The 72,089-nt window shown below is 38.3% G+C and overlaps 1 protein-coding gene across 1 annotated transcript; it reads left to right on the plus strand.

Annotated features, from left to right (window-relative positions):
• The first annotated feature begins 1,094 nt into the window (after nucleotides 1-1,094).
• On the plus strand, nucleotides 1,095-58,642 carry tmem45a (transmembrane protein 45a). Its single transcript, XM_028801279.2, has 6 exons — nucleotides 1,095-1,342; nucleotides 41,321-41,537; nucleotides 45,053-45,265; nucleotides 47,587-47,771; nucleotides 50,534-50,679; nucleotides 57,941-58,642. The coding sequence occupies exons 2-6, from the start codon at nucleotides 41,348-41,350 to the stop codon at nucleotides 58,029-58,031; spliced, it is 825 nt and encodes a 274-aa protein (XP_028657112.1). The 5' UTR covers nucleotides 1,095-1,342; nucleotides 41,321-41,347; the 3' UTR covers nucleotides 58,032-58,642.
• Nucleotides 58,643-72,089: the final 13,447 nt, after the last annotated feature.

Genomic DNA, 72,089 nt, shown 5'->3' on the forward strand with positions numbered 1-72,089 from the left:
TAGCAAGAAAAGCCAAGCAAAATGACACCTTTTTTTAGCCAACTATCATTTTTGCTGAACTCGTGATTACAGGGATGTTATACAGATTATTAAACATTATTAAACTCTATACACATCAGTGCAAAGATTATTCGGAGAGACCTAAATATTATTTTTTAACATCGGGACATACAATCTTTTTAGCCAAGCAGAGTGTAATAAAAATGACATTTTTTTAGGGATTTTTAACGCACTTTCATAATAAAAATCTAACTCTAGCAGTAGATTCGACACTCTGCCACACCATAACAGAAAAAAACACTTTCAGAAAACAGGCCATGGCGGAACATGCAAATCGAGTTATTTTGAGTAACAAACACGCAGTTACAACTGATCTAATCACCGACTCATCCTCACCTTTTCACATAAACCTTTATGCTAGTAAGAGCTTTTGCCATTTGCCTTCTGAGACTGAATAACTTTCATGGCATTCTATAGTTATTAAAATGTATATTACGGAGAATATCTAATCTCGATCTATATAGTGGTAGGGGAGCGGGAGCCTATTGTGGCAGCATTCTACGTACAGGTTGGCCCTCTGCAGATAAAAGGAGTGGGTGAGCAGGTGCCAAGTTTCAGGGTACTGGGTGCGTGGTCTGGCTCATGTACCATGTTAAGTTTAAACATTCCACGCGCGGACTTGTTCAAGATGTAGTTCAGTATTGGCTCAATGTCAACTAGCGTACCCCGTGATGTCTTGCTGCTCCGTCTGGGTAATGTTCCTGCCTTGTCCCCGTTGCTACCAGAATAGTCTACACCATCGTGCAAACATTTATTAGAATAAACGAAACCGGATAATGCCTGTATGGGTGCATCTTTCTTTTAAAAATCGCTTTCCAAAATACTGTTTTCGGTACCCGGCTAACTGAACGACATAAAGCAATGCCACATCACACAATGGGGCTGGATCAGGGCTGGACGTAAGTGAGGGCGGAGTCATGTGCACACGTGCACTTCGATCGACAACAATCTTAACCAATCATCGAGTAAGATGGACCAGTTTTAACACTTTGGACCAATCACAATAATTTGTCTTACTTAGGCTGTCGAAAAAAAAAACTTGCTTCTGAGGACCAGCTATACTTCTGAAAGATTTGCGTTGTGTTAGACACCGTGCATTGAGGCATTATTGAAAAGAAGACCATTTAGAGAAATAATTTGTTTAATCGTTTGATAAGGCGATAGTCAATCGAACACTCTATCTAAAGTGCTTTATAGAAGCAGAGATGCTCGTCAGGAATTAACGAAGCAGCTTTGAATGACCGTGGAGTTTCGCAAAGAAACTACAACCTAAGTGACCAAGGTATGTGAAATGTTGTTTTTGAACGGAATCCCCAGTGTACAGTTATCATAATGAGTACTCCAAATTCGGAATTATTGCACTCTCGTTTTCGTGCAGAAAGGAGGTGGGGACGGGGGTGATGTGGTGTCTTCGGCTACTGTGCACTCCTCGTTAAGTTCACGGGAATCAAGATGCATAACCGTTTTTCTATTAATATGCACTGTTACCTTAGAAGAACGTCTATAGACTCTGAATGCCACTTGACTATTAGCAAAAGTCACATCGGTCTTAAAAATGAGCTATTAGTTCGATTTAATATGTGGAGGTTAAGTATAACACCAGCACAGCCGTTTTACAGCTATGGACCCGGATCCAGAGACGGACATCGGAGCGTCATTGCGTTTAGGCTAGTTCCAGTCATCACCAGTCTTAGTATCCTAATCTAGTTAAACCTTCGAGTCTCAGAAGTTCCAAATGGCAAGAATATGCAAAGAAAACAATACACGGGCACTTTATTTGTGACAAACATTTTGTATTCAGGTAACGATGAACGGAAAAACTCTTTCAGATCAGCGGAAAACAGATGAGAAGTTATCGCATTCGGATAAACAAGTTGAGATAGCCCCATCTTTTAACTTTTATTTCAGTTCTTAATTTAGTATGCATTTAGTATTTACAGTATATGGCTGCATTTTAAAAAAATATAATCTAGTTGTTTCCTTTTCCTTCAAGTGGCAGAGTTGACTTTTTCGGGGTTACACAGTGATGAGGAGTGAATCAGCAGTCTTGTAGTTTACACTTCAACACACCTGTAAATAACTCACACTGTCTACATTAATGTTGCACTGGTAATCACATGCAGTATATATTGTTATGCAGTAGCCACTCTGTTTGTCTAGGGCGGAGTGGTGGCCCTGAGGCTAGGGATCTGCACTGGCAATCGGAAGGTTGCCGGTTCAAATCACGTAAATGCCAAAAGGGATTCTGCTTTGTTGGGCCCTTCAGCAAGGCCCTTAACCTGCAATTGCTGAGCGCTTTGAGTAGTGAGAAAAGCGCTATATAAATGCAAACAATTATCCATTTTCAGAAACTCTGCTATCCCTTACTGGGTGGTGGAAATCAGAACCTCTTGTAAAAGGCACTAGCTGATTTATAGTTTACATGTGACCTAACATACATCTTTTAGTAGTGGGAGAAAACTGTTGTGTCCGTCATGTTGAACATTACTTTATAAAGCAAAACTTAGTGCTGAGTTTCATGGATTATTTTCTGAGCACAATGTTGTAGTTGCTATATTCTTATTATTTGACTGTGTTGTATTTTGTTATAGTTTTTCTAGTAGTAAAAGTAAAATAATATAAGGCATGGCTTGATAGACCAATTGGGGGGTAGCAAATGGGATAAAGACCCACCTGCGTTATTTTACTTCGTTATATGTTTACATTGCATTTGCACCAAATGTACATGGCTGAAAAGAACATAACAGATCAGGTAGAAAAATAAAAGCATAACAAGACTCAATCAATATTTATCTTATTTCTAATGTAATCAATTGATCATCTGTACTGTGATAGACCCTACATGTACTATACTGGAATTTTGGCAGTCCCTCTAGTCTGTAGTTTTTATAATTGACTTTGGCAGAAGGAGGATGTAAATCCGACATGTATGTGTCTACAGCTGTGAAATGCTTTGCCAAGTTGGAAAAAAAATATCATTGTAAACAGAAAAAGTAGATTCAGTCTCATATTACAGTAGCAGAAACATGCCACACTTTTTACAGGCTAGAATGATAAATGGGGATGTCTCTGTCTGGGCACATAACCTGAAGAAACCTAGTTATTACTCTTAGTGTGTACAGCTTTAGAAAGCGAGCTATAGCCTTTAAAAACTGCCAGGGCTGTAGAGACATGCTTTATTATGTAGAAAGTGCCCAATGGGAAAGGTGCTATGCAAATGAAATGCATTATTATTATTATTATTATTATTATTATTAATATGGAGCCACATTACCCAGATGTGGCCCAAACTCTATATGACCTGCTACAGCAGTGGTTTCTAATGCTAGTGAGAGATGGCTGGAGGTTTTTGTTCTAAATCAATTTAGTAATCAGTAAGCCATTTTCCCTTTAATTGATCTTGTTATTTAATAAGCTGGTCTTTTTTCTTCTGTTCATGATCTGCATTTAGAAGAGAGCATAGTATACTATTTACATTCATAAAAAAGTTAGGAATATTAACATATTTGCTGGAGTTTTAAATTCTTAACTCTCGTTTGTCATTTTCCTATTAGTTCATCTTTTTCTGTACAGTTTGCCTCCTTAACTTTATCTTTATGATGGCTGTTAACAAAAGGATGAATAGACACTAGCACAAACTGCAGTGAATGATGAAAGGCTGCAGGTACTTCAATGTCAGATACACTAGTGTGGTCATTTGGAAATAACAGCTTTAATAACCAGAACACTTTGAAAAGTAGAATGAAATCATAATGATGATGAAAATCTTAAAAGCCGAGGTAAAAAAAAAACAACATGATCTCTATATAACATATGCAGTGCTTCATTTACCTTGGATGTCAGAGCTGAGAATGACATCACACCCAAGTTGAATGTGTTCATGTAAGAAATTCAGAAAGCCAATATGGACACATCCAGGGAAACCTTTGTTTTGCTTGCTCCATCAGAATAAATAGCAGTCAATAACAATGTATTATGTGGTATTTTGCGTATCGAAACAGTGTAATAACATGTCCACGGATAGATGTTGGACTGTACTGTGTGTATGGCTGATTTAATAAGACACAAATAGACAGAAATACTAATAAACAGTATAACGCCATGGCTTTCACTAAAATTTGCGGTCTTCATCACAATTTTGTATTAACATCATGGTCTGAAGTCGAACAAACTCAGACTTGACAGACCAGTCTTGACTTAAGGGAGTGTTCCAGTTAAAAATTCCGTCTAGAAACTCAGAAATTCTGACTTCCCCTTTCAAATGGAATGCAGCAATACATTCCAATAAATTGAGCAAGCCTAGTTTTGAAAATTCACGCATTCACGGTCATCTACCTTAGTGTCTACTTTGTTCATTATTAGCGGCCATGCTAAATATTGCGTTGTGCCAAAAAAGGTACTATTCATCAAAAGTGAATTAAGAACTTAAAACTAAGGCAAAATACAAATATTTCAGATTTCCATATACATGTAAACATCACACTGTTGCTGTTTCCTTAATGCAAAATAACAGAAGGAGAAAAGCCCAGCTAATTAAACAATGAGATCAATTAGAGGTGAAATGACTACTATTAAGCAGGCATGTGCTGTCATCCACACTGATGTGTCTGTGGCGGATGTTACTAGAGACCCAACTGACACATTTTAAATTTGTGTGATATGATGTTTTTTTCATCAGTTTTTAGACTGTTAATGTTTGGTTGTCCTCTTAATATGTATAAAGGTGTTCTGCTCGTACTGCCACATATTGTATACTAAATTAGTGTTGTGACCCATTAAGGACAAAGGGCATCTATGCATGCTATGGGTCTTGGTGGCAAAGGCAAATCACAAACATGCAGGTTCTGCCCCACTTTTATTTACATGGTATGACCCTGAGTGAGTCACTTGTAAATTTTATGCAAATTATCGTATATCTTTTCTTATAATGATGTTCACTCTAGAAATGTGCAGCATTAAATTAAGTTTCTTTGAATTGAGCACTTTAGTAAATGGGTTTGTGTTTGTTTGCCACTTGCATTTTGTCTAAGGTTGGGACGTTTCTTTGTTGTTTTTTTTTATCTTTTATTGAATTTATTAAAAACATATAACATTCTGTACAATCAAGTCAAAACTTAACAAAACTAAATTCAAATCAACCCCCACACATGGGAAGGAAGGCCAACAGCCAAAGTAAAACTACTGAAAATAGTAAACAGAGAAAGGAGTCTTTTCCCCCAATTTAAATGCTTATTCTAAAATGTAATTAATTAGATCCTCCCAGGTTTTAAAATTTTGTACAGATCCTCTTTGTGAGAATTTGATTTTTTCCAATTTCAAATAGTATAGAACATCAGTTACCCACTGACTTAAAAGAGGAGAGTTAGGATTCTTCCAGTTGAGCAAGATAAGTCTAATAGTATAGTGAAGGCAGTCACAGTTTGTTTGGCCTTCTCCACTTTAAGCCCATCTGGAAGAACACCAAACACAGCTGTTAGTGGGTTAGGAGGGATTGTGACACAGAGACTGTCTGATAGGCATTTAAATTTTTTTGTCCAGAATGATGTTTATTTGGTGCAGGCCCAAAACATGTGACCCAGTGAGGCTAGAACCCTAACCCTGGAAAAATTTTGGACAATGTTAAGTGAGATAGATGTGCTCGATATATAATTTTCAGTTGAATATTTGCATGCTTTGTACATAAGGAGCTCAAGTGAATTCTGTGAGTGGCTGCCTTCCACTCCATTTCTGAAATGTTGAGTGAGAGATCTTTTTCCCGCTGTACTATGGGATCTTTAAAAGAAAGGGACTTTAAAATGTTTTATATATTATAGAAATGCTGTCTGAATCCCCAAGACTGGTCAATAACAATTCTGGAGTAGAAATAGGTGGGAGATGAGGAAAATTGGGCAGATTTTGTTTAGCAAAGTTTCTATTTTGGAGATAGTGGAAAAATTGTATTGATGGGAGACTAAATTTGGAGGGTAATTGTTTATAGGATGAAAAGACATTATTTATATACAAATCTCTAAATGATTTAATCCTATTCATTTTCCAAACAAGTTTGATAGGGTGGAAAAAGGTGGTTATCATGTAGAGGTGCCACAGATAAAATATTCTTTGTCTTGAAGGGCTTCCTACATTGTTTCCATATTCTGAGTGAATGAAGGACAATTGGGTTGTTAAGGTTGGGACATTTCTTGAGCCTCTTGTTTTGTCTACCTGCGACCCCATATTAGACTAAGCACATAAAAAAACACTTAAAGAAAATGACTTCCTACATCTTTTTTTTTTGACCAATGTAGGTCATGTTCAGACTGGGTAAGGTCGGCTCACTGATTTTTTATAAATTGTAGATGTTGTCAACAAACATCTTTATCTGTACACATTTAGAAAATGAATTAATAAAATATTTTACAAAGTCAGATAAATCTTTTCGGGGCAGTACAGTGATGCAGTGACTAAATCGACTGTCCCATGGAGCTGTCATTCTGGCTTTGAATACCATGACTTGTTGTTGTCTGTTTATAGTGTGTACATTCTCCTTGATGGTATGGGTTTTTCACCAAGTATTTCAGTTTTCCTTCCAGATCTGAACAGCACACAAGTTAGTTTGATTGGTAATTTCAGAGTAACCCTGTCTGAATATCAGTTTGTGTGTGAGTGCATCCTGTGATGGATTAGCTCCCCATCAAGGATAAGTTCTTGCCTCATACTCAGTGCTGCTGGATTAACTCCAGTCCCTCACAACACTTAGTTGGATTTTACATACTGTATGTTAAAGGTTTGAGTAATTTTCTGTTAAATGCATACTATGGCTTATCCAGTATGTTTCTGATGCATTATTTAGAAACAAACCCTTTCCTAGTTTCAGCTTGGTAAAATGTCTCTTACTGCTGGCCAGAATAACAAGGAGCGCTCAATAATTTCTAAGACATAATATTGAACTCATAAATTAGATTATCAATGATATAATTGGGTATAAAACAACTCTTGTCTGCCTCCTTGTCTGTCTGTTGGTGATACTACAGATTCTTGGAAGTACAGTAAGCCCCAGAGGGCATGTTTGTGTTCAAATGACATGGAGGCTAAAAGATGCCATTTCAATGTGCTGAGCTACTTGCCAACTCCTACAGGTGAGAAAATGATGCTGGCGCCACAATGGAACTGGCAGCATGCCAAGGCAGTAAGCGTGACGACAGCTGACAGTCACGGTGGCAGTGGAGTGCAGATGACTTCCTGTTCATAATGCAAGGGAAGTGAAACACATTTAAGGTGGGATGAAGCTTCCGTCACAAACTCTGCCTGCTCTTTCAGTTCACATAATCAACCTGTCACTCTTTCATTTATCCTTTAGTAGCCTTTTCCAGTTTTGTATTTTTCTTACACTATTACTCAAACAGATCACTCTTCTGTTCCTTTATTGACACCAACACGGCTTTGAATATATTAACTTCTTTTTTGCAAGAAACATCGGTGTGAGACCTTCAGATGCCTGTCAATCATTGTCATTTTTGTAATAGGTCGCAAGAGTGTAAAAGTCAATTAATCTCGAGGTTTCTCAGCATTCAGAGCTTATTTCTTGTTAAATCAAAGCATTATATTATGATGGACAGCAGGGATGGATGGTGATCCCAACTGGAATGGTTAATGTTCACTTTCTTGGGCAGGATGTCCATCCATGGATGATTGCTCTTCCATTTTGCAGTCATAAAACCATTATAACAGAGACTGCACCCTGAGGTCTTACGTTCCCTGGGTATGTTAAGTGCCCACAACCCTCTGGTTTAGCTATTCTTTGGACACCAGTAATGCTGCATGGGGGATACTACAGGGAGCTGATGGGTAAAGGCTCCTGGAAGTGCTTCCTGGTAATGGCACTGATGCACCGAAAGCACACCTCAGCCTCACCCAGGTGAGTCAGAGTCATGAGAGAAGGTGAACAAAACTTGCCTGGAGAGGAGGAGGAGGAAACAGAAGGAGTAGGTTTGCATTGGTGGTGGGTGTATTAATAGCATTATTTTGGAGTATTTAGGTCTATGTAAAGGTACTGTACTTAGTAAAAGGGTTCCATTTGAAACAAGAGCTTGCTTGTAAGCAGTTGCGTCTAGGGTTTGGAGTGTGAGATGCCCCTTGTGGCCACAATGTATATATAGTTACAGTATTATAAACAATTAAAAAATGTATTACAAATACATTTGAATAAAACAATATGAAAAATAAAATAAAACAAATCTCTTTCTACCTGGCACTCTCTCAACCACCTTCATTACTTGCTCCAAAAGCTTGACTGCTCAATACGATCTGCAGTGCAATGGTTCATTCTTTCCTTTGTATTTAGGATTGAATACACTCCTTTTTCAGTCTTCAGTAACACTCCCTTTACACACAATCATGTTGCACAGGTCTATCAGGCAATCAACTCCAGGACCTTTTGTTACCTTCCAACATTTCTAACAACAGTCCCATTGGGCCTTACTTATCTTTATGTAAGTGAATTATGATTAAGCGCATCATACACATTTACATTATTGCCATTCATTTCAAAGACAATTACAAACTAATCATTTCCAAATTAAATAAAAAATATACCACACTAAGGACTGAATGCTTGCAAGGGTCATGCCATATGTTACTTAATGATTTAATACTTTTTATATGGTGCTGTCAATGTTGTGTGACATGAAAGTGGAGTAAAATGCAGGTTGCAGCAGAGTGCATGTCATACTTTGAAAATTGACAGACATATAAATTAATCAATTTTACTTCAATGCTTTAAATTTCATTGTAAATTCTATTTGAAATTGTTTTATAAAGCAAATTGCATTAGTGCGCAAAACAACTTGGGCCCAGCATTGTTGACATTTAGAGGGTGGAGACAGTGAGATTAATGGGGCAGGACAATGATGAAGAGGCGAGAAGAAGATATGGGGAAATGAATGCAGATCCCTAGAGTGCAAATGCACTAGAGACAGGGCAGCTCATCAACCCGGATTCAGAGAACGAGACAAGTTTCTTGCACATTTTCATTCTGCTTTGTAGCCTTTTTGTGATTTAGTAAAATACATTACAATGCTTTGCTACATTAGTGCAATGATGAGGGGCGATTACAGTCTCTCCCCACCCCCCTCCCCTCAGGAGGTAAAGTATGGAGCAACCAACAGTTGTGTAAATCAACCAAGCAGTGATTCAAGGAATCCTGGGAAAGCTGCTGTGCATAGAAGAGGCAAGGCCCTCCTGCTGCAGAGCTGTGCTGACAGAGGTGTGAACTGTGGGGCCTTATTTTGGTTTCACTAATAAGGTGTGTTGACTTGAGCATCCATCCCTGGGCTTCTGGGATAGATTTACGTGTATTTGAGTGTGGGTAGAAACCTGCTGTTTTAACAGATCAAAAGGCTTACATCTGCCTGTTTCTGTCAGATGTTTGCTGGTAGGTTAGCTTTATTGCCGTTTTCCCAACTAAAACTGAGAAGAAAGGAAAAAAGTGCCATTGTATAATGTTGGAATCAGAAGAATAAAACCTGGTGAGGGATGTTTTTAATAAGGACGTCACACAGAGAGATTTATTAAAGGCAAATAGTTCAATGTTCTTGTTGACCTAACAAGAATAACAGGCAAGGGGGGCAATATTTAAATATTTACCTTACTATCTCTCCCACACCGTTGACGTTTGATTCTGTATTTAGCATGATGTCTTGCTGATACTGATGGTAAATCTTTAAGGCACGGGTGTCGAACTCCAGTCCTGGAGGGCCACAGTAGCTGCAGGTTTTCATTCTAACCATCTTCTTAATTAGTGACCAGTTTTAGCTGCTAATTAACTTCTTTTGCCTTATTTTAAATTAACTTAACTCATGCCCCTTTGTTGTTTCTGTTTCCTTAATTAACAGCCAAATAATAGTGAGACACAAAACAAGCCACCACATGACCAGCTCACCTGTGCCCATCACACAATATCTGAAAATAAAGAAAGGTTAAGGTCTCAGTAAGGTTGATCTCTCAAGTCACCAAAACATTTTGACGGTGTTCTTAGAAAAAACAGAAAATCAACAGTTTAGGAAATGTCTGCTGTGGCAGAATGAGAGCAGCAACAAGCCATGGATTTAAATAATGAGTTTAAGTAACAGCAAGAATCTGCTTCTTAAGAAAGTGATTGGAGTGAAATTGGTTGGAGTTGGAAGCCCCAGTTTAGCTGGTCATCTTTTGGCTTGTTTCATGTCTCATTTCTGTTTGGCTATCATTTAATTAAGAAAAGTATCAATTCAAAGCACTGAATCATTAAAACAGGGATATTAAAAATAAGGTGAAAACAATTTAATTAGCAGTGAAAACTGGTCATAGATTAGGAAAAGGGTTAGAATGAAAACCTTCAGCCACTGCGGACCTCCAGGCCCGGATTTTGACACCCCTGCTTTAGGGGCTAGGTGCTGTCAGACAAGGTATCATGCTAGGTGCGCAGACGTTCTAGAATTAGGAGATACCAAAGTCCTTGAACTGCTACTACCCAGGTGGGTTAGTTATCTTAACTAATCAGTACAGGCAGTTATTTGTGGATCATTCATCCATCCATCCATCCATCCATTCTCTTCCGCTTATCCGAGATCGGGTCGCGGGGGCAGCAGCTTGAGCAGAGATGCCCAGACTTCCCTCTCCCTGGCCACTTCTACTAGCTCTTCCGGGGGAATTCCCAGGCCAGCCAAGAGACATAGTCCCTCCAGCGTGTCCTGGGGCTTCCCCGGGGCCTCCTCCCAGTTAGACGTGCCCGGAAGACCTCACCAGGGAGGCGTCCAGGATGCATACTGATCAGATGCCCGAGCCACCTCATCTCACTCCTCTCAATGTGGAGGAGCAGTGGCTCTACTCTGAGCTTCTCAACCTATCTTTAAGGGAAAGCCCAGACACCCTGCGGAGGAAACTCATTTCAGCCGCTTGTATTCGCGATCGGTGATGAAAACCACACTGTTCCTCCTGAATCCGAGGTTCGACTATCTGACGGACCCTCCTCCAGGACCCCAGAATAGACTTTTCCAGGGAGGCTGAGGAGTGTGATCCCTCTTAAAGAGGCTGGACGGTGGAACAGAATCTCCTTGAAGCCATCTGGAAGTCGTTCTCCATGGCCACCCCAAACTCCTCCCACACCCAAGTTTTTGCCTCAGCAACCATCGAAGCCGCATTCCACTTGGCCTGCCGGTACCTGTTAGCTGCCTCTGGAATCCCACAGGACAAAAGGGTCCTGTAGGACTCCTTCTTCAGCTTGACGGCATCCCTCACCGCCAGTGTCCACCAACGTGTTCGGGGATTGCCATCACGACAGGCACCAACCACCTTACAGCCACAGCTCCAGTCAGCCGTCTCAACAATAGAGGCACGGAACATAGCCCATTCAGACTCAATGTCCCCCACCTCCCTCAGGACGTGGTCTAAGTTCTGCCGGAGGTGGTAGTTATGACTTGGGACTCTGCCAGACATTCCCAGCAGACCCTCCCAATACGTTTGGCCCTACCAGGCCTGACTGGCATCTTCCCCCACCAACGAAGCCAACTCACCACCAGGTAGTGATCAGTTGACAGCTCCGCCCCTCTCTTCGCCTGAGTGTCCAGAACATGTGGCCGCAAGTATGATGACATGACCACGAAGTCAATCATCGAACTGAGGCCTAAGGTGTCCTGGTGCCAGGTCCACATATGGACACCCCTATGCCTGAACATGGTGTTCATTATGGACAATCCGTGACGTGCACAGAAGTCCAATAACAAAACTCCACTCGGGTTCAGATCGGAGGGGCCATTCCTCCCAATCATGCCCTTCCAGGTCTAACTGTCATTGCCCACCTGAGCATTGAAGTCTCCCAGCAGAACGAGGGAGTCCCCAGCAGGTGCGCCCTCTAGCACCCCCTCCAGGGACTCTAAAAAGGGTGGGTACTCCAGACTGCTGTTCGGCGCATACGCACAAGCAGCAATTAGGACCTGTCCCCCCACCCAAAGGCGAAGGGAGGCTACCTTCTCATCTACCAGGGTGAACCCCAATGAACAGGCTCCAAGTCGGGGGGCAATAAGTATGCCCACACCCGCTCGGTGCCTCTCACCGGGGGCAACTCCAGAGTGGTAGAGACTCTAGCCCCTCTCAAGGAGACTGGTTCCAGAGTCCACGCTGTGCATCAAGGTGAGCCCGACTATATCTTGCCGAAACCTCTCAACCTCACGCACTAGCTCAGGCTCCTTCCCCTTCAGAGAGGTGACATTCCACGTCCCAAGAGCCAGCTTCTGCAGCCATGGATCGGACCGCCAAGGTCCCCGCCTTTGGCCACCACCCGACTCACACTGCACCCAACCTCCTTGGCCCCTCCTACAGGTGGTGAGCCCATGAGAAGGGGGACCCACATTGTCTCTTCGGGCTGTGCCTGACCGAGCCCCATTGGGTGCAGGCCTGGCCACCAGGTGCTCGCCATTGTGCCTGACCTCCAGGTCTTGCTTCAGGGGGAGGCCCTGGTGACCCACGTCTGGGCAAGGGAAAATGCCATCCAATGTTTGTATGCATCATAGGAGGTTTTCTGAACTGCTCTTTGTCACGTCCCTCGCCTAGGACTAGTTTGCCTTGGGTGACCCTACCAGGAGCATAAAGCCCCCGACAATAGAGCTCCTAGGATCATTGGGACACACAAACCCCTCCACCACGATAAGGTGGCGGCTCGAGGAGGGGTGGATCATTCAGCCTGATAATTAATTTGATATAGTGCCTTCAATAGTAAAATGGTAGTTTACCTATTTTAGGCTTTTTCAGAAATGGGATGGAAAAATGTTCATTACTAGCCAGGTTGCAGATAGCTAGTAGCTAGGTTGTCAAGGAAGTGGAGTGGAAGGTTCAAGGCTGCAGGTTTGGATTGCCACCATCCCAACCAAAGCACCAACAGTACCTGATTTGTAGAAGGTCATGTTGTGTGTAGTGCTCATCAATTTATGGAAACTTTGCTTTGTTGTGCATATCATGCCATTGTGAAAGTGGTAACTATGACAGCTTCTACATAAATCCTTAAGCATTTAAAGCTAGTTGCTTTTTTAAAAGCTGCATTACTTTGTTACACTGCATCATTTTGTGTTTCCGGCAGACATGAATTGTTAATGAATTTTTTAGTGAGATATAAAAAAAACACATAGTTTATTATGCAATGTTATTACACAATTTTGCAAAAGTGAGGCCTACTATAAGAAGTCCTTAAAAAGATGGCCACAAGCTCAGACTATATCAACATCCTGCTGCTTAGCTACAAGTAAGGCTCCAAGTTGGTCACATACTCGGCGATGTACACTTTTGAGAAATTGTGTTGTGCTGTAATTGCATACTAAGAAGTTGTTCCCCCTTGATAAACACTTGGTGACATAGCAATTTATTGTTTTGTGTTATGCAAGATGTCTGGCTTATAAGTGAACAAAAAGCACAACATTTTGAGTATTTCTGACTCCTACTGTAAGGTATTCCTGTTGTAATGCTGGAGCATAGCAGGACTGGGCCTTACTACTACAAACTCACTAACTGATAGCCTTTTCCCAAGACTACCCCCCCGATCCAGAAAAAATTATAGCTGCTTGCATTCTAAAACATAATTAAAGGAGTACTCCACACAACATGATACTTTTTTATATGTTTAGTTGTAATGAGGGCTGAAAAAAATTTTAATATCATATTTTTATGCAAAATGTAAATTAAAAAGAGTCTATGGTGATAAACATTGGACAACAGCAAACAAATGTCAAAATGTCCATGAGAAATCACATTACTCATGTTGCAAAATCCACATGTGTAGTCATTTAGTCATATGCTCACAACATCTCAAACATACGCATTTTTATGAAAATATTCTTAAATATATTTTTCTGAAAATACTCTTGTGACCTAAACTCCTAGAAATAATAGGTCCTTAATGGTATTTTATGATTCTTCACTGGATTGTATGCTTCCTTGTAGAATTATTGCTTGGCAAAGCACCATTTCATTCTGGGAAGGGTTCTTTGCATATGGAATTGGTTCTTTGTGCTTTGAAAAACTTTGTAATATGTAGAAAAAAAAAACTGAAATCTTTCATGTATGGTACACTACCTAGACAGACACTAGCAGGTTAAGTAATCCTGAACTTAGCCTGTGGAATTGTATGCATCAAATGTTCTTTAACTTTAAATGACCCATTGGTATTTCACAAATCTGTTATCATCTATTCATGGTTATTTACTGTAAGGTGCCTGTTATGGATCTAAATAAATAAAGGTTCTTTCTGAAACCTTAATGTGGATGGGCCTTTTTGGAACCAAAATGGGTTCCTCTGTGTGCATCACTCTAAAGAACCATTATGGCAGTTTTATTTTTAAGAGTGCAATACAGAAGCAAACAAGCATTTCAGTTGAAGACCCAAACCTTCCCTCATTCTCTGGACACGACTCCAGACCAGTAACAGCTTATTCATTGAATAACATAATGCACAAAATAGTTCAAAGGTCACTGATAGACATGTACAACTAAAAGTACATGAAATAAATTTAAAAGTTTAAAAAAAGTGAATCAAAATATTGTCGGGAAGAGAATATGCCTTGAACTTGTGCATTTCTGAGATACTTCAGCAAGCAGAAGGTCAGTTTACCTGTGCAGTTTCTTAGACTACCACCAAATCATTCTGAGATGCCACGGTTGTGGGTATGATTGTAAAATGGATGACTTGACATGTGGATTATGTGATACAAGTAATGTGAGATTTTTCTCATGGATGCTTTGATATTGTTTGCTTTTGTCCAGAGTTAGTCACCATAGACTTATATTGTATGAGAAACATTTCTTTTATCTCTGTTCTGCATGAAAACATGAGATTAAAATGTTTTATCTGCTACATGGGGTAAACTACATGGGGTAAGTAACAAAAATTAAAAAAAATATTTTTGGTTGGTGTATTCTTTTATGATAATATGTAATGTACATAATGTGGTGTGACCTGGAGTCACTACAAGATTGCTAATCCTTGCATTTGACTCAGTGTTTTGTTCCACTATCTGTAAATAGTTATACTGTATCTCTGCCATTATATTCCTTTTCTGTTGGACATCCTTTGCTCATTGTTCCATGCGCCCAAACCTTCTAAGCTTATTTTGTTCTCTTCACGAGTCTCTTCTGTCATGTGTGCACTTGTCATTAACAGTTTTTTCTTTCTCTTAACTCCATATGATGCCTGCATTATTTTTCTTCTGTTCTCCCTCTGTCCATGAGCTAGTTGGTTCTGGGCAGATGCTGCCTTATATATATTATGCTTCTGGCATTTATTTGACTTTTGATGAAGTAGACAATGGGTAATTAGATGTGAATGTTTCATCTATATTTTTTCTGTAAGCAAACAGGACATCAGGTTGGCGTCTTTCAGTTGTTTTTGCCAACATGGATAACCTCAGGTTCTTACACAAGGGAAATGTCTCTCTCCTTAAGTTGCTATATAATTTTCTCATTCCCTTCATGAAGATTCAAACTCCATTATTACTTGCAGTGTTATCTGGAGCAGATTTGCTGATAGACTTACACTCTGTCCCAGTGGTCTTGTTCCAGCACAGAGTGGACTCCTGTATCACCTATGTGTACAACTACTCTACTTGTTTTTCTATTCATTGTGTAAATAGCTATCCCAGGAGTTGGAGTAGGGAACATCCCAACAATTTCAAAAAGGCAGGAGACACGGCAGATGGACCCATGTGGGGGACTTTTTTCATTTAAAGTGTCCTGTGTCTAGAAAGAAATGAGAGTTCAAAGTGCTCCAGCATTTCCCATCAGGGATCACAGCTTGGTGGCATTGATCTGGAGCTGCTGCAGCCAATAACTTTTATGTACTGATTCATTAAATGCTGCAAAATCTTCCACCTTTTAAGTTTTGTCCTGTAGGGCTCCGTCCATGTGTAGCAAGTTGCCACCTTGTCATTAGAAGAAGGGATGGCTCCATGGAGACCACTTCCCAGTGGCTTGTTTGTACCATTCACCTGTCAAATTGGTGTCTTCCGAGGGACTTGTTTGGGCTGATTAGTGCTTTTCCCTGGTGTTTTCCTAACTGCTGTTTTCCCTTTGAGTGGAGGAGGCAGGATTTTTACAAGAGCTGCGTCTCTAATTGAAGTGCTGCATGGCAGAATCAGGTTACCTTGGAGATTGTTCAATGCCTGGTTACATATTCTGCTGGTGATAACTGTACCAAAGCAAACAGATACATACAACTAGAGTGTGGTTTATTAACTAAGCAGTTGAACCATAAACCACAAGTCTACAGCTTCATGTTACATGTTACACCCTGGGTTACAGGAGTCTGTCTGCCCTTCACATGGATTTATAATGAAATGATGTTGATATCATAAAGTTCTCTGTAGCAGTACTCAGTAGGGTTGCCACGATGAAAAATTTCGAACTCTGATAAGATACTAAGAAAAGCATTGAAATTAGATACCTTTTTCAATACCCAATACAGTATATAATGTAACTCAATTAAAATAGTTATGTAAATAAATTGCAATTCTGTATGCATGAAAATTGTTACATTGAAGAAAACAAATGATAGAAGTTTTAGCCATTAAATTCAAATACTTCAAGTAGTGCAATCTTTTGTATAAGGTAAGAGTAAAGTTCAGTAAACAAAAAGTAAACAAGTTTAAATCTGTTCAGCAATTGTTTTAAATAGATGAATATTGTTACTGAAGTAGTACAATGTAATGTAATAAATTTCATTAAATATTAATTGAATAAGTATTGCAATCTTTTGTAAGCAGTATAAATAAAAATACTGTAGTAATGAAAGCATTAAATAAGCATTCAAGTACAAAGTACATTAATGCAGTCTTTTGTAAACAATTGCTCACAAAAGTAACACACAGGCTGTCCACTAACACACTTGGAAAGCTATTCATTATTGCAAACAGTCCATATTGCATTTTTCTGTAAGTAGAGTATGATGTTTTGTAACTTCCAAAAGTTAAAAGTTAAAGGTAAGGTTTTTAAGAAAGGGGTAAGACCAGCAATGACAGATGGAGCTGAGACACGATCAGTAAAGGGAGAGCAGGAGAAGTAGTTAGATGTGACAGAAAAGAGAATGATGAAATGGGTGTGTGGAGTTACAAAAAAGGACAGAATAACGAATGAGTCAATTGGAGGTACAACAAAAGTGCAAGAGATATCTAAGAAAGTACAGGAACGTAGGTTGGAGTGGTATGGACAGGTGACTTGGAGGGAGAGATTTTGAATTTGTGGTCAAAAGAGTAATGGGAATGGAAGTACAGGGGAAGAAAAAGCGAGGAAGGTCAAAGTGGAGGTGGATGGATAAAGTAAAAGAAAATCTGAGGGAAATTACTTTGACTGAATAGGAGGTGCAGGACTGAGTTGTATGAGGAAGACTGATCAAGCACATTGCCTCCACATAGGAATGGGAAAAGATGAGGAGAAAGAAGTCTTTGTAACTTCCAAATTTTGGTATGCTCCTGTTGAACAGCAAATGAGTTATGATGTCCTAAATGAGCAAATGGAGGAGCAGTGCCGCTGTTTATGCAAAAGACCATATTTATGCAAAAGTTATAATACATTATATTATATAGTAATTATCCTGAAATAAAATGTTAAAATCACATTTAATAAAAGAAATAACACACTATAGCAGCACACTTTGCAGAGAGGGTTTCAAAATTCGAGGGATCAAAGAAGCTGTAGTGGTAAAGAGCATTGCCACTTAATGAACAGCACAGAATAAAACTGGCCTGCAGGTAAAAATAATTGTAGACCTCTGTCTTAATATGTTAAACAGTGACTAAAAATTATGTTTTATACTGTAGAAAAAAATAAACATCACATCATTGCTTTAAACACAACTGTTTTCTTAACTATACTTATTAATGTTTCTTTAGAAATAAGATAACCTCTCAAACTGTTTTTATATTAACTTGCACGTTGGTCCTTCAAGTGTTTAGTTCTGTTAGCCATTTTAGCTTGTATTGTGTGGTAACAAATCTTATATACAGGCTTGCACGTACACTATGTATTCTGTGGTTATCCGTCCCATTTGCCACAAAGTTGAAGTATTTCCAGACATCTACTCTGATTTCACTCCTTGTCAATTTAGCACACTGGTAGAGGCTATGATGCTTCTAAACTTGACACCTTATTAAATCCTGCGAGTGAGTGGAAACAGGGCTGCAACTCTAACCTAAAATAAAACTAAATAACTAAAATAAACTATTACAAAAGCACAACACCATAGCAGGATTCCAAAATATAGTAATAGATGAAGTAGAGAGTAATGCTGGATTCAGACAACGGAAAAAAGCTGATCAATCGATAGATAGATAGATAGATAGATAGATAGATAGATAGATAGATAGATAGATAGATAGATAGATAGATAGATAGATAGATAGATAGATAGATAGATAGATAAAATGATTTAGTCACAAAGGGGAATTATATCTTCACAAAACTTACTGGACTGAAGCTAATTTTAGTAAAAACATAACAGTAAAAAGGGCTTGTGTTAAAAAACAAGCACATACTCAAAGAGCGCATGGTTTAATAACAAATGCCATTGTGCATCATGACTTTACTTCCCATCTTCTAACCAGCTTAATCTGAAATTGAAGGTGTAGGGGAGCCAGAGCCATCCCCATTAGCATTAGCTGTAAAAGCATGAACCAGCCTTGGGTGGTGTGCCAGGTGATCACAAGGCAGACTTACTCGACATACAGTACCCATAGCCGAAGCTGCGAGGCAATTGTGGTTTGAACAAATGAAATTTGTTCTTCTCCATAAGTAGCATTATATACAGTAAATAAAGATATTCATTGCAAAAAGTGCTATAGAAAATAAATATCAATTGATTGGCCCATATGTATAAACTGCTTTTGGAAATGAGCACATACTTGATATTTAAGCTGTGGGTGCTGTTTGCATGATCTCCCAGTGTTTGTGTGAGTATTCTTCTAGTCGCTTGTTTTCCTTCTGCATGTCAAGGTTGCACAGGTTATGTTGAATGGTGACTCTAAATTGTGCTGGTACGAGTGAATATGGGTTGGTTTCTGCCTTACACCTAAGGCTTCTAAGGACCAGCATCTAGGAATCATTCAAACCACAGATGGACAAGGATGTAGGATTGATAGATGAAAATGTTAAAGGGAATTGATATTGGATGCTTTCAGATTCATTGTTTTCCTCATTACCTAGTGTTTCTAAGACACTATCGAGTTGAGATATGGAGCTCCCCAGGGTGCCATTTCACACCACACTGCTAGGCAACTGGTCCCATAGATTTATAATTCTTTGTGTTTCTGAACATTTGTATGCAGTTTGCTCCTAGCCAGATTCAGTTTGTTCAAGTGCTTTTGCTAAATATGTATTTTAAAATAATGGCTGGCATTGTGTCTGCTTTGTTCTTTTTTAATTTTAATCTTTTCTCTTGGGACTTCTCTGTCTATGTTACTGCTTCTATTTTTCTTCATCTTATATCTTTCAGTGTTTTAGTTCATTTGTGAATTAACTGTGGCCCTGCTGTATTAGTTTGTTAATATGGAATGAAAACCGCAAACAGTATTTCAGTTGAGGACTTTCAGACATATTAAACTACCATTCGCTTTTTCAGTTTCTGCGTTGTTCAGTTGCGTGTTGTGGGGGATGTAGCTTATTACAGCAATGGTGTGTACAAGACAGGGTGCAGTCTTGAAACCCAACCACACTTACAATCAAACTACACTCATTCACACTGAATCGATTTAGCAATTAATTCATCTTTGGGATGTGAAAGAAAATCCTCAGAGTTCAGGATCAGAGTGCTTACGCAGTGAATTGCACCGAGTGTAAATTATTACACCATATAAAATTTACATATATAAATATGCAATTTCCATGAAACACAGAGTAAAACAAAGCAGTTTCATTTTGATTGGCACAAAAAAGTCATGACAATATCAAGTGTAGTGAACATTATATCTGAGATATAGTCAGATGACAACAAAGGAAAGAAAAACAAGACCTCCATTTAAGCACAACACTGGGAAACACACCTCTTTTTTAGGATCCGTGGTCAGTCACAGACAAGGTCACAATTCAGCAGGCCTAGGCGATCTGTCCTCCCTGGACAGTCTTATTAAAAGTAGATCATTCAAAAGCTCACTCTCCGTTGGGACAAATATTAGCTTAGTGTATAAAATGAGCACTAAGTGCCACAACAAGAAACTGAAAACAGAAGAAGAATAGAAGAGGGTCAGTAACAGTTCATAATTATTGTAATACTTAAGTTTTTCTTCAGGTATGTAAGAAAGAGAGATAAGAAATAATCAAGTGTGTTCAGCTAATTAATAACTCTAATCAGGTATGCTGTATTAAAGTAGTGAGTCTTTAGCCTGGACTTAAAAGCTGAGATCAAAGGGGCTTCTCCTGTATAAGCAGGCACACTCTTCCACAGCTTTGGCCATCTTTATCTGAAAGCTTAGCCTACCACTCTTGTTTTATTTATTCTTGAAATCTTTAAAAAGCTACTACCTTGAAATTGTAAAGTATACTCCGCTGTATATGCATTTATACAGGAAGTGCTGTTAGATAAACAAGTTATTTTAAGCTTTATAAGTAAGAATGTGGATTTTGAAGTCAGCTGTAAAATCCATGAGAAGCAAACGTAAAAAGTGTTTTATGGTCATTATGGTTTAATGATTATTGCAGCATTGTTTTGCTTTATATGCTAAAAGGAGGATTTTGAAATCAGTTTTGAAGTCATAAGCCAGTGTAAAGAAAAAAAGTAATGCGTACAAACTCCACACAGAGTGGTTGTGCTCAGTCTAGGAAGGTTGTAGGATAAAATTGTTAAGTGCACCCTCATGCCATTCATTGTATTAAATGACTCTCTTGATTTTTAACCCATACTGTGTGCTATAAATTTTAAAGTAATAACCCGGCACTGATCTTACATGTTTCCTTTATCATTTTAAACTTTTCTGCCATGTCACCTCATTTGCTTGAACTGAATCAGTTCAACTCCTTTGGTCTTCGTTCACAGTTTATACCCCATAGTCCTGGCATACATCCAGTGTCTGTAGTCTGCATATCCTGTAAAATGGAGAACAAAACTCTACATCATTTTCTCTTTACCAGTCCTTAATACAGTGTAACCGTGACCTTCTGCAGCAACTTTGCTCTCTGCTGGGAAACTGAATCCATCTGCCTGCCAGCCTTAGTTTATCAGACAAATCCACATTGTGAGGACCTCAAGAACATTTCTCATAACTCTGAGGAAGAAGAACATAAAGACTAACTTCACAGGTCTTCTTGTATTGTAGAGTGCTTATAAAAAGAATTCACCCACTTGGGAGTTTTCTCTTTTTATTATACAACATTGAACCACAGTGGAGTGAATATAGCTTTTTTCACACTGATTAACAGAAAAAGGCTCTGAAAAGTCAAAGTCAGAACAGATCGCTGCACAATGGTGTCAATTAATTACAAATATAACAGCCTTGTGTCTGTGTGGACAGGCCTCTGTTAACTTTGAGACATTGACATTTTCCCATATTTTTTTCTTTGCCGGACTGCTAAAGCTCTTTCAGGTTGCATGGAAATCAATAGTGAACAGGTCAAGGCACAAATTATTTTTTGGATTGAGTTCCGGCCATTGACTTAGCCATTCCAGGGGTCTCATTTATAAAACTTTGCATGGATTTGGGTGTATAAATAGACACACACCAAAAAAAACAGGAAAATGTGTACTCCAAAAAAAATCTTATTTCTAAAACTTTCCTATGCAGTTTACCTTTATAAATTAAAAGTATCTTGTAAATGTGTATACATGAATTCGCCTTGAACACCACCTAGTTGGCACCCTGAAACAACCATATATGAACTATGTTAATGACCCTCGTACATATGCAGTAATTCATATTCATATGCAGTTATATTCATGTTATATACATCCATCCATCCATCCATTGTCCAACCCGCTGAATCCAAACACAGGGTCACGGGGGTCTGCTGGAGCCAATCCCAGCCAACACAGGGCACAAGGCAGGAACCAATCCTGGGCAGGGTGCCAACCCACCGCAGTGTTATATACAGTACGAGCTGTATATACCCGGCGTTGCCCAGGGCAGAAGTAACCTAATCGGTCAAACACTTACATATATACCAAAGTAAACCTAATCGGTTAAACAGCTTCATATATACAGAAGCGAATGTAATTGGTCAAACAGTTATGAATGTGCAGAATGATTTTACAAACATTATGCGTGTTAACAATCATTAAAAAGAAAAGATTGAGGAACTGTTCTTCTATATGTGATGAAGCCACTAATAAGACAGATTTTTTTCAGGACCCAGCTGTTTCATAACTAAACTACTGCCACCCCAAAGTAATGCCTAATAGTGGTTTTTGGGGTAGGTGTGGAATAAAAAGGGTGTTTTTTAGTCAGTAAGAATCTGACAGTACCCTTCAGTACGGGCTGAAGGGTGCCTATGTAAGGTTTTACATCCTTCCCGTATGGAAAAAAAACATACTAAACTTTTTTTTCATCATTACAGATAATCTCAGTCAAATCGAAGTACGCATTCTCAATTTATTTTTATCTAATTTTTACTTTTTCACAAAGCCATCCCATGCCAATTTGTATGAATAAACTTTTGCTAGAGAGTTAGCAAAAGTTTATTCATGCACATATTTTAATACGGATAATCTATCTCTAATGAAGGTTCTCATTTTCATTCTAATTTAAAATAATAATAGATACTCATTTTTTTCTTCTGTTTTAGAAAAACCAATCTATGCACCTACGTCTTCGTCAAGTCAGCTTCATCCAGCTTCATCACATATAGAAGAAGAGTTCCTCAATCTTTTCTTTTTAATGATTGTTAACACGCATAATCTTTGTAAAATTATTCTGCACATGCATAACTGTTTGACCAATTAGGTTCGGTTCTGTATATATGAAGCTGTTTCATCGATTAGGTTTGCTTTTGTATTTATGTAACTGTTTGACCAATTAGGTTTGCTTATGTATATAGATTAGCTGTTTGTCCGATTAGGTTCGCTTCTGTATATATGAAGCTGTTTATCCGATTAGGTTCGCTTTTTTTATATATGTAACTGTTTGACCGATTAGGTTTACTTTGGTATATATGTAAGTGTTTGACCGATTAGGTTACTTCTGCCCCGGGCAACGCCGGGTATATACAGCTCGTATATATATATACATATACACACATACATGCAGTTTTAATAACACAGAAATCAATATAAACATTAACATCATTATCATATGAGAATATGAAGTAATATATAAGAAGCACATTTCATATAAATATAAATTATTAAACAGTAAAATCTTCTTCTGTAATTTGCTACCGTGGCAATTTGTGTGTCTGTCCAGGATTTTAAATGACCTGTAGCTCGCAAACCGTTGCACCTATACACTTGAAATGTGGTACACATATAGTACGTCACGTCTACTATCCGCTTTATGGGTGATGATTGTTTTAGTCTTTTTATCTTTATTTTATTTTATTGTACAATCAAGTCCTATCTGCGCACAGCAGGGCAGCCGTGGGCGGATGCGTATGGTGTATTCACTCGATGTTATCGTGCATTGCGCTGTCAGTGGTATTTTGATAAAAGAATTTGAACAACATATAAGAAGCGTATAAATTATTAAACAGTAAAACATTAACATTTAAGAAGTAAAGTTACATTAAGTACTACTGCTGTGCCTTCGGGTATACCTCATTTTTTGTTTGCCCATTACATGCTTAAATGTATACATTTTTTGGTGCACCTACCCGAGAACACGCGACATATAACCGAGCGTGGGAGAAGCATGGATTTTAAACACGCGTTGAGTTGATGTGCTGGTCTCCCTTGTGAAATAACTGGTAATGTTTGACTAAAATCTACAGCGAGTAAAACGACATTAGCTCCTATTTTTTTTTTTACGATCTCTGAGATGTTGCTTTTTTCGGTTCAAGGCTTCATAAGCTCTTTTATGTTGTATGGTGTACTTATCCCAAACCATCATCTTTGAATGTTGCAAGACTTTCGCCTTGTATGTAGATCGGGGTAATTACATTCATTGCATTCCTAGTCTGAATCACAATGTGATTGTATGGGTGGTTACCTGGCACTGTAGGGTTGCCACCCGTCCTTTAAAATACGGAATCGTGCCGCGTTTGAGAATGAAATTGCGCGTCCCGTTTTGAATCAATACTGGACGGGATTTATCCCGTATTTTTTTTATAATTTTTTTTTTAAAGCAGCGTCTCATGCAAATCATCCCACACGCATTTTATGAAGATGCCTCCTTTCCTACTTTTGATTGGGTAATACTTGATGTCATCGTTAGTTTGATTGGTGTTTTTAACTGTCCAGTGAGTAGGGCGTGTCTTTCAACCGTAAGCAGATTTTTTGCAGTGGTATCACTGACCTCGACGACGGCGACGTTATACGTCAAAAATAAATTACGATAAATGACGATTTTAGCGATACTTTATTACGATGGCGGCTACATAGACACGATCAAATAAAAACAAAAAAATCAAATAATCATTCTACATTTTCAAAACGTCGAAAAAACGACGGAATGAAAAAAAGGCCCACCCGACGACCCACCCATTCCATTTTTATATATATAGATATTCATATTAATATATTCATTCATATTCTTCTTCATATTATTATATATTATATATAAAATATTATTATATTTATATATTCATTATTCATATATATATATATATATATATATATATATATATATATATATATATATATATATATATATATATATATATATATATATATATATAGTGACAAATAGGCACTGTCGACCCCTTGAACCCTCAGACCAGATGTCAGACACCAGATAAAAGTCCAAAATGAATATTTATTATTATAAATAAGTGCACAAAGCACCCTACTTTCCACAATACTCAAACAATAAACAAATCAATAACCAATACACAATACTCAAATCTCCACTCCCAGACGCTTAGCCACCCTGCCTCCCAACTCAGTTCACTCGTCAGGGTTTCTCACAGTCTTTTATAGTCCATGACCCGGAAGTGCTCCTGAACCATTGTCCATGTGACTCGTAAGCACTTCCGGGTCGGATGAAAACTTTCCTTCTTCATCCCGGAAGTACGTTGTTTCCTCTGTCGCGGTAATTAAGACGCACCTCCGGGTTATAGGGCACATGTAAGTCCTTGAGCCTCCCTACAGCATCCTCTGGTGGGCCCCACGGTGTCCAGCAGGGTCAGGAATAAAAACTCCATTGATAAATGATTCCCTGCTGGTCTTTGGGGCACTTCCATGCTACAGGGAGGGCTCCATCTAGTGGCCTGGAGGTATTGGCCGGGATGAACGACCGGCCATCTCTCACAATATATATATTCAATTGCATTCGTAGTCTGAGTCTCGACGACCTGAATTGTGTGGGTGGTTACCTACCAGGTAACGCTTGTGGTTGGTCTGCCATTCGGCAAACATCCGCCACGGTGCCCTCTTTCAGTTGCGAGAAGCAGATCATTGAATGTTGCATAGTTTACTGTCAAATAATGCAAAGAGTAAGCGACATGTGTTTCACCCTCGTTTGGGCTCATCAGGCGTACACACTCTACTGCTCCCTTCTCGGGGAATCGAGAGGGGAGCAGTAGAGTATGTACACCTGATGAGCCCAAATGAGGGCGAAACACGTGTTGTGTACTCTTTGCATTATTTGACAGTAAACTATGCAATATATATATATGAAGGTAAAATTCTGTTAAACTGAACTGCCTGGAGCCTAAAAAATATTTTGGTGTAATGAAAATTTCATAGTAATGAGATTCTGTATTTGTCATTACAGTATAGTGCTTTCTTTAACTGGCTCCAGCAGACCCCCGTGACCCTGTGTTAGGATATAGCGAGTTGGAAAATGACTGACTGACTGACTGATGGGTAAAAACATCAATTTTGGTCTCATCATTCAATAGGAACTCCATCCAACTGATACCAGTCTTCTGTATGCTTTCTTTCAAACTTTAGCTGAAATGTCATATGTGTGCTTTTTAACAGTTGCTTTCTGTTTACCAGTCTCCTGTAAATTTGTGACTGGTGAAGCACCCGGGTAAACAGATGTTGTACATCTGCACAGTCTGTCCAGTCTTATCCACTATAGCTTGTAAATTCTTTAGAGTTCTTATAAGCCTTTTGATGACCTCCCTCACTGGTATAAGTTTTGCATAATAACTCAGTTTTTGTGGATGGTCTTCTCTTGGCAGATTTACAGCTGTCCCATACTCTTTCAATTTCTTAATGACTTTTAACTGGACTCCAAGGGATATTCAGTGACTTGAATATTTTCTTGTATCCATCCCCAACTTGTGCGTTTCACAGAGTTGCTTCTAGTGTTCTTTTGTCTTCGCTGTCTAGGTTAGTCAATGATACTGACTCAACACAAATTGGACCTTCCGGATACAGGGTTGGGATTATACACCTTTGGGAAAAGGAACATTACCTCTCTGGGTTTGTACCAAATCTCCCCACCTTTCCGAATGTGAGGTGATTCTGGTCTCTGGCATCATGTTAGTTTCTCTTGTGTTTCCTCTGTGTGTCACCATCCATTTTGTATATTGGACAGCTATCTGTATATTAGGACAGGCCTCTGCCTGGGATGTTTGTTTCCTTTATTTTGTCACTTAATAGCATTCCTTTTGCTATTTAGTACTGAACATCCGACCCATACCTCGAGAAAGTAGAATGCTCCACGGATCTACTATCCTTGGACCTTAGTGTGTGGACATGTAGCATCTGTCATTATTGAACTGAGTGGCCACCCTTTTTGGGGGTTACTTCACTCTTACAGGTGTTTGGGGAAAACCTTTATAACATTTTGCCTTTTAGAATGGCTATAGTGGAGTGCACCTTCCAGATACAGGGTTAGGGTTGAACTAATTACTGCATAGGACTTCTAAAACCAATTGGCTGCACCAGTGATGATTTAGGTGTGTCACAGTAAAAGGACTGAATACTTGATGCATTTTTGTGTTTAATTTTTATAATTAATTTAGATCACTTTACAGAGATCTGTTTTCACTTTGACATTAAAAAGTCTGTTATGATTCAATGTTGTATAACAATAAAATGTAAAAAACTTCTTATAGGCACTACATGCATAACACATGACAGGCAGCAAGAGGGTTTGCTTACTAATTATTGATTTTGAAGATTTCTGTGCCGTTTTTAGAAAGTTCAACTGTGAACTGTGATCAGTTGCCTTTATAGTAGTTGTACTCTAAAGTTTCGCAAGAACCAAAAATTAAGAATTTGAAAACTCAGATGAGGCTATAGGAGTTAATTCCTTAGTCATATGTAGCATTTTATTAAGGAATCCGCCAGCTCAGAATACAAATCATTGTAAGAGAGACCGAAGGTCAATAGAAAAGACTAGTAGGCTGCACATTCTGGTAGAAAGTATCCCAGTGGCAGGTAAAACAAAGGCCCAGTTTAAAGATGAGGAGAAGACTCCAGGGTATGATTGAGGTAACATTAACACCCTGGGGACTTTGAATTTGTTACAGTTCCCTTGAGATGTATACAGTATGTGTTTCACTGTGTATTTTCTCAGGTGGTGAGCAGACAGCCAAGGCTGGCCTTTGCGGTATTCATTATGTGTACCTTGGAGGAGAAGAACACGGCAGGAAAATGTCTGCACTTTAAAAACGTAGGAGGAATGGGCTTGGTGCCTAAACAGGGAAAAGGAGTCTGTGTCAGAAGTAGTCCTTTACCAAATTAAAATACAGTCTAGAAATTAAATTAATATTTGAAATTTTTGCTGCCGAATATGCATCAGATATAACTACATGAATTCAGCATGGAATATGAATAATCCACTGCCTCCTGGGCTTCAGCTTTCTGATTCAATTTTGATAGCACAGTGCTACATACTATACTGTATATAGATACATTATTTGGACAAAATTAAATGTAGGCAGCCAAAAAAAACACAAACATACTTTGCAGTGGTTTGACACCTGCTAGAGAGCCTGATTTGGACTCATACCTACATCTGCGTTTGAAGATGACTAACTACCCATTCATTATGCTCAGCCAATAAATCTGTGTGATCCTTAACTCATTCTTCTTTCAAAATTGTACCCTGTACAAACTATGCAGAAGTTCAAAAAAAGCCATTGTTATGTACTGCTAAGACCAAGGACATTCTTATAGAAATTTCAGTAGTTAGGGTCAGGTTGAATGTGTTGACATATATGATAGAATGTGTGATTAATATGTACATACTTGTAGTTAACATATGGCCTGTATTTCTACATGTAGAAAATGAAATCCTTATAGATTATAGACTTATTTAGTCTTTCAAATTAAATTATTCCAAAACTGAAACTTAAAGTTACCGATTGCCAACTAGTTTTGCCAAAGGTGCTATATTTGTCACATTTTCTAATGTTTGATAACTATGTTTCAAAGTTGTCTGCATGGTATTGTTAATTTAACAAGGCATGCCACAAATTAAAAATGTGATTTATATGAATAACAAGTGATATTTACCTACATTTCTATTTTACAAATGCATAGTGGACAATTTGGTCATGTGAGGAATGACACTTCCACAGAATAAATGTTGGGGTACCAACCTTGCCATCCCTGCTTACTTCTGATGTTCTTAAGGCAAAACAAAAAGGGCACAGTCAAAATAAACAACTTAATAAAGGTAGCATTTCCTGAGCCCACAATAATAAGACTTCTCTTTTTCATTTTATCAGGCATACCTGTACAGGTTGGTTGGTCAACGGAATAATACATCCTTCCAGCCAGCTGAGAATTTATGGGCTGACAACTGGAAGGGACGAGGTCAGTTGCCCTCACTTTGCATCTTCATGGCACTGTGGAGGGAAGGGGAGAGGACACGATTAGCGCCAGCACCCCCTGTCATCCCAAAGGAGTATTACATACCTCAGATGAGCCCTGTAGGTGATCATCTGACACACATGCGGGACAACAGTCATAAGAAGGGATAAAATCTGTTTGCAGCTACTGAAGAATTGATGAATATTAAAATGCACATACATTTGCTTCTACAAACAGATTACACACAAATTTGTTCTGTCCCATGTTTTTTGAATGACACCCTTTGTGTGCAAGCCAGCTGCCACCACTAAAATAAATATAGATACATCTGTAATTTGATATTAGACTTAAAGTTTACTTTGAAAATACCTGCAAAATAGAAACACAAGTTTGAAATATACTATTTTTCAGTGATATTGTAGTCTCTGTAGCAAGTATACTGCACTACATTTACTGTATACATTGAAAAGTCCTGCGATAATCATGTAGAACTGAACAGAGCTTTGGGTAGTGGTTGAAAAAAAATCAATTAAACAGTGGAGACATCTTCCCATCTTCCCATAAGGCAATGTATTATACAGGAAAAGCAGACTACTGAAAAGATGTTAAGAAAGATTTTTCACACTCAAGGTTAACATATTTTGTGATCATTGAGTTGGTACAGAAAAACATTTTTTCAATAGGTGTGCAGTATGGTCTATCCTTCTTTTTAATTAAATATAAATGTTGTTTTACTTACAATATAAGGAGTACAGTGAACAATATCAAACAGTGAAATAATATAAAAAGAGGTCAGGAGTAAATTAAAATTTAGAAGACATACACAGTTGTTCACTACCTTTAATGTATATACAAAATACATACCTAAGCACATACTGTATATGCATTATGCATCGTGCTGACAGGTGGCAGGATGATTTACTATGTATGGTTTTTCCTTATTTGACTTGTAGTAAAGCTGGTTATAAAATTCAAAGAGCCCCCTGACTCCTTTGGAGAGATGTAGGCGCTCATCTATTCACATTATGCTCATTTAGAAACCCTCCTTAAATATAAGAACACTGCATTATTCACCGTTCTCTCATGCACTTTGTGTTCCTCTTAAGTGAAGTGATGAGTTGACTGATGAGCTGCATGACTTATGACATCTTTTGATTTATAGCACCTGAAAAATGAGAAGCACACATGCAACATTTACCTGCTCCAGCTTCCTCTTTCTAGGAATGACTACAGCTTTGAAATCTGATACATCAGCTTGTTTTGTGTGAGACCCACGGCTTCATCTTTTACAACCTACATTTGTTACTATCATAAACAGGCATGTCAAATACAGATTAAGAAATTGCTAAAAATTAGGGGGTGCTGGATGATGGGAAAGCAAAAATTACCAATTGCTATAAATTTTGGTGAATATACTGCATGCCTTGAGCATCCAGAGTGGTGCAGCTCTGGTAAAACAAGGCCAGCTGGCTTCCCTGGTTCTCCTTTGTTATTCCAGAGAAGTGTCAAATAAGCAATGCAACTGTGATGGCCAATAATAGAATGTTTAAATGTTAATACTTTTAAAAGAAATTGTTTATAATATTGATAATATTGAATTACAAGGACCTAGTCACCACCCAAGGTTATAATATTAATAATATTTTTTCTCTTATTTTTAGTTCTCAAAAAAAGTTTTGAAAAAGATCCATTCCTATTGATGTTCATAACCTGATTTAGTATATAAGTCAGGAACTTGCACTGAAAATATCTTTTAATGGAAATATCAAAAAAGTACATAATGCCTTATTACTTATTTTATAGAAAAATTACATGTAAGCAAGCCTTTCAAATCATAAAACATAAGTATTGTGAACTAAAATGAACTAACGGATATGTATAGAATGTTGAACTTATGTTTAAACATCTTACAGTTTTACATAATGGTACAGTACCTCATAGAATTTGAATATGCATGATGATGGCATGAAAAGCCACTACAAACTGACGACAGATCCCTCAGCAGAGACATACTGTCTTTGCTTAGGGATCACTAAGAATGTCACTTGCCTCTCATAGTAGCTGTACTCCCTGAGGCTGTGTCCATGATACTATGTTTTTGTTTAAAAACCAAGACAATGCTCTACCCTGGCATTTTTAACCCCCTAAAACAGAGACTTTTCAAAGTGCTCTCCAGAGTTGTGCAGTTCTGAAAACACTGTCTCGGCATTGCAGCGTGGATGGGTGAAAACTTAGACTTTTAAAAAGTCAGACTCTAATTGTTCTGTGATTTGTTTCAGCTTATTATCTACCCCTTTGCAATGTCTATGCTCATTACAACATGTCATTCCCTGATTGATCACTCTTCATGGAAGAAACTCATTTTCCAACATAGTGGATATAGAAGAGTTTATTGCCATGCCGCTTGTTGTATTTCTTACCTGTATGCATCTATATTGCATTTTCTGTACCCTGAATACTGCGTATATGTGCAAAAGGTAAATAATTTACCAATAAATCCTGTGGCCTTCAGTGTTACCATCCCTTAAGGGATTTTTCCACCAATGTATGTGTGCCCTTTGCAGGTAGACATCTATGTCAAATGCTTTCTTGATCATTTTAGTGTGGATGGAGATTCCTGCTACTAACAATGGGAAAACAGTAGTGTGGACGGAGATTGTTTTAATTTAGAAATGCAGTTTTTAAAGAAAATTTAGTAGTGAGGATGTAGCTTTAGACGGCATAGCTGGGACATGTACTTAAAATAACAAACAACAGGTTCTACCTTACCTGGATTAAACAAATAGCTGTTTGTGTATCTGCTTATCTATGTCAGAGCTTATTGCACAGCTATACTGCCCAAGACAGCACTGGCTAGGGCATGTGCTTAGGACTCTAGGAATTACAGAAGGTTGCCAGTCAGCCTGCTTATCTGTGACAGAGGTGAACATTCCATGAAATGTGCATATAACTGCACAATGTGGTAGAAAGTAGTGACAAAGTCTCTATCTGTCTGTCTATCTTGTTACTACAAAATATGGTTAAAGTAGATTGTGGTATGTTGTCATTTCCATGTAGAGACAGCCCATTAGTTTCCATTCTGTACAATTTCAAAGCTCACAGCATCATAAAAAAGCCCTTCACATTTTAAAAGTTTACTAGCCAACCCGCGGCGTACCATACGCCGCATAATCAGGCCGCTTTTTAAATGATATTTAAGCACAGGGAGAAAATTAACATTTGAAAAATCGGAAATGTAATAAATCACCAAGAAAAGTAACATTTCATGTGCCCACCCCCAACTCGTCACACCCACCCACCCAGCTTGTGTGAAAAAAATGCGCCCGTTCTTTCATCATTTTGTTGCAGCCTATCAAAGACTTGCTGATCATGTTTTGTAGACTCAGTTGTATATTGGCTTTTCACTCAGCGCGAGGGTGCGCATTCATCTCGGATTATTACATCCTGCTAGACTAATCTGGTACACGGCTGCGTTTGAAAAACCGACTTATCCCGGATGAGTTTCACTGGCATTAATGATTAGGAATGTGGTTGGAACAAAACCCTGCAGTCACAGGGGTTCACCAGGACCGAGTTTGGCAAACACTGCTGAACAGAGACGAAACCGACTCAGGTGAGGAGTGGGGGCGGGCAAAGTAGTTGCAGCTATTGATTATTCAGTGTTGTTTGCCTGGGTGTCTGATCTGCGTTGACTGACATGGCTGTTTTCTGCGTATCCCATGGTTACACACCCATGGTTGTCTTCCGGCAGTGTGAATGCCTCGAGAGACAGGGCGTCCTTGTGTGGTGAGTTGTTGCAGTTTGTGACCACGTCGCCGACATTATCCCAATGTTGGCAAACAAAGCCAACAGCCATGTTGCGAAGTTTGAGAGCAACAGTTTCGTCAATGACATTTTTACATCCAGCTAGTCTGCTAGACTAATGTGCTACACGTCTGCGTTTGAAAAACCGACTTATCCCGGATGAGTTTCATCGGCATTAATGATTAGGAATCTGGTTGGAACAAAACCCTGCATCCACAGGAGTTCACCAGGACCGAGTTTGGGAAACACTGCTGAACACAGACAAAACCGAGTCAGGTGAGGAGTTGGGGCGGGCAAAGTGGTTGTAGCTATTGATTATTCAGTGTTGTTTGCCTAGGTGTCTGATCTGCTCAACAGGATCATAAATCAAAGGAAAACAATGTGAAGGTAATGTCAGAGGTGATCCTGTGGTATAGCGGGTCCACAGCTCCCCTTCAAAAGCCCATTTTTAAATAAATAATCATCGCACTCACAGTGTAGCGAGGGGCGTGGAAGTGTGGCTGAAACGGTTTCCGGGTAGACTCGTGCTGCGGGCATTTCTCCCCAGTGCAGTGTGTGAGCGAGTGAGGAGAGAGAGAGAAAGCCGGTACGTTAGAGTGAGCGAGAGCAGGCTCGAAGGCAATGTGTTCCTGTGGTATAGCGGGTCTATAGCTCCCCTTCAAAAGGCCATTTTTAATCAGGCGACTGACAGTAGTGGAGTCAGGCACAGAGAAGGTCAGCTGCAGAGAGAGCGTCTCGACTGTTGCAGGGCCTGAAGCAGGTGAGACACTAATGAAAAAGAGGCACAGGGCTTATTGGTTTTTAAAGACTGCTTCCTTCATTGTGTTTTAACTTCAGTTTTAAAGGATTGCACGGCTCTCTCTTGCGCTGCCTGTGTGTGCCTCTGTCTCTCTGTGGCGCTGCCTCTGTGTGTGTGTGTGTGGCTCTCTCTCGCGCACTGCCTGTGTGTGCCTCTGTCTCTCTCTGGCGCTGCCTCTGTGTGTTTGGCTCTCTCTCTCGCGCTGCCTGTGTGTGCCTCTGTCTCTCTCTGGCGCTGCCTCTGTGCGTGTGCGTGGCTCTCTCTCTCGCGCTGCCTGTGTGTGCCTCTGTCTCTCTCTGGCGTTGCCTCTGTGTGTGTGTGCGGGGGTCTCTCTGGCGCTGCCTCTGTGTGTGCCTCTGTCTTCTCTGGCGCTGCCTGTGTGTGCCTCTGTCTCTCTCTGGCACTGCCTCTGTGTGTGTGTGCGGCTCTGTCTATCTGGCGCTGCCTCTGTGTGTGCCTCTGTTTCTCTCGTGCTGCCTGTGTGTGCCGCTGTCTCTCTCTGGCGCTGCCTCTGTGTGAACCAAGGTTCCACTGAGGTTGACTAATGAAAAGTCAACGTGGCTCAGAGCTGCAAGTGGACTGTGGCACAGAAAAACAGAAATGACGGCATGTTTTCCGAGGCGTTGCGTCCGAGTTGGTGGGCGTGGCTCTGTGATTTTTTCGTCGTATCCAATAGTCTAAGAGTTGGTGGGCGTGGCTCCTTCCTGCGTGCGCCATTGGCGTCTTACTTGTCGGCGGTTTAGTGAATCCACACCCCTTCCGGCGTGCTTTCCATGGGTGGCTACTTGTCTCCCGGCTTAGTGAATTATATATATAGATACTGTATGGCATCTCACATATACTAGAAAAAGACACTGAAAAAGAATTGGGGATACCGACATAATAGCTCCATATACTTGAAGATTTTGACAGAAATGCAGGACTGCGCCTTTACAGACTTGACTTCACAAAAGAAACGGAAGGCAAAAGGGCTAAGTGGCATTTATATGGAGGGTAGACTGGAAGAGGCGAGTCCAATGGAGTGGAAACCGGAAATGATGTCAGTGATGGAAGAATCATCAGTCTGCTGGTCTGCAGATGGAGAAAGAGAGAAAGGATTAGAGCACAACACCAAACCCTGGCTCGATGGGTAATTACACTCATTCAAGCCCATAAGCTGTCTCCCATGTGCACATGCATGCGTGACACTTGACACAAAGAAAAATAAATAGATGCACATATAAAGTATTCCTAACTCAGGTAATAATTTAATAATATAGCTTAACAAAAATCAATACATCTGTCTTAACTGGCTTAATTTTTTTTTTCTTTTGATTTGAGCATTTAAATAATGGATTTCAAATCTGAATTAGGCAAACTAACATTATGGTCTAACTGAAACAGACACATCTACGGTAATTGGCTCCATGTACAGTAGGTGGATGAGTCCAGAGCTGGTTCCTACCTTACACCTGATGCTGCCAGGATATTCTCCCGCTCATGTAACCCTTATTTGGTTTAAGTGGGTTTAGGTAGGTTTATATTATGTTACTGCATACTAGTCTGTAGCTTGTCATATGACAGATGACTAGTATAAGACTGAAAGTCAGACAATCACCTTGTTTGTTGATATTGGTCACCAAACTGAGACCAGTGACTATTACGGAATTATTCTCTGCAAGTACTGTGAGACGTGGCATAATTTTGTTTGGTTAGTTTAGTGAACCACATAAACAAGCATAGGCAGCAGCAATTCTCATAGATTGGCCCCCAAGAGAAATTTGAAGATGGCTTAATTAGAGTCTCTTGAGGGTTACAGACTTCAAGTTTTTAAAGAGTTTTTTACATACCATTGGGCTGTGTGGGTAAATAGGGAAAGCATCTTCATTGATTAATTCATTTTATTTTAACACCAATGTTCAACTCATTGAGCATCATATTACTAAAGCATAACATAAAGCATTTAAGTGCAAGGAAAACTACTTTCATTTTATAGCTCTGCTTTTATTAGTTGTGTTGATAAGACACTGTGCTGTCTGTGGGAGTGATGGAAGAAATAAAAAATGCTACATTCGTTAGGCTCTGAATATTTGAATTCTCAGGTTCTCTGTGTCACACAGCTTAGGAAAAGTTAGGCAGGAAGGTAAGAAATGACAGGCAGACAGACAGACAGACTGAGGCTTATTTTTGGTTGCTATATATCAGTGGTTAAAGGAATGGCAGTGGCAGTTCCTCTAGCCAACTTTTTTTTCTATGATATTATACTGTATTTAATGTGCTTGGTCACCTTATTAAATAAGTAGGTTTGATTAAAGCAGGTATTCTTTTCTTAATTAACCCAAACACAATACACTTATCAGTATGTAAACATGTCAGTATAACCAATCATGTCAAAATAAAAGTTTATATAATGAGGAAAAATAAAAATGTTTTACGTGATAATTTCCTTCAACTGCAACAACAATCCATAAAACATATTTTTAACTGCTTGAAAAGTAGTATAGTACAATTAAATTAGCAAATGGAGAAGTATGTAAGTGGGTCTGAAGAACAGTTAGTAAATGAATGAAAAAATTTTGATTAGAGACTACTTAATTATGATTTATAATTTACATATTTGTGCATTGCAGGTAATACAACAAAAGGTTTAAGCAGTCATACATGGTAATTAAATTTCCAAATCAATAAAGCTTCAGAACATTTACTGTATAATTAGTGTTTTATTTTGTACTTATTATGGATTTATCTTTATGTTACTGCCTCTGAAAACATAATGTGTTAGTACTGAAACATGCCTTACAATGATTTCAGAAGTTTAAAAAAAGCCAGATTGAATATATTATGATTAAATGTGGTGTAATAATAAAATGTGAAAACTTCCAAGGGGGTGAATACTTTTTATAAGCACTGTGATATGTCAATCTTCAATCAAAATGCAGCAATTGGTCTATATAACAAAAGTTTCAAATAGATAGACAGATAGACAGATAGATAGATAGATAGATAGATAGATAGATAGATAGATAGATAGATAGATAGATAGATAGATAGATAGATAGATAGATAGATAGATAGATAGATAGATAGATAGATAGATACTTTATTAATCCCAATGGGAAATTCACATTCTGCAGCAGCAGCATAATGATACAATAAATAATATTAAATTAAAGAATGATAATAATGCAGGTGAAAAACAGACAATAACTTTGTATAATGTTAAATGTTAACGTTTACACCCCCGGGTGGAATTGAAGAGTCGCATAGTTTGGGGGAGGAACGATCTCCTCAATCTGTCAGTGGAGCAGGACAGTGACAGCAGTCTGTCGCTGAAGCTGCTCTTATGTCTGGAGATGATACTATTTAGTGGATGCAGTGGATTCTCCATAATTGATAGGAGCCTGCTGAGCGCCCTTCGCTCTGCCACAAATGTTAAACTGTCCAGCTCCATGCCAACAATAGAGCCTACCTTCCTCACCAGTTTGTCCAGGCGTGAGGCGTCTTTCCTCTTAATACTGCCTCCCCACCACACCACCGCGTAGAAGAGGGCGCTCGCCACAACTGTCTGATAGAACATCTGCAGCATCTTATTGCAGATGTTGAAGGACGCCAGCCTTCTAAGGAAGTATAGTCGGCTCTGTCATTTTTTGCACAGCGCATCAGTATTGGCAGTCCAGTCTAATTTATCATCCAGCTGCACTCCCAGATATGTATAGGTCTGCACCATCTGCACACAGTCACCTTTGATGATCACGGGGTCTATGAGGGGTCTGGGCCTCCTAAAATCCACCACCAACTCCTTGGTTTTGCTGGTGTTCAGTTGTAGGTGGTTTGAGTCGCACCATTTAACAAAGTCATTGATTAGGTCCCTATACTCATCCTCCAGCCCATTCCTGATGCAGCCCACGATAGCAGTGTCATCAGCGAACTTTTGCACATGGCAGGACTCTGAGTTGTATTGGAAGTCCGATGTATATAGGCTGAACAGGACCGGAGAAAGTACAGTCCCTTTTGGCGCTCCTGTGTTGCTGACTACAATGTCAGACGTGCAGTTCCCAAGACGCACATACTGATGTCTGTCTTTAAGATAGTCCACGATCCATGCCACTAGGTATGAATCTAATCCCATCTCTGTCAGCTTGTCCCTAAGGAGCAGAGGTTGGATTGTGTTGAAGGCGCTAGAGAAGTCTAGAAACATAATTCTTACAGCACCACTGCCTCTGTCCAAGTGAGAGAGGGATCGGTGTAGCATATAGATGATGGCATCCTCCGCTCCCACCTTCTCCTGATATGCAAACTGCAGAGGGTCAAGGACGTGTTGAACCTGTGGCCTAAGGTGGTGAAGCAGCAGCCTCTCCATGGTCTTCATCACATGTGATGTCAGAGCAACAGGCCAAAAGTCATTCAGCTCACTAGGACGTGATACCTTTGGGACTGGGGTGATACAAGATGTTTTCCAAAGCCTCGGGACTCTCCCCTGTTCCAGGCTCAGGTTGAAGATGCGCTGTAGAGGTCCCCCCAGCTCCGATGCACAGACCTTCAGCAGTCGTGGCGATACTCCATCTGGACCCGCTGCTTTGCTGGCACGAAGTCTCCTCAGCTCTCTGCTCACTTGCGCTGTTGTAATTATGGGTGGGGATGTCTCTCCTATGCTGGTATCAGCAGAAGGATGTGTGGAGGGTGCAGTACTCCGAGGTGAGAGTGAGAGTGGGTTAGGGTGGTCAAACCTGTTAAAGAAGTTGTTCATTTGGTTTGCTCTCTTCACGTCTCTTGATGGTGGTACCCCGCTTCGAGCTGTAGCCAGTGATGATCTTCATCCCATCCCACACTTCCTTCATGCTGTTATTCTGCAACTTCTGCTCCAGCTTTCTCCTGTACTGCTCCTTCACCACCCTGAGCTGGACTTGGAGTTCCTTCTGCACGCGCTTGAGCTCATGCTGATCATCCGTCTTTAAAAGCCCTTTTCTTCTGGTTCAAAAGGCCCTTGATGTCACTTGTAATCCATGGCTTGTTGTTAGCATAGCAGCGTACAGTTCTTACTGGAACTACAATGTCCATACAGAAGTTGATGTAGTCAGTAGTGCAGTCAACAACTTCATCAATGTTCTCACTATGAGATCCCTGCAGGATATCCCAGTCTGTAGTTCCAAAACATTCTCTCAGAGTATTCTCAGCCTCCGGGGTCCACTTCCTGAATGATCGTGTGGTTACAGGTAGGACTCTCACTTTTGGTTTATAGTGAGGCTGAAGCAGAACCAGGTTATGATCTGCTTTCCCAAGCGCAGGCAGCGGGGTGGCGCTGTATGCGTCTTTAACGTTTGCATACAGTAAATCAATAGTCTTATTTTCCCGGGTGTTACAGTCCACATACTGGGAGAAGGCAGGTAATGTTTTGTCCAGCGTCACATGGTTAAAGTCCCCAACGATTAGCACAAGCGCCTCAGGGTGCTGCGTTTGTAACTTAGCAACAGCAGAATGGATGATGTCACTCGCTGACTCCACGTCCGCTCGAGGAGGAATGTTTACAATAACAACAATGACGTGTCCAAACTCTCTGGGCAAGTAATAGGGACGTAAACTTACGGCCAACAGTTCGATGTCCCTGCAGCAAGTGGAGATTTTGACGTTAACATGTCCAGAGTTACACCACCGTGTATTGACATAGAGAGCGAGTCCTCCTCCTTTGTGCTTCCCACAGGTACTTGCATCTCTGTCCGCTCTAACTGTGCTAAACCCGGGTAGTTCCATATTAGCGTCTGGGATGGTGTTAGTTAGCCACGTTTCGCAAAAACACAACAAACTGCATTCTTTGTAGGTTCTGACATTTTTCACCAGCGCAGCCAGTTCGTTGATCTTATTTGAGATTGAGTTCATATTCCCCAGAATCACAGAAGGCACCGAAGGCTTAAAACGCCACTTTCTTGCAAGCCGCTTCATTTTTAGCTTAGTGCCCGCTCTGCTGCCACGATACCGCCTTCTTACCTCGTCAGGTAAATAGGGAACCACACCGGCACTGGCATTTGTTCTCAGCGCTCGAAGTTGAGTACTTGAATAGGCAAGTCTCGGCGTGAAAAAATCCATGCCCATGTTGTAAAAGTAAGTGTGTCCAGTGAACAAATCCACATAAAATAAGTGATAGGAGTGATCAATAAATAAAAATAGAAAAATAAAAGTAGAAAAGTACACATACACATACAGTCATACACGGAGCTGCTGAAAAGGCTGCCACTCTCGGCGGCGCCGGATGTTACAGATCTCTAATGTTAATATTTTGACACTTTACAAAGTACCCTTTGTGACATGCCATGTGTTATCTTTTCACTTAATAAAAAATGTTTAATAACACTGCACAACAATTTTTTTTAAAAGTCTTGCTTCCTGAAAAGTTTTTGCCCTCTTTGATCTTGGCGTTAGTTATTCTTGGGAACATCTGTCTTAAACAACGAAAACCTTCGCCTTCCTTGTTCAGTGCTTTCACAAAATTTTTCATGAGTCCCAGTTTTATGTGACGAGGATGCAAAAATATCTTTGCCGAGTCGACAAGCGATTCATGTGCCACATTTTTCTGTCCTAGAAATAACTTTTTACGGAGTGGCCAGTTCTGTCGAGAATAGTGCAACTCTTTGGTATGGCTGTCCCATTCACAGGTGAAACAACAGTATTTTGTATAGCCGAGCTGAAGTCCCAGTAACAGAGCAATGACTTTAAGATCTCACATAATTCAGGCTTGGGGCATTATGGAATTCTCCATATGTATTGGGATTCTGTTGCTAAACTTGAGTTTTCTAGTCTGTCAGACACAGATGGAAAGTGAAATGGACATTTATATATGTTGTAACCACTAGGGTGTGCCACTAATCCTCAAACCACAGACACAGCAACATCCAACATAATTCCAAGTTCAAATAAATGATTTTTATTTGACAAAACACCTTCCACATCTCAATCACCAGCAAAATAACTCAGCATAACTCTTAGTCCTGGAATCAGCCTAGTCACTCTCCTCTGGATTTTCACTAGCACAGCTATGTATTTTTGTAATATGGAGACCAAAACTGAACACAGTATTCAAAGTGAGGCCTCTGTGGGGCACTGTATAATTTGAGCATAACTTCCCTTGATTTATACTCTATACATTTATGCTATATGTTGGTAATGATGAGTCCACTAATAACTCCCAGGTCCTTCTCATAAGGTGTATGTACAAGTTTCAAACCTCCCTTTGGGAATTCATATGTAATATTTTCACTTCCTACTTGTAATAGGCCTACCTTAAATTTAGTTGCATTAAATTCACTAATGTTTCCCTTAGAGAAGTGCATGCCCAGTGAAAACCTGCAGATATTCTGTTTTCTCAGCATAATAACTTGTAAAAATCTGTTGTGAATTTATTTTAAATAGTTCTTCATTATCTTGCCACCTGCTCTGTTCGGTCCTGCTTTTCTTCTTTATATGTTCCCACATCCTGACTTGAAGGTGTGCTGGGTGCATTTTGCATGTGTTTCTTGGCCAGGCAGAATTTCCCAGACTGTAAAGCAAAACATTCAGAGGAGAACATGCATGGAGTGTATTTTATTTTCCACTGCACGACACATGGTAATGTACACCACTGGGGAGTGTTGAACTAATTATCACAGCTTTGTCCTGACTCTGTTTTCTTGTCTGTTTTGGCTCATTTAATAAGCACACCATAATTAATAATTGAAAAGAGGGGATAAAGTTACTGAATATAGGTGGCTGGTTGACTTAATGGCACCTTCACCTTTTGAAAGGCAAAGGGCATGGCAGGAGGGTTGTGCCATTCACCTGCAGTCAGCTAACCCCTGTTTTTCTTTCAGACACTATAAACAGAAAGAGAGAGTAATATGGGAAACTTCAAAGGCCATGCCCTACCGGGCAGTTTCTTCCTGATTGTTGGAATTTGGTGGTGTGTCAAGTTCTCTTTCTGGCATGTTAGTCGGCGAAAGAAGAATGCCTGTCCATTTGCCACGAAAGCTGTGTATCGCCGGGTAGAGATCATTGAGGCCACTGTCATTGTGGTCTTCTCTCTAATAGGTAAGCTGCTGGCCTTTTTTCTTTTGCCTGATTGGAATAAAATGTGGAACTTAACTTTGGTTGAACTCATTATCTTGTGCATAATGAGAAGTCTAATGCAAAGGAAAGAGCTGTTTGCTTGATCAGTTGAATTACTTTAATTTTCACGTAGTGTATATACAAATTTGAATGAACCACAACACTGTACACGATAACAAGTAAAGCTAAAAAAGAAAACACCATGCAGTATGTAAAGATAAATCTACATATACTTGAATAGTGTGAATAGTCAAATGTTCAGTGTGCTGTGTTAGCAGTGTAAGCAAATCAAAATGAAATGAGAAGCAAATTAAGGAAGGATAAACCATAGTCAAGGGGGCACAGTGATGTCGTCCTTATCACTACAGTGTAGTAGTTACAAGAGCACAATTTGAATTCTGCTCCCCTTTCAGTCAATGTGGAGATTGGTCTCTGCATGCACATGAGTTTTGTCTAGATAATAAGATTTTTTCCATGACTCTGACTGATGTACAGAGTCGGTTGATTTCTGACTCTAAATTCAAGTAGTATGTGTGCATGCGCCCTGTGCTTCACCAGTGCCATTTGCAATCCTTTTCACTGCATGCTGCAAGGAAAGGCTTTAGTTTCCCATGACCCTATATTGAATTAAGCAGTGTTAACAGTAGGGGAGCTCCTAATGCATCTCTGTACCCAGGAAATATTTTATAGTGCAAAAAAATGAAAAAGGTGGTTTATTAAACCATTAAACTCAAGGAAGGATTAAAATAAAGGGATAAAACAATAAATATGCTGGCCTTGACTAACAGGTGAAAATCCCAGTCTAACTGGAGACTACAGCACTTTCTCACCACAGATCAACACAAAGCCCCCCCCCCCTTCTCACCTGCAACATTTTCACCTCCCACCAGTTTAACCCATTTTAATTTTCCCCTCCTCACTCCATGTTCACTGGTTTGTGGACCTGTAGGGGTTTTTAATTCCTGGCCCTGACCTACTTTAGGGAACCCCATAGTAAGGATGTGAAGGGTCCACAATGAAGTTCATGAGCTGTGTTGGTTGAGCTCCCCCTAAAGGCCCCAGGCACTAATACACATCTCCAATAACATTGAAATGTGTAAGTAAAGTGCAGACTAGATGTTCTCCCAGGTTTCATGGAGGATTCTCAATATATTGTGCTGGGGCTACACAGCACTCTTCAGCAGCTTGGAAACTCCATTTAAACTCACAGGAAATACCATACTATAACTCAAGGTACTGTATAGCCAAGCTTGTTTCAGCTAGAGGTCCCTGTTGGCCATAAATGATAGCATTACTCAGTTTTCTTTTATTGTCGGGTCAGGAAATGAATGGATAAGCTATGGCCAAGTGCTTGATGTTTCTGTACAAGCAGATTCCAATGCAAGCAATGGCTTTATCATACCTATATGCTATGCAGTACATAACACCCATTTTGCTCACCTAACTATGAACTATTTTTTCATTAATTCGGACTGCATGAGTAAAGAGAAGTGAAACAGATGGGCTAGCTGTGCAGCTTTATGATTCTTCACTCCCCTGAAGATTAGATGTTGCGTTACAGCCTCACGCAATTCTGATTTAGCAGCTATTGTCTAAGGATTGCATTTGCCAATTCACAATACTCTGAGGTCATTAACAGTCTAATTAATTGAGGCTCGAGGAAGCTAAATCCATTAAAGAAATCAGGGAGCAGCAGTTCAGCCTCACATTGACAGGATCGTAAGACAGTGGCCTCTCTGGGGGCCATTGGAGACCTTTAAAGGGGAAAATATGACCAGTGGTCACCAGGGCACTGGAGGGAGCCCTGTAGTCCAAGGACCAGCAGTTAACCCAGTCATGTGAGGCAGAATCCTGAACTGGATGTAGTGTTTTTGAGGGGTATAGAAAAATTAAGAATCTAGTGAAAGCACAGAGTTAGAAGATATCACCAGGGAGGCACAGTGAATGTGGAAGTTCTTATACATGGGACAAGCTGATGTGCTTCTCTGATTATATGTTGGTGAGCAACTTTCTGTGTTATGTGTCATTATTTTGGTGTGTGGGTGAATATTCTCTATCGCTGCCTTGTTACAGTGCAACACATTTATTGAAAACATTAGAATCTGGTCAGCTATTAGGATTCTTGCTTAAATTCAAATTCGCAACAGGTAGCTATAGTGTTTTTTTCTTATGTGACGGAAACCAAAAGATTAAAGAACTAGAAACACGGTGGCCATTGCTGCTTGTATTTTTGTAATAAATCTACCTGGAGATAAACAAAGAGTTACAGGAGCTTACCAAATTTTTCATACTGTCAAATGACGTATTAACAAATTAGTATTCTGTGTAACAGAGATTTTTACTCAACCATGTAGGTTAATGTAACATAAAATTCTCAAACCCATGTTACCTTATTCAGGGTGGCATAACACTGCAGCCTATCGTGGAAGCACTGGACCTGGAACAGGATCCTAACTCATTACAAGATTATGTATGGAGCTCCACTCTCATACAGCACCAATTTAGAATTACCACTCAACCAAACGTGCATGTCTTTGGGAATGTGAAAAGAAAACCAGAATATGCTAAAGAAACCAACACAGACACAGAAAGAAAATACAGATTTCACACGTAAAGCATCTTGAGTCTGGATTTGAACTGTTACTGCTGCTTATAAGGCAGCACTGCTAACAACTGTGACATTTAGCTGTCCTGCAGGCTAATGTGCATATGGGAATATATATACTCTGTACACATGACATACACCCCTGATGAACTGGGAAAAATGCAGAGGTTCTGCCTCTACCCTGCACTGCACTTGGAGTACCAGTGTATAGGCCAGCCATGATATCCACAACTTAACACTAGAATTCCTGAATACTACAAAAAAGCTTGGTATCCCGGGCCACCTTAAATTCTTTTGTACCTCTCCATTAGCATCTTTTGTTTTACAAATTTGTCGATCAGCACAAGCAGCAAGCAGACTGCTATCCCATCCACCTACCACCGCAGCTCATCTCGGACAAAAAGTTTTCCCAGCTCAAGTCTGTTTATCAGGGAATGAGGTGCCTGGAGTTGTAGAGGGTAAATAATATATTGTTATTTGGAACACATGCATTTCATGTGTGTTCTGTCTACAACGATTTATGTAAATGTACTGTAGGATGACAGGAAGTGCGAGGCAAGAAATATCGAATTTCTGCTTGTGTCCATCTTTATTAAGGTCAGTCTGTCTTTGTTTACAACATTAGATTGTTTTTTTACTTGTATTGAAGGTTAGAGTAGGCTTCTGTTAATGTTTACATCTCTTTTACTGTTATCATTAAATGCCTTGGGAGAATTGACCTCAGAGTGATCATTTTCCCTCTTGGTGTATTCATCTCTCCACGTGTGCATAATAAAAAGTGTATGAATCTACTAATCCTTTTGTGTTTATTCCTTGACAATAATTTGGGCTCTTAAATCACAATCTTAATAATTTACTCTTTCTTTTACTTCCTCTTCTTTTTGGCCTACAGGCATGATTGCTGAACAGTTTGTCCCTGATGGTCCTCATCTCACACTCTTCAATCATAAGGAGCAGCACTGGGATCACCTAATGAACTGGCAGCATACTACCATGTATCTCTTCTACGGGATAGCGGGGGCAGTCACAATTGCAGTTCATACCACTGCAGCCGCTCCAGTAGCCTTTGACCGACTCATGCTCTCTATTGCTGTGTTTGTAGAAGGTAAAGTAATTACTCACAGTTTTTTTTCACAGAAGAGTGTAATTTTGGTTGCAAGCTGTGCATATACTTCAGTGCTGACTCTGTTGTCCCAAAAATGGACAATAGCTTACATACTGCACAGAACTATTAAGGTATGAATAGAAACTGTACATTATTTAGTTGTGTTTGTAAGTATTTAGGTGTAAGCACATGTCTATGTATGTTTGTACAATATGTGCTAACATGAATGAGTGTGAATATCCTGGATTGGTGTGTACATAGGCCTGAATAATTGAGTCACTGTGTACACTATATATATGTACAGTATGCACATCATTCCGTCTACCTGTATATGTGAACAGAAGTGTTTTGAAATTCTTTAATATGCAAATTTATTTTCCATGCAGCTGAATTGTTAGGAGTTTGTTAAGGCCATCAATTACAATAATAAATACAGAGTGCATTATGATACAGTTTTACCCACCATGACCTTGAAAACCACAGTTGATAACATAATTCTCAGCAGAATAAATGCACTTACTTTAATTATACATCTGCTTCATTAGAACAATCTTGAAGAGAAAAAGCCATTCAGCTCAATAAGCACATCAAATTAGCCAAGTATCCCAAAATAAGTTGAGTTTTGAAGGTCTCTAAAGTCCTATTGTGTACTGCACTACTTGGAAATATAGTCCATATGTCTGTGCTTCTCTGTGTAAAGAAAAATGTATGACATGTGTGAAAAAGTAACCCATAAAAAGTTTAATTCTGTGTCCCAGTGTTCTTGTTGAAGAACTCACTTGAAAGTACCAGCTGGGATCCAATGTACCAATTCGCTTCATAATTTTTAACTTCCTTATTAATTTTTAAGCATTTGATCATACCAAAACATAATCTATGTTTGCTTAAACTGAATAGGTTCAACTCCTTTAGTCTTTCCTGAGTCTATAAATTTAAAATTGGGCGTCATGGGTATGGAACTCAGAGTTTATCAAACTTTTGTTATTGACCAGGATGATTATTCTATTGAAAGTATTAATGCCTAATCCTTGTTTAGAGCTTCCCCCATGAAAGGGGTAGAAATGGCAGGGGAAGAAGGAGAGGTCAGTAAGTGTTGGACCAAAATAGGTATAGTGCCTGTGTAGATGTGTGTTTTTACTACAGGGTCATCAGGTAGAACCATTTCTACTTCTGCTTATGAACTCCTACCACTGATCTTACAAGTAACATTTCCCCTAACTCTCTATCAGCCAAAGTTCTACTCCTTTAGCCAACTACTTTAGTATTTTCCTTAGCTTTGCTCTTGTTACTCCCAATCTCCTTAACAAAGGTAGCTGGGTATTCCCACAAAGCCTTGGCAACCTACCTTCACTACACAGACAACTGCCCCTCATCATTCATCCCTGTACTGAGCTGCCAGGTTTGAATATTTCACTCTTTTCCTCTCATGGCCTCCTCCACCTTCCTCCCTCTTCCATAGGACATTCAGGTTGATCATAATGATATTTCTGGGTATTGGAGACCATATTACTGTGTCTGGCTTTAGTGTGATTAATTTAATTTCGGTGGAAAACTGAAGCTGGCAGTTCAGACCAACTCTCATGTCGCAACCGTTTGTTAAGGATACATATGTATCCTTGACATGTACTATATGAGCAACTGATTTAAAAGGGATCAAAACAAGGATGGAATCTCCATTCATCTATTCATTTTTTGTGGCTTAGTTTGGCTGTTTGTGGTCTCAGCAGTGACATAAGTGGCATTTTAAGCAAAAGAACATTCATTTTGAGTCATATTTTATAAAATTATTGCAAAACATGTAGCACTAGGGAGAGGTCTTTCACATTTACGGTTAAGATCATTTTATAGACTACAGATGCTTACTAAATATGCAATAGCAGTATTGGACACCTCCTTTTTGTAACCATAACAAGGTGTTTATATTAAAAGGATGTGAAAACTATAATGACGACCATGAATGTAGCATTTCTTAAATGTAGCCAAATATTAAAAGAGACAAGAAAAAGTCAGCTCAACAAAGCCTCTCAATCCCAAAATGACACTGAGTTGAATCTTGAAATGACCTTTTGCTCACCACACTACCTGATCACTTATTCCATGTGTGTGGCGACTTTTGTTTTAGGAAATTTACTCTCAACAAGTTTCTCTTTTGGGTAAATGTTACACAACAGCGAGTAACTGATAGTCTTTTCAAAAAGTTTCCACAATCAAATGAAGACATAGCAGTCCTTGGGGAAACAGAGCAGAATAGTGGCCACAGTGAGTAGACCATACATCTCTGAACAAATTTGAATAAAAACATGTTTTTCTCTTTCTTTTAGGCTTTTTATTTCTGTACCACCTGCATGGTCGAGACATGCTGGATGTCCATGTGCATATGCTCCTCCTGTATGCAATTTTTGGTGGGGCACTCACTGTATTCCTAGAGGTTTTTCTGCGAGGCAATATTCTTCTAGAGCTCCTAAGAACCAGTCTGTGCCTGCTACAGGGCAGTTGGTTTTGGCAGGTATGAAATTTTAGATACAATATGTTTTTAACACAAGGGGCTGAATATAGTATCTGAGGGGGTAGTGTACTCTAACGTATGTGATATTCATCACCACCCATGGAAGACTAACTGTAACAAATTCAGCTTGATTTACTGTCAGAAACACAGTCGAATTTTTGTATGCAAATGTATACAATAGATATGAATATCTACTATAGATATAATTACACATAATTAAATTATTTATTCCACAGCATAAACTTCTCAAAAAAGACACAGTACAGTAATAAATTAAATCTGTTTTATTCACCTGACTTTGATATTACTGTTACAAAAACAACAAAAATATTTATTTGTATAGCACATTTTCATACAAATGATGTAGCTCAAAGTGCTTTACAGGATGAAGAAAGAGAAAAAAGACAAAATATAAAAATAAAATTGGGCAATACTAAATAAAACAGAATAAAAGTATGGTCTGATGGCCAGAGAGGATAGAAAAAAACAAAAAAAAAAACTGTTAGGCAATGTTCAGCGCTATAGATGGATATATTTACACTATTGTTGATTAATATGTATTGAAGAAGAATCATGAGCACACAAAGAGGTATTATACTTTATTAAGCACTAGCACAGTTAAGGTTAAACTGGAAAGGCTTATGCCTGTATATTTTTATGTATCTGAATAAGCTAGAAACCACCATATATATTATAAGTCAATGTCAGGTATGCACAGAAGGTTGAGGAGAGCAAATTCCTCTCTTCTAGATAGGGAATGTGAACTTGAGGTTGGAAATATTGGTGGCAAGCACTGGACTGGTACTAGGTGGGAATAGGCCCTGTGAAGTGGGCATGATATATGGGAACAGATGCTACTCCCATTAAGCTGGAAAATATTGGTGGAATCATTTGGAGGCAGATGAGGAAGACAAATGTGATAGGAGATAAGAACTGTAACAAAGGTAAGGTTTGCCCATCACTGGGCACTCATTTCACCTGATCTAATTCTGTGTATACATCATGCAATAAATCATGCCCTTTCTGAGACTCTGTGTGCCGTCTTTTGAAGACTGGATGCCACACCCTTGCCACAACAGAGCTTAGCTTGTCTAACTGGGAGATTCAAAATAATCAACAGTTTTTAGAAGTGAGGAGTACTATTCCTGGGAATTCAGGAGAATTTCCATACCAGGCTTTACCTCAGGTGGTTAGAGCAATGGAGGCAGTCAGAGCCAGACATGCACTACATCTGAAGCAATTCAGCAGGGGATTGGCACATGTTCAGAATCGCTGCATTATACTGAAGTGTTTCTTATCTTATTCAGCCAGATGTTTCCATTGATCCCTGGGAACCCAATGATTTCATCTCTGTCTCACCTGAAAACAATACACCCTTTGATGTTGATGTTCAGGGCCAGGCTGGGCAAGTTATAGAGGCTTCCAGTTTGATCAAGTGTGTGGAGGTCCACTTTCTATATGCCTATAAGCAAAGCAAGGCTGGGAGATTGCAGCCATTGTCTCAGAGACTGCCGAATAGCACTAAAACACTAGATAAAAAATAAAAAGCAAAGCAAAAACGAGCAATATTGAGAATGCAATTGTCCAGTATTAAAATAGCACCATATTGTATAAAAGTGTAAACCTCTTTAACTCTAATCTGTTCCTAAGGGTTTTATTACATTTCCCAGAGATCTGTTCCACCTGTCCCCAAGCAGATAATATACTGTGAAGAACAGAAGCTAATTGTCGTCTGGGCTACAAAGGCCACCTTTTCTTTATATTTTAACATTTAATAGCTGGTAGCAACTGGGTCTTAAGGTAAAATAACATTTTGTATTTCACAACCATTTTAAGGAAGAACCAAATGATTAGAAGATATTTATGTTCCTTCTATTAGAGTAGTTCTTTGTAAGGGACAAGAATTAATATTCACAGTCTTTAAACAGATACATTTCAAGGCTAACATACCCAGAGGTACATAACCCAACAAAAGGTCCATTGCAGCTTAAGCAGGTAAATACATGCCTTTTGGTTGATATAGGCTCCTTTGGTACCTTGAAAAATAATTCTTGGATACATAACTTGTGGTGCAGCTAATAAAGTAGTGCAGAAGAGTTAACTTCTTTGGCTATTATGATCAATGTACTCCCATTATTTTTTAGAATGTTAATCTCATTCTTCTCAGGGAGGAGCAAGAAGTTGTAGTCACAGAAAAGTTTATTGTGAAATCTAGGCATTGGCTAAAGATTCTTAAATTGCGACTTTTTTATTTTAATGGGAAAGTTTGCAGCGTTTAGCATTTGGGCCTGACTGCTTTAGTAAATTAACACAGAAAAATCAATCAAATGATGTCTCTGTAGTAACCTTTTTTTCCTGATGGAGTCTTAGAAGCACTTTGGCCATTGGTTTCAGGCATCTCCAGCATTGTATCATGGGGTATTTTCCAGTTTTTGATAAAGTATATCAGCCAAAGTGATTCATGCTATTAGCTATTTTCTAGTTACAGTGTAGATCCATGTGCATTCAAGAAGATAACATGATATTTTGAGCCAATAGCTAAAGACATAGAGGCTATGAATTAGGTTGCATACTTACATGAACTGATAACTGAGAATTTGAATGTTACAATTATAGAAAGTAAAACAAAATAAAAATGTGGAAATAGTTGGACTATGACTATATTCCAAATGTGACATGTTAAGTATAATAAATGAGCACGAGTAACAAATATGCAACTTATTTTGTCTCTTGCTGTCATCCCCATGTTTCTTTTCTTGCAGATTGGCTTTGTCCTTTATCCCCCCAGTGGTGCCCCTCAGTGGGATCTGCAGGATCACAACAACATGATGTTCATCACAATGTGCTATTGTTGGCATTATGCCTTTTCCCTTCTGTTGGTTGCTGGTATTTACACTATAACCAGCTGGTGAGTAGAGTTGATTTCTTCTAGCCTCACTGCTACTTGCTTTGGTTAATAATAATAATAATACATTTTATTTATACAGAACACAGTATGAACAATGTAATTTCTAGGTGTTTATGATTTTATCTGTCTACCTGTTATACACATACTGTTCTTTCAAGTATAAAGTTAAGGATTCTCAAAACTTTCAGTGCACCATATGTACTTATTCTGCATTTTAACTTTTCCCCATGCCACCATGTATTGGATTAAACAAGTCTGAGGATGTCATGTTACATGGTTTTATTGATGTTACGTTATTTTGTTTTACACTTCTAGTGATATGACTTGCATTGTTGTGCATTCAGGCAGTAACTAGCAATTGAATCCATTCTTAAAAAAATTTTTGTAGACTTTTTAAAAATTTTATTTGAAGGAAATGACATTCCATATAGTCAAGCCAAAGTTATACAATAAAGAAAATAACATTATATACAATCAAGCTAAACTTATACATCAAATAAGAAAAAGAAAAAAAATAGACAATATTGAAAAGAGACAAAACCTAACAAATTTTTGTGTACTTTCTAATGTTGCTCACAAATCATTATTTAAAGCTTCTGCTTTTTTGAATTTTAATGCAGCCAGTTGAGCACACTCTGTCAGCAGAGTTATATTTTCTCTCATTTAAATATATATACAGTTGTGCTCATAAGTTTACATGTCCTGGCAGAATTTGTAAGATGTGTACTATACTTAAAAAAAAAAGATGACTGATCAGGCAAAAGACATTTCATTTACTTTAGATGGAATCCAAGCTAAACTATAAGGCATTACAGAATGCAGAACCATTAAACAAAACATAGTAATTAGGAAAATAATGAGATGGTTCCTGTTCAAAAGTTTGCATAGCCTTAGTTCTTACTACTGTTTATTGTTCCCTTTAGCATCAATGATAGCATGCTGTGTTTTGTGATAGTTGTGGGTGAGGCCCTTGATTTTCTCGGATGGTAGAGCTGCCCATTCTTCTTGGTGAAAAGCCTGCAGGTCCCATAAATTCTTGGGTTGACTTACATGATCTGCACATTCGAGATCTCCCCAAAGTGACTCAATGAAATTGAGGTCAGAAAACTGTGATGGCCACTCCAGCACCTTCACTTTTTTCTGCTGTATCCACCGAAGGGTCGGCTTGGTCTTGTGTTTTGGGTCACTGTCATTTTGGAAGATCCAAGTGGTGTCCCATGCACAGCTTCTGATGGATGCAAGTTGTTCTCCAATATTTTCCAATAACATGCTGTATTCATCTTGCCATCAATTTTCACTAGGTTGCCTTTGCCGCTGTAGCTCACACACCCCCGGAACATCAGAGACCCACCTCCATGCCTCACAGTAAGGATGGTGTACTTTTTGTCACGGGACTTGTTGCAACCTCTCCAAGCACAGCGTTTATGGTTTTGACCATAAATTTCAATTTTGGTCTCATTGCTCCTAAGGAATTTCTTCCAGAAGTTTTGAGGCTTATCTGGATGCTGTTTGGCATATTGTAAGTGGACTGTTTTGTGGCGTTGGCACAGTAAGGCTTTTTACTTGCAACTCCTTATTGTGCATCTTGAAACAGCAACACCACTTGTTTGCAGAGAAGCCTGTATCTTAGCTGAAATGACTTATGGGTTTTTCTTGGCAGCTTGACAAATAGTCCTGGCAGTTGTGGCTGAAGTCTTGGTTGGTCTACCTGACCGTATCTTGGAAACAACAGAACCCCTATCTTTCCACTTTTTAATCAGAGTTTGAACTCTACTGTCAGGCATTATGTACATTTTTATTACTCTTTAATATTGTTTTTTTTTGTATCAGTATGCTGCTGCTGGAGTATGTGAATTTCCCCTTGGGATTAATAAAGTATCTATCTATCTATCTATCTATCTATCTATCTATCTATCTATCTATCTATCTATCTATCTATCTATCTATCTATCTATCTATCTATCTATCTATCTATCTATCTATCTATCTTTTCAGATTTCCGAATACCTTTTTATGTCCTTTTATTGATTTATACAAATCAACATCCTTTTTTGCAGGTCTTTTGATCGCTCTTTTGCTCTTCCCATAGGTTGTTATCCAGCAAAGTCAGTGCAGCTTTGACTGAATTTATATTGACTATGTATACACAGACACTGATTACAACCCAAGAGATTGCAAGTGTGGACACTCTTCCTTAATTGTACATAATTTGAACCTGTGTGTGTCAAATAGTGTGTATATTATCAGCACTAACATTGAAGTGTATATAAACTTTTGATCAGGCCCATTTGGGTGATTTCAGTTATCACTATGATTTAAAAAGGGCCACACAATTATGTCATAATAAATTGCTTCACCTGAGCACACTCCCTAATTAAAAGGAAAGCTTTCTGCAAGATTACTTATATTTTTCAAACAATGGCCAATATTTCACAAATTCTGCCAGGGTATGTAAACTTATGAGCACGACTGTATTCTGTATATGTAAAATGCAAAGTTGACTGACTGACTGACTGACTGACTCACTCACTCACTCACTCACTCACTCACTCACTCACTCACTCACTCACTCACTCACTCTTCAACAAAAAAAATGTGCCATTTAGTTATAAAGCTGAAATTTGTCAGGATGGTACATCCATGGCAGTGGGTATACTATAAGAAAGAACATTTTCTAATATTAGTAATTTAGGGGTTAAAAAACCTACTATAGAAAAAATCAATACCCTAAAATATCAAAAACCCTTTAGTTAATTTGATGAAAATTTGGTAACATTGTAGAAAAAAGAAAATTAGCAGAACCATGTTTTTTTATTTGTTGTTACCTTTTTTATTTGTCAATATTTATTAATACAGGACTAACATACATGCTTTTTGCTGTGCTGAGAACATGCTTTATTCAAATAAAGAATAGAACAGAGGTGATTAACAGGCCAAATAGCACCACCAAAAGGGTGGACAGATGACTAAAGTAGGGAGGCGTCCTGGACAGGAAAAAGAAGTGTGATCATGTTTAGCATGTACTATCAGGTGTGAAATGGAATGGGAAAGTTTGGCAAATCTCAGTGGTTAGCATGTGAGCAGTAAACCTTGAGTGTTGGTGCCAGGTGCTGTGACTGTGAGTGTAGGTGTTTCTTTGCTAGAAGCAAAAAGGGAGGGAGAGAGAAGTAGTGGGGGAAGTGGTGTCCTCGAGCCACAGGCAAGCCTGGATTGACAGTGTTGGGAGAGAGGTAGAGGCTTTTCTTGATTATATACATGATCAATAGCAGTTAGCCCCTGATATTTTTGTCCATCATATGCAATATAATCCTGCTGAATTTTACACCATTAAATGAACACACACAAAAGCCCAAATGGAACCCCCTTTCCCAACTTCATATGTAGCACATGAAAGACCATGTGTGACAATCACAGAGCGGTCTAGGACCCTGATACCTGCGAATTCTAGAAATGACCAAGGATCAACAGTGTCAGTTTAAACTTAACAAGCTACTCCAATGTTATATACATTTGCATCTATTGACTTTGAAAGGGGACCCCCATCCCAGACTTCTGAAATCGGTTACATTTAGTGTCTGGTTACTTTGAATGGGGATGACCCATTCCTCCCTGCTGTTCAAAATTCTTTACATATATATTTGCATCTGGGGACAACATACAACTGATGAAAAATATGTAAAGAAATACTTGAATGAACAAAGTAAACAAATGAAAATTGAATACATTTAATAATGATAATAAATACTAACTGATTACTGGTTTCAATACAAAAAAGTACATTTTCTTGTAAAAGTATGTTGTTCAATGACCATCAACCAAAGCTAAGTCACAAGAAAAAGCAGGAATTAATGTAACGCAGGAAATGTTTTGCAGTATATATAGTGGAGGTGTCTAATTCCTATCCTGGATAATTCCTTCCTGCGACTTTCTTAATCAATAAGCAATTTCTCCTGTAAATTGACTTAATTTTTCTTCATTTTCATTGAGTTGTTTTTCGAGACTCAGTCCTCTGAATTTATTCTTTTTTCTTTAAATGGTAGCCAAGCAAAAATGAGATGTAAAGTGAGCCAACAGATGACCAGCTAAGTTGGGGCTTCAAAGTCCAACCAGTTTCTTAATTAGAAGCCAATTCTTTTTGTTAATTTAACGTTTTATTTAATTACATAGCTAATTGATCTTCTCATTCTGCCACATCACATTTTTCCAAAACTTTTGATTTTCTTTTTTCTAAGACCATCAACAAAATATATTGTAGATTTGAATACATTAATGAGACCTTCACCTTTCTTTATTTTCAAATATTGTATTGTTGCAAATATATATAGTGTTGGCTCATTTTGTATCTTATTATTGTTTGGCTGCTAATCAAGAAAAAAAACAATGAGTATAAATCTTAAATAGTCAATTAAAGTTATGGTAGAAGAAGTGAATTAGTAGCAAAATATGGTCACTATTAAGAAAAGGGTTAGAATGAAAATATGTAGCTACTGTAGCCCTCCAAGATGGGAGCTGGACACATGTTCAAAAGTAAGCATTTCCAGTGGCCTAATAATATTGTTATTACTTATTATTTGTCTCATGCTGTTATCTAAGGGGACATACAATATCTGAGATTAGGGTTACTCAGCTAGCAACCTAAACTACCTACTCAATAGGTTATATCTACCTAATCTTTACCAAATTGAAAACAGAAAATAAAAGTAATCTAACAGACAGAACGTCATACAAATGATCAAATGCATTTTACAGTGAACAAAAAATCAGCCAACATATTGTAATACATACATCATATCCAGAGTAATTCAAGTCTATGTAGCATAGGTTACATATTAGGTTCCAAACAATATGGAATACTCATTAAGAAAGGAAATCTAGAAAATTATAAAATTACTGTTATAGCCAGGTAATAGCAGTCATTTCAGTTTCTTTCAATAATATGACTGGGTGATCTTCCTAAAAGTTTCCAAGGTTACCTCCATAAATCTTAACACCTATAATAAATTCAAAACACATGGATGTATTCAGGAGAGGTTAAGAATTGTTAAGAACTGGAAGTCCCCTGTGTTCTCATTGGTGATTTTTTCTGTTTTAGATACATTTTTTTGTTCAAGACTTTTAATATTTTAAAATACTGAATTAAGTTTCACATGTGTGTTTTTATTTAATATCATTATTTGATAAAGATTTACATTTTAGAATTTCAGCTGGTGGATCCCTGAGAAGCATTGCTATGGACCATGATTTTCTCCTCACAGACTTGCTTATAAAATCCATTTCATCCCAAATCCTTTGTCTAAGATTACAGGTTGGATTTAATGCCTTAGGTGCTGATTTTCTGGTAATGACCCATAGATTTTCATGTCTCGATTCTAGTTTTTGTGCTTATGTCAACCATTCCTGGCAATTCTTGTTTGATTACAATTAAGTTTAAGCCCTTGAATGAATTTTATCTTGAATGGTAAATTCGGTATAAATATCTAGTAGTTTGGTCATAATGTGAAAAGACATTTTTCATCAATATAAAATACTTTCTTTGAACAAAAGAACCTCAAGCCAGTTATCAGTCTGGTTTTGATGGTTTGGCCTTGCATTCCTGCTTCAGAATCATCTGCTATATCATGGAACCCTCCATGAAATGAATACCGTTCCTCTTCTACCACAGTGATGGGGAATGGTAGACTATAAGTGTAAGGTACAAGAACCAGGAATAAAGTTAAGGTCAAGAAATCTACAGAGGTCAAAAAGAAGAGGATGAAAACCCAATACAAAAACCAAAAATGGACAAAATGCCTATCCAGACATTTTGCCAAGGGAAACCTAAAGATTTAGAAAGCAAAATTCTTTGAGAACATATCCATAATCTCAGATGGAGAGTCATGTGGCAACCAGCATAGATAGCATTATGCAGATGGCATCATGTAATTCGACTGCACATAACATAGCAACGAATACCTGTGTTTTAAAAATGAGTATGCAAAATGGCCTTGTGTGGATGCAAAATCATAACGATAAAATAAATTTAAAAGACCAAAAACATAACTAATGAACAAAATGAAAGCAATATGCAGAGTCTCTGAAACAAAATGCAGAAAAAATGATAAAAATCTGCAGAACCATGTCAATATCGGATTATTCTTGTGGAACATCTGTTCATCAATTAAACTTCAACTTAAAATGGACCATACAGACACACTTAAGGAAGTCGGAGAGATTTTTTTGGGAAAGAAGGAATTCATAATTGGATGGCAAAGTCATATTTCACAACTCAGCCCTATTGAGACCCTGGAGTGGAACCTAAGGAGAGTTATTCTAACAGAAACGTCTTTAAGCATGAAAGAATAACATACAGTTCCTTCTGGATATCTAAGACAGATTTCCCTCCAAGCCACATGAGAGAATGATCCATTCATAAAGGAAATGTTTAATTAATTGTTGCTAGGTTAGATGCCTAAACCTATGAATGGAGTCAATATACTTTTTGCACACAAAATTTTAAATAATAGCCGATTATAGTTTTTAATAGACAGATGAAGAGTGTCTAACTAGATAGATTTACATGTACTTATATGGCTGATTCCTTTATCCAAGGCAACTTACAACATTTATGATACAGTTGTTTCCTATTTTTTTGGTTTTCCAATTGGAGCATTGGCAGGTCATGTGACTTGCTCATGGTCACACAGTGTCAGTAGCCTGCTTAATCCACTTCAGGACTATGTACAATGCAGGCTTTTATTTAATAAAAAAATCCTGGATTATGTGTAACGTAATATCGATTTTCTCAATTAGTACTGGGTAAGGACAAGGTAGAGAGCATTCATGTGTGTATGTAAAAAATTATATAATTATCTTTAACTTTTCGTTTTGTATTCTGAAATAATGACATATTGTTCAGCTATTTGCACTGACCAGGGTTTTATTTGGAAACTGCAATGTGCTGAGAATTACCACTGTCCAGCTGTCAATGTTGGGAGAGTTAGGACAAATGATCACGTTCATCTTGTGTTAAATAAAGAAGGTGGACAGTCTTCCAGTACAAAGTGGATGTGGGTTGTCAAGATAGTTTCTGATGAGTAGCTGCCAGGTAGGGGTTTCTTATCAATGATCTACTATTTGAAAATGGCAGGTAGTTGTGGCAAACATGACGCATTGACTTTGATTACAACCTTGTGTCTGCAGTTCCAGCACCAGTTTAACCACTAATCCTGAACAGTCTCTGTTTTTAGAGTTTTTAAAAACCTATTTTGTTTTTAACTTCTAGGGTGCTGCATTCAAAATTGAAGAGGATACCACAAATGGAAATGGGGCTGCTGAAAAGAGACCATGAAAGGGAATCAGATGATGATATGTAGTTTGTTTCTTCATATATTTTACACAAAGAAGGACATGGAGCTACATATCAGTTATAAAATTACTGGTAAAGAATATCTACAATGCAGTTTAGTATTCCCACCAAGAAAGATATGATTTGCTCCTTAACTGGCAAATCTGCTAAAACTCTTGGTAACTGATTTCAGTTTCTTTGAATGATTACTTGAAATATTACAATAAGAAGCAATCATAAAAAGGATTCAGGAAGAATCAAGAAGACATTTTTTTTTACCAACACCCATGATTTCAAAATTGTCTTTAGATAAAGAAGTAAATTTGCAGTTCTGAAGAGGATTCCTAGGGTGCCATGATGAACATTTGCTGATGTGACTTGTTCCTTAGCTTTACTTCGTTAGCTGTAATCAGACCAAACCGGATATACTTTTCTCACTTAGGTGCTGTTTTTATCATTTCCCTCTACACTCTAATGTAGAAAAAATGCTTTAAAAAGAAGCTTTAATTGTCCAGAAACATGTTTTTGCACATTTGACCTACTTCTTTAACCAGGAAGTGCGAAGAATACCTGCAGAAATAAGTGGCCTAGTCTTATTCTAAGGTTTGCAGAGAGATGATTCTCTTTCAAGCTGTATGTTAAGATGTGTTGTGTTGTAATTTACTTTTAAGTCTTAACTTTATCCTATGAACTAGTCCCGAAAGATCTCTGATGCAAAACCTGAGGTTTCGTGACCTTAAAGTAGGATGCATATTTACTAAACCAGATAAAAAGTATGTTTAAATAAATACAATTAAATCCTTGAAAAATTATATGATTTGTGGAAAACAATGAAGTAGAATAATTCAAACACAACATGACAGAAAATTCTGGCAGCACTAAATACAGTACAAGACAGGAACAAACTCTTAACAGGGTGCTAGTCCATTATAGTGAATCAAACATTTGTTATTTAAAAAAGACAGACTTAGGAAATTTATATGGAACACAGCTTTATTAAACAAATATTATTCATGCAAGAGGCAAATTTGCAATGGATCTTCTCTTTGATGTATTTTATTTAAATGCTTTTTAGAGTAAATTCATTTTTAAGCACCTTTATTCTAAAGCAGAGTAACTGGGTGCCCCAAAGATATCTTAGCAGCATCAGGTTCAAGACAAAAAAACTCTTTTTAGGGGACACTCAGTCAACACCAGGACCAGTCTAGAGATGCCCATCAACCAAACCTCAATGCCTTGAGCATGTAGAAAGAAACTGAAGGCAGTATAGTTGTGAGGCTACAGTGCTAACTGCAGTAAGCCTTTGCGATTGGCAGTGATTAGGAGCTCAAGACCCTCACTAATGCAATAATCCGTGGATACATTTTGGGCCCGTGATCACTGTTTATTCCAAGTTTATTGCACTAAATAAGAAGCAAAAAGTTGTGAGAAATACAAGATAAAATGATCAGTGCACAATCAGATCACGTGTGTAAGACTCATGGCCGAGACAACGATGCGTGTCATCCCCCAGACAAAGTGCATAGTTCATCAAATCTTTAGTGAACTGAAACGTTTTCACAAATTTAAATTATTATAAATTTGTTTGTATATTCATGGTAGTAAATTACAAAAATGAGTAATATTACAGATACAAAAGAAATCCAACAAAACACTAAGCACAAAAGTGATAAACACGACACAGTCCAGCTTCACAGATACAGATGATGGTAATGTAGTTATGAAATTAAATCCCCAATGACCCATCTCCTGAAAGTTACGTATAGTTTTGTTCTAACATGATGCTGATGTATGGAGCATGCCCAGACAAGGACGTTTTCCAATTAAAACCATTCACATCAACAAGCCACCACAGAAAAAGAACATAAATCTGGAGAAAACTATAATCTGACGGGTGTAATTGTAATCCAATTGTGCAGTGAGGCACTGATTGTGATCCTGCTGGATTGTTATGACTTGCCTTTAAAGCTAGCACCCTCATCTCTCACCCAGCAGCCCTCGCGGCATCCACAGAATCTGTCCAAAGGTGCAGTGCTCCAGGGGTTACTGGGATTTGCGGTCAATTGAAATAGAAGGGCAGAAGCATTGTCTGCAATTTTCCGCAGCAGGTCGCAAATCTCACAAAATAGTTTCCATTTAATTATTGATGACAAACCCGCAAACAGGTGAATCCATTAATTGTCATCCCACAAATTGAACTTAACTACAGTATTGCCCCCCAAATAAACCTCCAGCAGCAAATCTGGACTAAAATTGTGCTTATAAATCTGCACATACAGTTCCATTATTTTGCTTATCTTTATCAGGGTTGGGATTGCCCACAGTGCAGTGCTAGAATAGAATCAGTTGTTTCCTTTGTTTTAAGTGTACAGAGACCCCAAAACACCAGTTTGGTATGTACTAAAAGTCAGCATTTCAGATTTGCACTAAATGTAAAAAGTGCAAAGAAACTGAAGGTCATGGCCCTGTCCTAATACTGGTATAATGATTTTGAACGATATAATGCCCCCAGTGGAGTGGCTTTTGCTTCTTGCTGACATTTTACTGATTAGTCCCTGCCACAGGAAGCCAAGTGAGAGCAATACAAGCCAGAACTCATTCCTGTGCCTTACCTGTGGCAGTGGCCTTCAACATGAAGCTTATTTAAGTTGTTTACCTTTCAGCAGCCAGAAGGTCCCTTGCTTTTTTCTCCCGTTATGTCAAACCCACAGGCTGCAGGAACTGTGATCAAAGCCAGGTAGCCGGAAATGCAAGTTCTTTGTGAAGTCCATGCCAAGATTTACAGTATTTGGCTTCTGTCACAAAGTGTTGCTTTGGGATTTTCTTCTCCGATAGAATTCTGTTCTTCCCAGATTATAGAGCAGGGCTGGTTCTTCTCAAGTAAACAAAATAGTTAAACATTTGTGCCTTGGAAGTTTCTGCATGGTTTTGGGATGAATTATTTACTTGGTGTTTGTGTAGTGTAGTGCTCTTTTATAGTGAGCACCAAAAGTCCATTACACAGCAGCAAATATTACAGTCATAAATACCTTCAATAGCATTTTCCAGAGGCCTTAATGTGGAGGAACTGGACTGTGTCCATATAGTGCACCGGTGTGCCATTTAATGTTTTCCGTTTAATTATCATCAACAGTTATTTTAAGCAGCATTTCTAATAATAGAGCAGACAAACAGTAAGGTTAATCCAATATAACTCATTTTGCTTAATACACTGTAGAAACAAAAGGAGTAAGAAAAGTAAAGAAATTGACTTAATAAAGGGAAGTGCTAAGCCACACCTTTGTATTTTGTGCACTGACCTGAGTGACTTATTTAATGAAGGGAAGAAAGACAGTCCTTCACAATTCATTAAAACACACACAAAATCAGCAAGCTTGACGGAAAAAAAATCTCATCATTTGAATTCCTATAACAAGCAGATTTTTAAATGATTATAAAGAATATGAAATTATATGTGTTATGGATTACTTTTAAATTAATGTTCTGAAGTCATTCTGCAACTATTGCAATATAAGAAAGAATAAGAGGAAGATTGTTTCCTGCCTTGCGCCCTATGTTGGCTGGGATTGGCTCCAACAGACCCCCGTGACCCTGTAGTTAGGATATAGTGGGCTGGATAATGGATGGATGGATTGTACCCTGTGTAATATTGCCAAACTAAAATGAAAGAAAAGTCGAAAGAAACTTTGGGAATAATTGCAAATGTTCTTGTTCTGTGATGCTTCATATTTCAGCTGTTTAAATCTAGAATTCCTGGAGCTCTGTGCGTCCTCTTCAGAATCCAGTCAAGTCATGAACACCAGCTTCTGGTGGTTTTAGTCTTTAAATAGTCAGGGAGGCAGAAGTGTGGGACCTCCGAAGCTGAGCTGGAGGTGACATCAGGGCTGTAGTCGAAAGAAAAGAGGCTGTTAGTGACCATACATCCCCAGGTGCTGAGTGGTTAATCCTTACCTTAGTAAAGTTGCCTGGATGCTCCCTACTCACACGCACATACACATGTTACAAGATCTATTTATTTATTTTGGGGAGTGGCAAGTGAACTCTCTCTGTTCTACTTTAGCCACTGTAACTAGGCAACGAGATTTCCTTGGCTTATACATTCGTGCATAAGAAATGACAGCCAAAAAGTAGTAAATCATCAGATAGGCTGTAAAAAAGTTAACTGGAAAGTTAAAAACTTAAAGTAAACAACCTGCCACATGATACAACCATTGCCATGTTTTAGGTGATGCTAAAGCAAATCCTTTGTTCTATAATGGTAATATAAGTATACATATATGTAAAACTGGTTTTATATATATTAAAGATTTTATATGTTATACTGTATTGTGAAGAAAGCACAGAAACACAGATAAAGATTTGGGGCATCCACCCCGTATAGTGTAGCAATAAACTGATAAATTTCCAACAGAGTATACACAAAGGACTGAGTCAAACATTAACTGACTAAAAGAGTGAAGGCTTAGGTTCTTATAGGTGAAGGACAGGAAGGGGTGGGATTTCAGCTGGAAATGAGGTCTGCAGGAGGGTGTGATGTAGTGGCAGAAGTGGGCGGAGTCTTTGTTGGGTTTCTCTTTTGGTGATCTGTGGAAAAGGGAGAAAAAGCATTAGTATCATTCATCAACTCCTGGCTCTGTATCTTTCTCACGTTTAGACTGCCTCCCTCCCATTTGCACATGTGTGATAATATATTATATATATACATATATACAGTTTATATATATATATATATATATATATATATATATATATATATATATATACACACACAGTATGACAAATTTGACATGACTCTCAAGAAAACAGAAATCTGACAATGTCAGATCCACCAGACACAATCACTCCCTTCCAATGTGGAACCATCAGTAAGATAAACAAGCACATTGGGATGTGTGAGAATGGTTGGAATACCCAAGAGAAAACAGGGAGAAAGTGCAAATGACACAAAGAAAGTGACTTTCAAAAATCAGACCCAGCATTTTGTACACATCCAAAAAAAAAAATTGTAGAGTGCTGGAGGGGCATTTTTTCCTCATGTGCCTTTGCTCCATGGGTTACATTCTTTTCATTGTCTGCCCATCTTATATTCCTATATCTCTAATCAGTATATCTACACCAGAAGACAAAAACCTTCATGTTTTATGTTCTGGAGGCTCTGCTTGGAACTTTTGGATATGTGTTAAGCTGCTACTGAAAAGATGGGGTAGGGAGAAATAAAGGTGAACAATCATTTACATAATTTATAAAATGACATCATTTGTTTTTCAAAAACATTTTTAGTTATACATTTCTCTTTTTGCACCGTGATTATTTAAATATGTACTACATTTTGAAGAAAAACAGTTTGGAAAGTCATAGACAATTTATTGCAGAAAAGTAGCTAACACCCACAAATGAGACTACATCCAGTGTCAAATAGTCATTGGCATATCAATGTGCTTTTATGGCTTATGGTAGGATATATTTAAACCTTGGAAATGTGGAAAACAGAGTAGGGTAGGTTACAATCAAGTGTAAAGCAAAACAGACAGTCTGGTGAAAGAAAGAAAGAAAGAAAGAAAGAAAGAAAGAAAGAAAGAAAGAAAGAAAGAAAGAAAGAAAGAAAGGAGACTTAATCACTGAAGATCCTTTCATTTTGTGTGTAATATATTATCTGGAGAAAAAGTTATAAAGACTTTTATGTGTTTTGGCTAATTTTAAAAACTATCAAAGTGAAGTTAACTTTATTATATGGTTCACAGTACAGAGGAGCACACCAATCACTTTATACTCAAAAACAATGGAATTCTTTAATTTTGGAAAGGGAACTTTATTATTGTTATCAATTTACAGGGAAATTTAAGTGTATCCATGTGCCTTTTGTTTTCTAATCTGATTCTGTTTAATCATGTGTATGCTGATTTCTACTTGTGATTGTTTATTTATTTTTTAAGTTTTTTTTTCTTGAAAGACAATTCTCTCAACAGTTTGTAAATGTTTATTTTTTTCTCAAACCCTGTTGATTTTTCTTGTGAAGTCTGTTTTTTTTTTTGATTCACAGTGTCATATACATTTCACAAATGATTTCTTATGAAGAGTTAAATATATTGTATGTATGCTGATCATAACGGTATAGCGTTTAAAGTAATATATAAAGAATAAAAAGTTTGAGCAGTTGCTTTTCTTTTTTTACGTTTTCCCTCTGTCAGTTTATTGTAGATTACAGTACTTCAGCTCTTGAGATTATGTATGCCTGCACTGTCCCCTACAGGACATAATCTTAAATTACACCCACAATAATTTTTCGTTTTCACCGTTAACCATCATATATAGTAAATAACAAGTAACAACCTGAAATCTTTAGTCTACATGAGAAGACTTGAAGATAGCATTCTTATCAGTTCAATTATTATTTTATGTATTTATTCGTTACCCATCCATTTCCTGAATCATCGTATTGCTTTACTGGTCAGAGCCTATCCCTGTGACCTCGGAGGTAAACCAGGAAATAACATTGGGGCATTTAGTCTACTTAAGACCACATACACACAATCTAAGCTGATAGTTTAAATTGTGGGAACAAATATTTTTAATGCTTTGTAATTCAATTTATATGAGGTATTTTGACCTTGTCAACTGGTCACCATTATGCTTTGCGAGCAAAGATGAAAGGACATATTCTTCAAGTATTCCCAGAGTTAGAAACTACTAGATGGACTTCCAGTCAAAAATTTTACTTACACAGTTAATTTTGTATGAAGCGGAATTTGAGTCAAGCTTTTAGATAGATAATAATAATAATTCATTACATTTATATAGCGCTTTTCTCAGTACTCAAAGCGCTATCCACACAGGGAGGAACCAGGAAGCGAACCCACAATCTTCCACAGTCTCCTAACTGCAAAGCAGCAGCACTACCACTGCGCTACCTGTGAGGATAGATAGATAGATAGATAGATAGATAGATAGATAGATAGATAGATAGATAGATAGATAGATAGATAGATAGATAGATAGATAGATAGATAGATAGATAGATAGATAGATAGATAGATAGATAGATAGATAGATAGATAGATAGATATTGTTATTGTCACTTTTACAAAGCTGTCTCAAACATTTCTTTTTAAGTGACTTGGAAATAAATCTAACTCTGAAAGTACAGTTCCTGTCTTTCACGTTTTACAGAAGACGCAAATAAATCAAGACACCACTACAAAATTCATCACTTTCAGCATTTTTGACAGGATCTCATCCAGTTTTTCCACTGCAAAGTTTCTCAACCACCACAGTGCCCTTGGCCGCTGACATGCATTCCCATGTGACTGACTTCCTCTCAACAAGGTGTCTTCCACTTCTTGTGTATATCCTAAGCCAAAGACAGTATTCTCCCACGTCAGACTGTCAAATGATTATCCTGACTCTGTTTCATTTGTCCATAACTCATTATTTACAATCTAATCAAATTATTCTCAAGTGCCCTTTGCTTTGAATACTGTGCCAGTTGTACGAAAAGTGCACATATTAACTGGTATATGGCTCAGCCTTCAATAAGATGGCTGTCATGATGTTGCACACATCTGTCACAGATATACACGTGCACAGAGTAACACATCATATCTGTTTATATTTTATTATTCTTTTCTCCCAGACATTAAAGTCTACCTTATCTGTTTTCTCTAAATAGGAAGGTTCCCCCCTGTTCCTTTTATGACCAGTGTTATGATTTTGTTCCAAAAGGGAGGACAAATCTTTCAAAAGTCCTTGCACAAATGAAACTTAATATTTACTAAAGGTAAGTTTTAATTGGATTAAGAATTCAAAAACCAAAAAATTCTGAAGAAATGTAAGCCACCCTGATTTCGGGGTGTTTATAGGAAATTTACGTTATGAGGTAGAAGTACAGGATAAACAAGAAGAGTAGCATCAAATATATGAAATCTTAAAATATATGCTTCAATCCAAATGTTCGCAGTCTAAATATTCTTGAGTGTAATAGAAATTAGTCATTTTTCAGCCTCTGAAAGAAGTTCATAGAAGGCTAGATCCCTAGTAAAGGATCACAAATCAAAAAAGCATCATATCTGTAATCATTGACCTTCAAATAGTCTGAACCGATACCCCACATGTTTATGTTTTTAATTTGTCATTTGTATCCTTTTGGGAGAGACTCTTAGAGAGCTAGGACCACTGGTAAAAAATGACGTATCAAAGATATTATAATATTCATGATAAACAACCTCAAAATTGCATAAAATGACAGGTATTTCTGGCTAAAGGATCTGTGCTGGTAACACTGCACAACAAAGTTTTTGTTTCTTGAACACGGTTTGGGTTTTCTTATAGATATTTGGGTGCTGATCACGAATATCACATCAAAATTTACCCATCACATTCCGTTTCAGTTTTGTCATGATTTTTTCTTAAATTTGTATCCAAACATTTTTGCTCCCATAAGTGACTTACCAACAACGGTTTGTGCAGCCTGGGCACAAGCATGGGATCAGGCCAGGTTGGAACCTGTTTTGTAGAAGTTGATATCCTGGGCAGGTCTGAACGAGCTTGACGCTGTCTCAGCATTCTATAAAGGTGGCTTGCATACACCGATCCTGCTCATTTGGTTAATATAGATAGCCAGTGTGTATGTATAGTATCAGTATAGTAAAGTATAGACTCTGTAGCAATATAACAGTAAGTAAGCTTGATGCTATAGACGTTTTGGTGTCGGACGATAGGTCTCGTCAATGTCGTAACAGCCGCGGTACATTCTGCTATATCTGTCACGAATATACACTTGCGCCTCAGAGACATTTGATGACTGCTCTTGTGAAGAAAGCTTGTTATTTGTATTTCAGCTGCAAAATTGGTGATCAAGACAAGGAATGGGCGCATAACATTTGCTGTGCGACATGTGCTGTCAGTCTGAGAGCCTGGCTCAGAGGCACTCAAAAGATGATGCCGTTTGCTGTTCCTATCATATGGCAAGAAGAGAAAGACCATGTGATGGACTGTTACTTCTGTTTGACTAATGTGTCTGGTTTCTCTGCCAAAAACAAGAAGTCAAATGAATATCCTAATCTGCCTTCAGCAATGAGACCCGTGCCTCATGCAGGGTACTGACAGTGACATTGACCCGGATTTTGAACCGTGCTCATCAGGCGATCCACATCTGATAACACAGTCCAAATTGAACGATTTGGTCAGAGATTTGGGTCTGTCAAAAGCAAAAGCCGAGCTGCTGGGTTCGAGACTGCAGAAATGGTGTTTGCTGTAACCAGGTACAAAAATTTCTGTGTTTTGAGGCCGACATCATGATATAACCAAATTTTTTGCACAAGTCGACAGTCTGTGTTTCTGTTGTGACATTGAAGGATTGTTCTCGGCCTTGGGTTGTGATCACAACCCGGAAGAGTGGCGTCTCTTCATTGATTCTTCAATGTTAAGCCTGAAAGCTGTTCTGCTACACAATGGCAACGTTTATCCTTCAGTACCTGTTGCCTATGCAACACACATGAAAGAAACGTATGAGAATATGGAACTGTTGCTGAAGCACGTCCAGTATAGCAGGTACAACTGGAATATCTGTGGAGATCTTAAAGTCGTTGCTGTGTTACTGTGTTGCTGTGTGGATTGCAGCTCGGCTATACAAAGCACTGTTGTTTCATCTGTGAATGGGACAGCCGTGCCAAAGAGTCACACTATTCTCAACAGAACTGGCCACTCCGTAAAAAGTTAGTTCCAGGACAGAAAAATGTGGCACATGAATCGCTTGTCAACCCAGCAAAAATATTTTTGCCTCCTCTTCACATAAAACTGGGACTCATGAAGAATTTCATGAAAGCACTGAAAAAGGAAGGGGAAGGTTTTCGTTTTTTAAGACAGATGTTCCCAAGAATAACTGATGCCAAGATCAAAGATGGCATTTTTGTTGGCCCCCAGATCAGACATGTTATGAGTGACAAGCGGTTTGAAGATCTGTTAGTTGGGCCGGAAAAAACTGCCTGGAAAGTCTTCAAAAGTTAATTATCATTACTATATTACCAATTCCAATTTTTTCATAGTTTTGTGAAAAGGGGTAACTTTGAGCCCCCATATCTTATTAGCGGGTGATCCGTTGGGGTTGGTTAATGTGGTATGCACAACTTCAAGTGTAGAATTGGAAATATATTAAAAGAAATAAATTGGCCCTCATCTAGGACCTCTTTGAGTCAGGAACCAGGCAGGAGGAAACTTGTTAATTTGTGTTTAATTCCTCTTTGTGAAGAGGGAACACCCTGTTACAGCAATCTACTAAGGGACAGTGCTCAGAGCAGAGGTTGTGAGCAAATGGTCATGGAATAGAGATATAGAGTCATTCTTATAGATAACTGAATTTGCATAACAGGGCTGAATTAATGCTTACTCTGATTGGTTCTGTAGCTTGCATACACTCCGATTTGTTCAATGGCGTACATACCCAAATAAAAGTCTCATTTCTACTACATTCTTTTCCTCCAATATCTCTTAAGCTGAGCTCTTATGGCTTTATGGCACTTCTCCTGGGTACATGAAAAAACATCAGCCAGTTTCTTAAACCATCTCCTGGAACATTCTGTTTGTTTATTTAACCATTTCAGTAGTCTCTTTATGATAGTTCTAAGACAAATGCTATATATTTCTTTTTAATGTGTACTGCATTCCAAAATGCTTCATGCGCAATAACTATAATACCCCTTGATGCTTCCTTTATTCTCTCACACTAGTCCTTCTGATCTTTTTTGTTGGAGACATCTATTGGTTTACTCTATCATAAGGATGTAATTTCTTGCACAAGATATGGCCTAAAAAATGAAGTGTTTTTCAGGTGTAGAGGGCCAAAATAGAGGGGAACCCCAAAAAGCTAAATGTCTTGTATAACTAAACATCAAGACGAGTCGAACAGCATATCATATGTGGGGCTTTTCACATACTGGCGAGTCAGGAGGCGCTGGACAAAAAATTAAGTGATTTCAAAGCATTTAAAAATAATTCTTTTGAAAACAAAATTTCATACCTTATAAAGGATGCCATATGAGGAGTACATATCTCCAAGCTACACAGCTTCCTCTGAGGGTCCTTTATAGTCTCTAATTATAAAAAGGTTTCTGTTTGATGTTGACAATATTAAGGTTTGTTATTAAACATTACTGTATTAAGTAGCTAAACACAGCAGATGGTTATTGCTAATATCCACCTCTTTCAAGGTGCTATTTTCCATTGAATTAATTTTCCAATAATTGCAACATGCAGTACCATGCAAGGCTGTCACTTATATATTACATTTATTTATTTCTCCAACGCCTTTATCCAAACTCACAGCATCGGAGATACAATTGGTTACATTTCTTTGCTTTTTCCAATTGGAGCACTGGTGGGTGAAATGACTTGCTGAGGGTCACACAGTAGCAGTGGCAGGATTTGAACCCACAGCCTCAGGGTTTGAAGTCCAACACCTTAACCACTGTGCCACACTTCACTGTACAGCAACACATTCATCGCTTGTTATCTCAAAAATTGACTCAATTTCTGATAACCTCTATCCTCTTTATTGTCTCCAAACAGTGTTAGAAATGTTTCTGTATTATGTAAGAGTGTATTAATTTATTCTTATTTACTTATTTGGTATCTCATTTATTTATTTTCATTATCATTATTATTATCAATCTTGTAAAGCATGTTACATGTTACGTATGAAAATATGCTGTAGAAGTAAATGTCATCGTCGTTATTTTATCATGGTGAAATTAACAGACCAGAAGCAGCTGTATGGTAGTGAACCTACAAAGACAGAGCAGGCCAAGTGTGCATTAGTAAAGGGACCAGGAGATGAATGTAAACTGTAAAAAACAAGAAAAGGTCAACATACTCTGCTAAACATACAGAGAAAGAGTATGAAAACTATGAATGCTCAAGTCAAGTGTATTCACGGCACGTTATCGTGCAGTGCACTGTTACTGGTACAAAACATAATGATAATAAAATTTACCAAGGTTCCAGTTAGAATATATAATGAAAGCAATAATAAATTTGGATTCTCTGAGGTTGAAAATGTCTTTAAAAATATACCAGATTTTAAGAAAAACTGTTTCAATTACAGAAAGAATTAGTAATGTTTGTTAAATCATAAGAGGTAGAAGATACCAGTACTTGATCATATATTTGTACCTTCAGGCTCCTATATGTTGTTTCTACCTTCACATGTAATGCTCTTTCTCTCAAGCACATGGTTTTAGTTGCATAGCAACAAGCCTTGGTGTAGACACACACCTGCTGCTTATTGTTTAATTAGGATTTATTCAAGCAGTCAGTTTTGTTTACCAGGGCTCAGTTTCAAGGTTCCTTGTGTTCAAATGCTCACTGCATTTTACACTTACACTCTAGTCTTGTTATGCCTTACCAATGATGTGTGAATTTAAATGTGCAAATGTTGTAAGTATTAGTACTTTACTATTACAATCCTATGATTTAAATTTATGTAAGCACTTTGAGCCTGTACTTAGTAAGAGCATCATGTAAAAATAAACTAGTTTAAAAAAATTAATTGAATAAATTATTTTCCAAGTAAAGTTTACTTTAGTCCTTTTTCCTGAATAAAATATGCCTGTTTTGAAGTTTTCTGCTGACTTCATTTACATTCATCTTACATTAACACTTTGTTGACTTTAATTTGCTATTTTATGAAAATAAGTCCTGGAGGCTCAACTGAAAGTAAAGGTTAACAGTTAAAGGTAGATAACAACAGACATGAAGATTTCTCTGACTGTCAGCGTTGTAATGATGAGAAGTTTCACCCAATCTGATGTGTATACATGGTATATCCTGGCACAAGAACCAGCAAGAAACTGGCATTGCCTGTTACAAAACTTAAGACTGCTAATACAAGATGTCTGGTTTCAGTTTGGTTTTGCTTTGACATGGCATATGCTGCCTGTCTGTATTTACCAGTCCATTTGTTAGTAAAGATTCAAAGGAACCAGAGGTGGTCCCCTGAAGTAATGCAGATAACCGAGCAGGGGAGGCTCTAGGCTCGTGGCGGCCCTGGGCAGAGAAAGAATCGGTGGCCTCTTCACCCGCCAATGTCAATATGGTATCTTATGCACGGTATCTTATTAACTTGTAAGACGACTCGCCCACTTGCACTAGCTTCGCTTCTATATGTGCGTGTCCGTAACTTGAAAACCAAGTGGCGGCCCATGATATTCTCAATACGGCAGAACGTTATGATTCTACATATAGCTTACTGCTCTGACTCTAGCGACATTAGTAAATACAGCGTACTAATTAACAAGAAACACAATGTTTTTCGGCCACATTGCTGTCAGCTGTGTCGTTATTTTCTCTTTCTGTTTTATATTCAATATATATATTGGCATAGTGGCCCCTGGGATTTGGCGGCCCTGTGCAGGTGCACAGTTTGCACATGCCTAAGGCCGCCCCTGAACCGAGTGTCTAATTTTTATTTACAGTATATATATATATATATATATATATATATATATATATATATATATATATATATATATATATGCAGTTGGAGATCCACAAAGGGAGAAAAAATGAATCACGTATCATAAAATAGTTTTATTCCTGAGCTTTCAACCCCTATCAGGGGTCTTCATCAGAGGCACTTTAATTTAACGATACCCCCCCCCCCCCCTTTTGATCATGCGGACTTAGTCACCTCCACCCACCCCCCCCCCCCCTGAATGTGTTGCTATATATTGCCTTTGATTCTTGTAAGTCTAAGCATTATCCTCTGATGAAGACCCCTGATAGGGGTTGAAAGCTCAGGAATAAAACTATTTTATGATACGTGATTTGTTTTTTCTCCCTTTGTGGATCTCCAACTGCAAATATGCAAACCGTATCACAGACCTTCTCTTCCATTCATATATATATATATATATATATATATATATATATATATATATATATATATATATATATACTAGATTTGCAATGTTCATTTCCTGTATTTTCAGCATTGCAGTCATTAGTAAGTCTTCTACATTTAAATTCTTTAGCAGGAACTACTGGCTAAAAGAAGAAATTATTCAAGTGTTGAGGTCAATCTCTTTCTGAAACAGTA

The sequence above is a fragment of the Erpetoichthys calabaricus genome, chromosome 4 (assembly GCF_900747795.2).
Source record: "Erpetoichthys calabaricus chromosome 4, fErpCal1.3, whole genome shotgun sequence".
NCBI lineage: Eukaryota > Metazoa > Chordata > Cladistia > Polypteriformes > Polypteridae > Erpetoichthys > Erpetoichthys calabaricus.

Bases quoted from the DNA above. Each gene is read 5' to 3' on its own strand.
- tmem45a (XM_028801279.2), top strand. From the start codon at position 41,348: ATGGGAAACTTCAAAGGCCATGCCCTACCGGGCAGTTTCTTCCTGATT. The intron at 45,266-47,586 runs GTAAAGTAATTA...TCTTTCTTTTAG, and splicing joins TATTGCTGTGTTTGTAGAAG to GCTTTTTATTTCTGTACCAC. The intron at 50,680-57,940 runs GTGAGTAGAGTT...TTTAACTTCTAG, and splicing joins ATTTACACTATAACCAGCTG to GGTGCTGCATTCAAAATTGA.